This window comes from Microtus oregoni, unplaced genomic scaffold (assembly GCF_018167655.1).
Source record: "Microtus oregoni isolate MIOR12 unplaced genomic scaffold, Mior012 000004F_ref0000308, whole genome shotgun sequence".
NCBI classification, from domain to species: Eukaryota; Metazoa; Chordata; class Mammalia; order Rodentia; family Cricetidae; genus Microtus; species Microtus oregoni.
The window spans coordinates 14852684-14922311 of record NW_024543063.1 but is presented as its reverse complement, the minus strand read 5'-3'; the positions used below and the strand labels follow the sequence as shown (position 1 = coordinate 14922311).

Below are 69628 nucleotides of genomic sequence, written 5' to 3'. Positions count from 1 at the left end.
TACTAGAGAAAATATCTTTATGATTTTGGTTAAACAAGATACAACACTAAGCACAGAAGACAATATTGGCAAATCTGATCCTATTAAAATTAAGGCACAGGGCCAGGTAGTGGTGGCACATGCCTTTAATCCCAGCACTCGGAAGGCAAAGGCAGGTGAATCTCTGTGATTCGAGGCCAGCCTGGTCTACAAGAGCTAGTTCCAGAATAGCTAGGACTGTTACACAGAGAAACCCTGTCTTGCAAAAAAAAAAAAAAAAAATTAAGGCACAGGGTCTGGGACTGTAGTTCGGGGGGTGCTAGCATGTGTAAGGCCTGAGTCCAACCCCCAATACTGAGGACAAGAAGATGTAATTAAGACAATTAAGGATGGGCATGGTAACCTGCAAATCTCAGTACTCTAGAGGTGGAGTCAGGAAGCTGTGAAGTCTAAGGCCAGCTTGGCCTATATGGAACCTATGGAACCTTGTCTCAAAAACACACACACACATAAGTGAAAATATGCTTGTTAGTCATCAAAGAAATACTAGATCAACCGTGAAGCTGACTGACCTTAAAATGCCAAGTTTATATAATTTTATGCAAAATCAAATATAGATACATGCTAATAGAAATAAAATACAAATTAAACAATGAAAAAGAGCCGGACAGTGGTGGCGCACGCCTTTAATACCAGCACTTGGGACGTAGAGGCAGGCAGATCTCCGAGAGTTCGAGGCCAGCCTGGTATACATAGAGAGTTCCAGGAAGTCAGGGTGGTTACACAGAGAAACCCTGTCTCTATAAAGCAAAAAAAGAAAAAAGAAATACTCAAAAAGTGAAAAAAAAAATCACAAAAAGAAGCCAGTGTACATCCACCATAATAGCTATGGTGTCAGTCTTGACCAGCACTTGATTGAATCACTAAGCAGACAGATATCTGGGGATGTCCATGAGGAATCATCTAGAGCAATGGCTTTCAACCTTTCTAAAGCTGCGACCCTTTAATACAGTTCCTCCTGTTATGGTGACCCCCAGCCATAAAATTATTTCATTACTTCTTCAAGACTGTAATTTTGCTACTCTTTTTTTTTTTTTTTTTTTTTGGTTTTTCGAGACAGGGTTTCTCTGTGGCTTTGGAGCCTGTCCTGGAACTAGCTCTGTAGACCAGGCTGGTCTCGAACTCACAGAGATCCGCCTGCCTCTGCCTCCCGAGTGCTGGGATTAAAGGCGTGCGCCACCATCGCCCGGCTTTGCTACTCTTTTGAATCTGACATGCAAGATATCTGATATGCACCCCCAAAGGGTTCGTGACCCACAGGTTGAGAACTGCTCCTCTAGACTAAGTTAACTGAGGTGGAAAGACCCACCCCTAAATGTAGTTGGTACTTTTCTATGAGCTACTGGGCCTGGACCGAATACAAGGACAAAGCAAGCTGAGCACAGCCATCCATTGCAATGTCTTTCTCATTGTGGGTGCAATGTCAGCAGCTATGCTCTGCGTCTACCCCTGGACCTCCCCTGTCAAGGTGAACTCTATCCCCTGGAGCTGGGAGCCAAAATAAACCCTTCCTTGAGAGGCTTTTGTCAGATACTTTCACACAGCAATGAAACAAGTAACAAATATAATAACCAAAACAAATTAAACTGCCCATACTGAGTATTGGTAAAGTGTCATTAGTGGAAATGTAGCTGGCGTCACCCTGGCGTTGTAACACTGTAACCTAGGTGTGCACCCTCAGCGAGTGTGTCTCTGTGTACATCAAGAGACGAGTATAAATGTGTATCACGCTGCTTATGAGTCTTAAACTGGAAACAACCCAAGAGTCCAGAACAGTGCAACTGACATTGCTAGAGACAGCGGCTTTGTGGTGTTGGAAACACACAATTTTGGAGGCTCTGTGTGGTGATTATGTTCAAAATTACAAATACAAAATTTAGTATTATAGCAAAGTCTTCTTTAGAAGAATATGCTTAAGGAAGACCAGGTATAGTGGTTTGAATGATAAATGTCCCCCATAATCTGTGTTATCTGAATGCTTGGTCCTCAGTTAGCGACCCATTTGGGGAGGCTTAGGATGTATGGCCTTACTAGAGGTCATATGTTCCTGGAGGCAGGTGTAGGATGCATGACCTTGCTAGAGGTTGTTTGTTCCTGGAGGCAGGTATTGGGAGCTTAAAGACTTTCACTGTCTCTGCTTCCTGTTTGTGGTTTGAGATGTGAGCTCTCAGCTCATATCTGGTCAGGAAGCCTGCTCGCTGCCACTCTTCACTACCGTCATGGTGATGGACTCTTATCCCTCTGGAACCATAAGCCCAAATAAACTCTTTTCTATACGTAGCCTTGGTCATACTGTTGTAACTCAGCAACAGAAAACTAGCTAATACACCAGGCCTCTGCCCTTCTGGGTTGTAAGAACAGACTTCAACCTGCTCGTGGGGTGTGAACTGTGACTCCCAGTGAGGCTGAAAATGAAACGAAGCAGAATTTGACCATGATTCATCTCTTGGCATCTGCTTTCCCAGCAGTCGCTTCACTCCATAAACGCAGGCACCCTCAGAAGGTGCTTGTTTATGAGAGCACAAGGCAGAATGATTTCATATGCTGAAGTCCATTGTGTTATTCAACACATTTACTTCTTTTTTTTTTTTTTTTTTGGTTTTTCGAGACAGGGTTTCTCTGTGGCTTTGGAGCCTGTCCTGGAACTCGCTCTGTAGACCAGGCTGGCCTTGAACTCACAGAGATCCGCCTGCCTCTGCCTCCCGAGTGCTGGGATTAAAGGCGTGCGCCACCATCGCCCGGCTAACACATTTACTTCTTGACTGAGATGAGCTCAGTCTCCGAAGCCAGATACTGAGGGTGGAGCAATAAACATTCGTGTCCCCTGCTCTCTTGGAATTTAGACTCCAGCCAGGAGACACACATAAATCAGCAAGGGCATAAGTCAGTGCAAGTAGTGATAGCACGAATTATGGTGTGATAGTGACTGGTAAGAGTGGAGCTGGCGGTGACACAGAGATAGTACTGGAATGGAAAGCAAGATGACTCCAGGTTGGGCCTTTCATGCCAAGGCCAAGTTGTGTCTTAGTCTCTGTTTTATTGCCGCAGAGAGACACCACAGCCAAGGTAACTTATAGAGGAAAGTATTCAATTGGAGGCTTGCTGACAGGTTCAGAAGGCAGTTTATAGTCACCATGACAGGGAGTGTGGTGGCGTGCAGGCAGCGATGGAGCTGGAGAAAGAGCTGAGAGCTTTACATCCTGATCCACAGGCAGGCAGAGAGAGAAACACTGGCCCTGGTTAGTCAATCTTCCCACCAACTGGGGAGCAAGCCTTCAAACACATGAGCCTGTGGGGCCCATTCTCATTCAGACCACCACAGGGGGTTAACAGTTATTCGAGTGTTAAAGAAATTCTTGAAGAGTGTTAAGCAAGGAAGTGACATGCTTAAATTGGTAGTTTAGAAAGAGTCCCCCTGCTGCTTGTGAACAACAAACACTCAACAAATATCAATTCCCTCTGCAGATAGATTTTTTTTTTTTAGTTAATCTATTGATTCTTTTTTCCTCTCTCATATATTACATCCCAACCCAAGTTTCCCCTCCATCCTCCTCCCAGTTCCTCGCCACCACCTCTCCTCTCCCCGAGGTCCACTTCTCCTCCATGTCCCTTCAGAAAAGAGCAGGCCTCCTAGGGATAGCAACCAAACATGACGTAAGTTTCAATAAGACTGGGTACATACCTCGTGGCTAGGCTGCATGAGGCAAACCTAGTAAGAGGAAAAGGGTTCCAAAAGCAGGCAAAAGTGTCAGAAATAGCTCCCACTCCCACTGTTTGGAGTCCCGCAAGAACACCAAGCTACACAACCATAACATATATAAAGAGGAGCTAGGTCAGACCCACATAGGCTTCCTGACTGTCACTTCAGTCTATGAGCCCTGGTTAGTTGATTTTGTGGGCTGTGTTCTCATGTAGTCCTTGACAGCCTACTCTTAAGGCTGAATTCACACACACACACACACACACACACACACACACACACACACACACAGAGCAAGCTGGGTTCACGCCTGGAGAGATGGCTGAGTGGCTAAAAGCACTGGCTGCTCCTCCATAGGATCCATGTTCAATCCCCAGCACCCACAGCACCAGGTGACTATTGACAACCATCTGTGACTCCAGTTCCATGGCATCCGACACTCTTTCTCTGCAGGGCACCAAGCATACACATGACTCACAGACATCCGTTCAGGGATAGGCTGATCCAAGGCTTTCCCTGAGGCTCTGCTATATGGTGAAGGGACATAGCTCCTTCTCTAAAACCAGAGAGCCAGTAATGACCTGGGGCCAGGGCCTTGGGGCAGGACGTCAGATCCTGCCAACTGTATATTCCCACCTATAGGGCTGTGGGTGTCAGTCCAAAAGCCTCTGTGAAGCTCTTGAGATGCCCTACAGTCCCTTTGTGCAGCATTGCTTCTTAGCTTCCTGCCAACTTCACCCATAGTATAGAAGCTTCCACTGACTCTATCCCATTACTCCCCTCCATGTGAGGAAGATGCTGTATTTCGTTCCTTCTTTTATTTATATCATTATATGACTATTTGACTTTTTTCAAGAGAGGGCCTCACTATATAGTCTGGTGGTTCTGGAACTCACTATGTAGGGACCAGGCCGGCCTCCAACTCAGAGATCCACCTGCCTCTGTATCCCCAGTGCTAGGAATAAAGGCATGTGTCACTACACCCAACAATGCTGTATTTCTTTTTCTTTTTTTTTAAATGTTTATTTTATTTATTATGTATACAATATTCTGTCTGTGTGTATGCCTGCAGGCCAGAAGAGGGCACCAGACCTCTTTACAGATGGTTGTGAGCCACCATGTGGTTGCTGGGAATTGAACTCAGGACCTTTGGAAGAGCAGGCAATGCTCTTAACCACTGAGCCATCTCTCCAGCCCTCTTTTTTTTTTTTTTTTAAAAAAAGACTTATTTCTTTTTATATGCATTCATGTTTTGCCTGCATGTATACGTCTGTGTGAGGGTGCCAGATCCCCTGGAAATGAAGTCACAGGCAGTTGTGAGCTGCCATATGAGGTGCTGGGAATTGAACCTGGATCCTCTGGAAGAGCAGCCAGTGCTCTTAACTGCTGAGCCATCTTTCCAGCCCCAGTGTTCTATTTTTTAATAAACTTGATCACATGAGTCATCAGCTTGTGCAAGACCTCCAGGCCCCAACTTCCCTATCTTCTAATCTTCTCATCCTCTGGCCATCATCCCCTTAGGATCCTGTCACAGAAGAAGAAGGACCTGCTGGTCCAGGTCAGACGTCCATGCAGGCAAAACATCCACACACATAAAGAGTTCCGGCTGAATATGGTAGCACATGCTGTTAATCCCAGCACTTGGGAGATAGAGGCAGGCGGATCTCTGTGAGTTTGAGGCTGGTCTGGCCTACATAGAGAAACAGTCTAAACAACAGGAACAACAAAAGAAACAAACAACAACAAAGATCTGTGCTCTGGCAGGTAGGCAGAAGAGCAGGACTTTCCAGCCTGGTTACTACTGCCATGGATGGGCCCGCCGTGGGGTGGGGAAGGAGGCACTGGCTTCCATTCTTCCTTAGGAGGTTCAGGCCCTAGAAGTGGGGGCTCTCAGGAAGACTGGGGTGCTGCATCTCATTCTGTTTCCTGCTGCCAAACTCCTGGAGACGTGCAGAAGGCATCTGGGATTTTACCAGCTCCCACATGAGAAAGAAACCGAGTGCGGGACGCGGGGCTGTCTCCAGAGATGGTTTGCAGGATGGTGGGTGTCCCTGACTCTGAAGCTCTGGGAAAGGAAAACTGGTGGGTGTCGTGTAGGCCGAGGTTTAAAATAGGATGATGTGTGTGGGAACTACAAGAAGTGAGTTCAGGTGATGACGAGGGCTTCGTCAGAAAGGAGAGAGGAGGAGTCAAGGGACTTGGAACAGACCCCAAGGCCTCTGGAGAAGAAGGAACAGTCACTGAGGCCCCGGCAAAGGTAGGAGCAGGAAGCCCTGCATCCAGTCTGTTTCAGGAAGGGACCAGGTTTCAAAGGCCTTGAAGGGATGGGCTGTTTGTGAGGGCACATCATGGGTGAGACAGGAGTAATAACCATCTTCACACCCTACCCCATCCATCCTGGTACTAAAATTTGGTCATTAACACAGGACTTCCTGGGGGAGAGTGGACTGGGGGGATGTAGATAGGCTTATGGAGTGTAGATACGGAAGAAAGTCCTTTGGTCTTCTACCGAGCCACTTCCAACTAGCCCCCATCCCTCTGGAGTTTCCCTGCTGGTGAGGAAGGGGTGGTGCCTAGGATCAGCAGGTTCATTTGCTTCCTGGGACCATTGTCTTGGGAACTCAGCTTCCTCCCAAAGCCCTGTCCCTTACTGTAGGACACTGGGGATACATTGTCTTTTATGATGCTTATTTTCAGCTTTCATTCATGTTAAGAGACATTGCTTTTTTTCTCTTTACACTGGCAAAACCGCCTTTAAAACCATTTCACTAGGCCAAGCTGTCTGAGGCTCTGTGCACCCATCTCTCCCCCGGATGCCTCTGCCCGGTGGCTGTTCTTACCTACCAATCTAGACCCCAGCAGTGTGAGGACCGCGGGATGAAGACACAAAGAAAGATGGAAGAGCTCCTAGATGGGAAGTGAGAGGGGGCTGGGGGTGGTGGGAGAGTCGAGGCTTGCTGACTGGGGACCCATAATAGACAGGACGCGGCTCCTCACTACTCGGGACTTTTACAAGGCTCTTGGCCCGTCCCTGCTAGGACAATTCTTGTACTTTTGGAGGACAGACCCAGTCCTGGGACCTGAGCACAGCGGGCCCCTCCCAGAGGTCATGAACTCCACATTTCACACGCGTAGAGAGGTGTGTGCCTACACTTGTGCCTCAGGGCAAGTGATGCATGGGTGACCTGGAGGAAAGGGGAGACCAGCCCGACCTCTCTGCCCGGTCACCCCCACAGCTGGAGCCTCACCTGCCAGGGCCAGCCAGAGCAGGGCAAGACCGGGGCCACTGTACCACCTCAGTGGAAGGCAATTCTCACAGGAGTCTGCCAGAGGGAAGAGCTCGGTTGTATAAACAGGATTCCTATGGGATTACAGCTGACCTTGCTCAACCGTTATTAGTCAGCCTCAAGGAAGAGTGTCTGCAGGGACAACCTGGATCTTAGGTAGTCTGTCTCCACTGAGCAAACAGTCTCAGGAAGGAGTGAGCACAGGCCCACACACAGCTGCCTCTATCAAAGGTCCCAGCTGGTTTTCCCATTTTGCAGGATCTCCAACCTGTGGGAGAGTGCCATCCATCGCTGTTTGAAAGGAGCATTCTCATCTGTTGAGCTCTCTCTCTCTCTCTCTCTCTCTCCCCCCCCCCCCCCCCCCCTCTCTTGTAGTTGAAACAAGGTCTCTCTGCATAGCTCTGGCTGTCCTGGAACTCCCTATGGAGACCAGGCTGGCATGGACATCCTCCTTGTCTTTGCCTCCCAAGTGCTGGGATCAAAGATGTGTGCTGCCATGCCTATAAAGGGAGGAGAAATTATAGTCACATCTTAGCTTCTGGCATGAGCCCAGCAGATTTCCCCAGTGTCAGTTTTTCCCACCCTTTCACCCTGCAGGGACCCTTCTGGAAAGACATCATTCAAACAAAAGTGGAAACCCATATAAGGACATGCCCCGGTTTCAGTTCCAGAGGGCTGGGATCCAGGGATCTACAGGTCTCTTCCCCCACAGAACCACCTGGGTGAGTTCTAAGGCTTATGGTTGGTCCGTGCTGCACATGCCCAGTAGACACAGAATGGAAAGGAAATGAGTAAAGGGATTGCTGTTCGGCACTTCGGCAGATAGACCGATAGAGTTCAGACTAGACCCATGATCTCTCATGACAGCCAGCAGCCCCTGGTCCACTGGTGATATGTCCCAAAGAAGGGGGCTGGGACCACCTCTGTCTCCTAGGGATAGTCACAAAAAGAAACTTGGGCTCTCGTGTCCTAAGGCGAGATTACATATCAAGTTCGAGAGCCTTCGTTTGGGCCCAGCCCTTTCTCTTTGGACTTGTTCACTATTTTCTTCTCATCTCTGACTTCTGGCATCCTTATCTCCAAGTCCGGTGACTGAAGTGGCAGGGAGCACTGTTTTACTTTGAGGGTTTCAGGGACCCTGAATCTCGATAGGCGCCCCAAGACAAAGCCCTCTCAAAGCCCTGTCGGTGGGTGACAGCTGGGCCTCGTCTGTTAAAAATGGGCACAGAGTGAGGGAAGAGATTGGTATTGGCTCAGGGAGGTGTGGTAGGGCCCAGCACTACCATTAAAGTCGCAGCATAGTGGAGAACCTTCTGGAAGGGGTGGGGAGTGCCTTGTGGGTAGGCTCTAGATTTCCAACCAGAGCGAGGCCATTTCTGACTCTGCTGAGACCGTGGACATGTGACTTCAGCTCTTCAAGCCCTCCGCCACTCAGTAAAGTGGATACTATTGCCTTCCCTGGCAGGCTTAAAGACTATATGGGGGGGAAGGGGAGATGGACAGGACGCACCCGCCTGTCTCTTGCTGACTGCTTCTGGGTGGAAGGAAAATTCCTCATTTGCCCACTAGAGGGCGCCCCACTTCCTCTGCCTCTCAGTCGCTTGCAATGAATGGTCCCTTATGCAAAGACAAGCACAGGCAGCACAGGTGCTGACTTTGGAGGGACCACGGAAATCCGGAAATCAGCCCCCGAGGTGAAGATTGAAAATGTAGTTAAATTTACCATGGTTATGTCTAGGCTGAAGGCACACACAGCGACTTTTCTTGTCATTGTCCCCTAAACAGCACAGTTTAAAAACTCATCCATTATGAGCACCCAGAGACGATTTACATAAAAACGGAGAATGTGCAGAACTTATATACAAATGTTGTCATTTCATATAAAGCATTTGAATATTCTTGGACTTTGAGCTCTATGGGAAGTCCTGGTGTGTGTGTGTGTGTGTGTGTGTGTGTGTGTATTTTCCTCATGCCCAGTCTTTGCCTGTTTCTGAATAATTTGAGTCTTTTGAAGACCCGATAAAATGCTATCAGTTTGGTGCCTTCTACCATCTTTATGAAGGGAAACTGATGTCAGGCTGGGCGAGGGTGGAGCTGGACAACGTTTCTTGTCTTCTGATGCTTCTCTGCTTCTCTGCTTCTCCACACCGTCACACCCTCCTCAAGGGGCCCCAGTGAGAGCAGGCGGTTTACACAGTGGTTCTTCCACACTTACTGAAGCTTCAGACATGACATTTGAATGTAGACAGCCCAGGGGAAGATCCGGAGCAGAACCCCCACGAGAGACGTTTTCAACACAGTTGCTTAGGTGAAATTCTAGGCCATGTTCAGAGGACTGACAGAGCAGCCAGTGTGGGAAACTGGCTTCCAGAGACCTGGCAGATCTGTGTAGGCCCAGTCTCTGGGGGATCTTTTAGGGTGTGTGATTTTTAATTTGTTGCTGCTGTTGTTTTCAGGGGACTGATTTTTTTTTTTAATTCCAAGAACACTGGCCAATTCTTGGTAGGTATTTAAGGGACGATATAAAATGTTATAGGAAGATACATTGAGGCAGCCAGATCATGGACCATGAAGCATAAACAGTGTAAATGGGTAGACATATAAGGGGCTCTGGAGTTATTCAGAAGTAACCTGCTGGATCCTGCTCTACAATTGAACAACACAGCTGGAGAATCAGCTGGACTCCACCCAGGTCAGCCTGCTCCCCAGAGACACCCACCCCCCCACTTTCCTTTCTGAGAACCGGTCCCCAGCCTTGTCACCATGGCAGCTGGGCTCTTCCGCCTGGTCTGATTGGTTGCTGGATCACATCATCAGTCCTGTGACTGACCCTGTGATGGGACACGGTTGCCATGGTTTCGTCAAGTATGCAAACAAGCAGCTGCGGTTCTCCGGGCTCAAGGGACGGGACTGGAGTCCAGCCTAGCTAATGGAAAATCCTTGGAAGAGCTGGAAAGCCTAAGTTATTTGTCTCTGGGCTCAGCTGACTGCGACTGCACCTTGTTCTATCGCTGATGGAAGAGGAGGGGGGTGGCAGTCCTGCCTCTCCGTGCATTACCTGAAAATGCCTTGTTTCTTGTTTTGTTCAGAGCTGGAGACATGGCTCAGTGGTTTAAGAGCACTTGCTGTTCTTCCAAAGGACCCAGGTTCTGCACTCAGAACCCACATAGCAGCTACAAACCATCTGTAACTCAAGTTCCAGAAGATCTAACACCCTCTTCTGGCCTCTGAGGGCCAGAAGACATACATATGCCTGCATAGACTTCCGAGTAGACAAAACACTGATACACATAAAATAAAAATAAATCTTAAAAGAAAAACCTTCCTTGCTTCTTCCCATTTTAGGACTTCTCTGCTATGGCTGCTCTGAGTAACAACCTCAGCAGAGGAAGGCTGCAGTGGAAGCCTCCTCCTCCCCCTCCAGCTTCCTGATATGCGAGTGCTGGTGTTGATTGTGTGTCCTCTCTGTTTCTGCCTCTGTGTCTGTCTTTCTGTTTCTTTCTGTTTGTTTTTGAGATGGGAAGTGATGTAGCCAAGGCTAGCCTTGAACTCTATTCCTCCTGCTTCAACCTCCCAAATGCTAGGGTTACAGGCATGGGTCGCCATGGCCAGCTAAGGTTAGTTTTCAAGCTAACTCTTTTCACAGATGTCTCTGGAGGCAGCATGGGTAAGCTCTGGGCTGGCCAGAGTTTCGGAGACGAGAAGCAGGAGCAAAACACAAGGAAGACCGGGCAGGGGTCCTCAGAGCACAGTCATGGCAGCCTAAAGGTCTCGTTTCGTATGCTTTTTTCCTCCAGTGTCTTTTCTAAAATGGTGAATAGCAAGCTAGACTCACAGCTGGTCTGGAAGGCAACCTGCTGCACCTTGCTCTTCTCTTTGTAGAAGGCAGCCCTTCCTTCCTTTCAGACCCTAGGTCACCTTTGTTCTGCTTTCTGAGATTCGCAGCCCCCTCATCACTGATGCTCTCCGCAGGACAATCGTACTGGTCCCCACCTAAGCAGCTACCAAGAAAATTATTTACCAATACTATGGAAACGTTTATATTTGGTAACTACGAACAGCTGTCCCTGGAAAAGAAGTTCAGCCACCAATGCTCAACCCAACCAAGTTCCAGCATGTTCCAGGCTTCCAATTTCATGTTGCACAAAGTACCTCCACACTCAGCTCATCGTGTCCTCACTAACTGGAGCACACGAACATGTACTCAGCCCACCTACTCAGGAAATATTTAAAAAGTGAAGCTAAGATCCTTTCATAGGCAGATATGGTTAATACACATCCTCTCCCTTGGTTCTTGCTTGTAAGGATACAGAGAAGGTTACCTTCAGCAAGTCACATTTATTTACATATGGGTCTTAGCAGCTCCGTTGACCGCTAACTTCCACTTCCTCCTCCTCCTCGTCCTCCTCGTCCTCCTCCTCCTTCTCCTCCTCCTCTTCCTCCTCCTCCTCCTCTTCTTCTTCCTCTTTTTCCTCCTCTTCTTTTTTCTTCTCTTCTTCTTCTTCTTCTTCTTCTTCTTCTTCTTCTTCTTCTTCTCTCTTCTTCCTCTTCTTCCTCCTCCTCCTCTTCCTCTTCCTCACACATTCTTCTCCCTGTTATTTGGCTTGCTTTGTAGAGATCTATACTTCACTCCTTCTGGCCACTGCAATACATGGTCCCTGCCTCAAGGCAACTAGAAGTTCATCAAGAAAGTTCAAAACACACATGTGAACATAAAACACTTTAACTCAACAGGCATTAGGAACCTCTGCAATAGACTCCATAGGTGCCTGCCCAATATATCTTGGTCTGACTCTCAAGTCACCTGCAGTAACAAATGGACTCTCTCAGTACAGAACACGAGCTTCAAATATTAGGAACACTCCACTGTCATTTTGACGATTGTTTGGAATGCCTGACTTGAACATCTGTGCATCAGACAGTCCTGCGGTATCTGGGATTTAACATCCCCTGGCTGCTGGGGGGGGGGTGTCCAATCCTTTGCTGATTAAAGTCTAGAGGAGCCATGAATATTCACTTTTCCTCCCTTGGTGGGCAGGATTTTGTTTGTTTGTTTCTGAGACAGGGTTTCCCTATGTAGCCCTAGCTGTCCTGGAACTTGTATCAAACTCACGGAGATCCACCCACCTCTGCCTGCTGAGCGAACTATCACATCCAGCCATCAGCAGGATTGATTGCTACATACACACAACAGTGGTCCTCATCAACATGCCCCGCCCCTTTCCTCACTCCATCCTTACTTCAGGATTCCTTTTGGAAGCTGGGGAGGTGGCTCAGTGGATAAAACTCTTATCGTACAAGCATGCCAATGGGAGCGAGTTCAGGTCCCCAGCACAAGGTAAAGCCTGGGTGGGGACGGTTGTCCCCTGTCTTAGTGATCAGTGGATCCCCAGGGAAAGCTAGCTAGACTAGCCTAAACCACAAAACTCCAGTTTTACCAAGAGACCCTGCCTCGGCCAATAAAGTGGAGGGTGACTTAGTAAGACACATTTAAGGGGTTGCATGTTGCATACCTGGCAGTGGAAAGGCACCTGGCGGTAGGCGATGGAACTGCTGCCGCTGCCTCGACTTCAGCAGGAACTAATACTTCCTGTTAGGTATATTTTTTTAAGACAAGCCTCTCCGCCAACACAAATAATTCCAATTATACCAAATTAGATCAAATCAATGCCCATGTTTAGTGCAGTGCTCCTGGATGGCCTGGAAAAGCCTGACAGGGGGAAAAGAGAGGGGAGACCATGCAAAACCCGGAGACCATTTGTTCTTTCTCTGGGGAGCAGACTAAATAGCCTGTGGGAGTGGTCCTGACCCCTGGGTCAGGACTTGGCAGCCTTTTTTGACTCTCCCTGGGGAGGGGTCAGGACTTGGGCTTTTTTGACCCTTCCTGGGGAGGGGTCACTGCTTGGTGGGCTTTCCTGGAAGTGGAGTCTGGACCAAAACAACTCCCTGGCTCCCCTGGACTTGAAATGGATGCCAGGGGCTGGGGTGATGCTTCCAATCAATCATCCCAGACTCCTTGGATATAGGGGTGTCAGAAGGCTGGGATCTCACTTCTAACCAAACACTACCTATCTAGATTTTTGAGGCAGGATCTCATGAAGCCCAGATTGGACTTGAACTCACTAAGTGGCCAAGGATGGCCTTGAACTCTTGATCCTCCTGACTATACTTTATAACTGCTAGCATTCTAGGTAGATGCTGTAAGGACCTGAAGTTGGGCAGAACAAGAGAACAGGTGGAAAGGAGACACCTTGGAGAGAGGTGAAGTATGAACTGATAGACTTCAGCGACTGTCTGGGTTCCCATGGAGACAGAAGGGGGGAGAGCCAGACCTAAGCTTGGAGAACTATTGGCTGGGCAGATAACTGCTCCCGACAGAAACAGGAGTGACAGAAGGTACCACGTGGTAAAAGTTGTTTACTGCTAAGAATTAAGGGCACAAGCAAATCCAGGAGCTCAGCTCTAACAATTCTCTCCTCTCTACCATGCTTCCCTGAGTTGTTATCTTCCTATTGTCACTAGACAGCGCCCTGATGTGCAGACAGGTCAGAATAGTTCCCATATTAAAGGCAAAAGAACAGCAAAAGTCTTGACTTCGGCCCCTGGAAGTGGCAAGCTGATCATTTTATACCAACCCTCTTGCTGGAGACTTAGCTCCACCATGTTTACTCTCACTGCTCCCCTGAGGGTGCAGGTGGTTTGTGTGAGGCTACTATCCTAAAGCACAGGTGCAGAGGCTGGCGTGTGGGCTTCAAGAGCCCAAGTGACCACAGCTGTTCCCAGCGGTCGGCCATTAAGTCCACGCTCTAGGATTGCTTTCCTGTACATTTTCAGGTTCTGATGTTGTTTCTTCTGCTCCTCACATGCATTGTCTCCTGTGTTCCCCTGGGCCAACTTTACAAGTCACAAACAACTAACACACACCCATAACAAAAATAAACAACCTACCCACAACTATTAAAGACATGGAAGTCATTAAACTAGTCTCCAGTCCAGGATGGTTTCGCTGGCAGATCCTACCACATATTAAAAGAAGACATGAAACAGGAAGCTGGGAAGATGGCTCAGAGACTGCAAGCACAAAGACCTGAGTTTGAATTCCAGCACCCTTATAAAAATCCTGGCATGGCTAGATGTACCTGTAATGCCAGCATTGGAGGCAAAGACAGGCAGATCCCAAGAGCTCACTGGCCAGCCAAGCTAACCAGAGAGGCAAGCTTCCAGTTCAATGAGAGACATTATCTTTTTAAAAATTATTTACTTATTTATTATGTATACAGTGTTCTGCCTGTATTTACGCCTGTACGCCCGGAGAGAGCACCAGATCTCATTATAGATGGCTGTGAGCCACCATGTGGGTGCTGGGAATTGAACTCAGGTCTTCTGGAAGAGCAGCCAGTGCTCTTAACCTCTGAGCCATCTCTCCAGCCCGAGAGACATTATCTTAAGACAATAAAGTAGAGAAATAAAGCAGGACAATCTCTGGCCTCCTCATGTGAGCACAGGTGTATACACCTTTACATCATGTATCCCTCCTCTCTCTCTCTCTCTCTCTCTCTCTCTCTCTCTCTCTCACACACACACACACACACACACACACACACACAATCACAACAATAATACACAAACATTTTAAAAGAAGAAACGACACATCTATACAGTCTCCTCCAGCAGAAGAGGGGAGAATATTTTCCAGCTCATTAGATGAAGTCAGCAGGGTCTTGACACTAAGCCAGGAAAGGCCAGCACAGAAACATGAACTGCGAAGGGACATCTCCCATAACCATGGATGTGCCGTGAACACGGATGTGCGCTAAGACCTCTCAGGTAAGCAACTTTCTGTGTCATTGATTCTTCTCAATCTTTCCATTTCTGGTTTTATTAACTTATGCTTTTTATTACTAATTAAAATAGAGTATCTTTTATCTACTCATTGACCATTTCATATGCATGAACAATGTACTTGGATCACATATGCCCCAACTTTCTCATCTCCAGGATCCCCAGCTCTTCCTCCCGGTAAGTTTTTCTTGATTTGCTTCTTCTGATGACTTTCCCTATGCAATCACTGGATGCCAGCAGCTTCTCCCAGCACTCTGTTCCCTGATCCCACAGGTTCTATGTGCTTTCACCATCTTTCTGTTTAGAGGACTTTCAATTGTCTTTAAGAGTTCCTCTCTGAGCCAAGGATTATTTAGAAGTATTCTTTTATTTTTTTTAAGAGCTAAGTGTTTGGAGACTTCAATGCTATGGATTTTTTTTTGCAGTGTTATGGTTATAGAACATTTTGTATGGTTTGTCTATAATGCAGAATAAGGATAAAGTTTCATTGTGCGCTTGGAACAAGTTTGTACTCCCTGTGTTGGATGGAATGTTCTACAGATGCCAATCAGAAACCCTTATTCAATGGTGTGACTCAGATCCTCTACGCCTGCTGCTCCTGTGTCTGGTACTTTCTCTTGGTTTCTGAGAAGAAACCCACAGTCTCCTACAGACCATGATTTGTCTGCTTCTCTTCAGCACTGTTCATTTTGTACCATTGTTGTTTTAGGCCCTGGTAGGAACGTGCACAGTAAGAGAGGATGTCGTCTTGATGAGCTGACTTTTTAAATTTTATTTTATATGCATCAGTCTAAGTATGCATGCCTGCATGTATGTGTGAGGGTGTCAGATCTTGGAGTTGCAGACAGTGTGAGCTGCTGTGTGGATGCTGGGATTTGAGCTTGGAAGATCCTCTGGAAGCTTCTCTGGGAGAGCAATCAGTGCTCTTCACTGCTGAGCCATCTCTCCAGCTCCCTGATTTATTTTTAGATAAACTTTTATTATTTTCATTATTTTTATTTTTTATTATTAAGCAGTATTCTCCTTTATCCTCCTGATTGTCTCTGTGTTGAAGTCCATTCGTCTAAAATCAATATGAGTACCTCAGTCTTGGTTTGTTTTGTGTTACCACGATCTTTTCCTATTCATGTATGAGTTTTTGTTTATTTGTTTTGCTGGAATTACAGGCCTGCACCGCCACTCCCAGTTATGAGGTACTGGAAGTCAAACCCAGGGCTTTGCACATGCTAGGCAAGCTCTCTACCAGCTGAGCTACACCAGCAGCTCCTCGTTTGTGTATCAGTTGCTTCTCTCACTGTTATGACCAAGAAGCAACTTAAGGCAAGGGAGGATTTATTTGGCTTATGATTTGAGGGAACATCACCATGGCAGCAGCAGTCTGACTGCTTGCTCACATCTGGTGAGATCTGGAATCAGTGTCTGTCCCGAGTGAGCCACTTTCTACAGCGAGGCTCCTTTCCTAATCCGCCTAGAGCCTTTTCAGCAGCGGCACCAAACCAGGTGCTGTAGTGCATGTCTTTAATATCAGAACTTGGGAGGCAGGAGCAGGCAAGTATCTGTAAATTTGAAACCAGCCTAGTTTACATTGTGAGTTCTAGCCCAGCAAGGATGTCACAGTGAGACCCTCTCTCTAAAAAGTTAAAAAAAAAGAAAAATGTATGTCGAAACAGTACCAGCATCTGGCCACCTTTTATTCAAACACAGGAGCCTAGGAGTATACTTCATATTCCAACTACAGCAAGATATTTTCCCTTTGCTATATGTGTATGTGCATTTTATCTACATGTAAGTATGTACTCCATATGTGTGAAATGCCTGCAGAGACCAGAAAAGGGCATTGGGTCCCCTAGAACTGGAGTTGCAGGTGATTCTGAGCCACCATGTTGGAGTTAGGAGTCAAACCCTTGTCCTCTGCAAGAGCAGCAAGGCTTTTAACCACTGAGCCATCTCTTAAGTCCCTATTTTTCAGTTCTTAAATGGCCCCTGAGAGGAACAAACAGAACAGCTAGGGGGGGGGGGGCGGCAGAGTTTGGGAAATAAACCCAAAATGATTACAGAGGTCCTTGCAGAGAATTGCAAAGGACCTAGCTCTTCTGCAAAGTGCACAAGAAAGACACTGGGGACTTTAGCGGGGAAGAATCGTGTAGAATAGATAAACAGTTTCGGGACTATCTTAGCATTGCTGGAGACTGCACCAGCAAAGGCAAGAGCAGCGTGGGTAGATCTGTCAGGAGGCTTTGTCCTGGCTTGAGGATGACTGCGGCGGCCCGGAGTAGCGCTGTGGTGCAGCTGGGCGCTGTGGTGCAGCTGGGCGCTGTGGTGCAGCTGGGCGCTGTGGTGCAGCTGGGCGCTGTGGTGCAGCTGGGCGCTGTGGTGCAGCTGGGCGCTGTGCACTTCACTCCAGGGGAGGGGATCCAAGGAAATGACTTCTGACTTCTGTCGCCATGGCAGATCCGCTGCTCCTGCCTGGATTGGTTGCTGGGGGGATATTAACAGCACTGAGTAACTGATTCCAGCACTGATAACTGGTTGTCATGGCGCTATGAAGTATGCTAATAAGAGCCTGCCAGGTTCAAGTGTCTCATCGAGCTCTGCACAGAAAATCAGGAAAGATGAGAGGATCAGGGCGTGAGAATCAAGGGAGGCATGCTGAGTCACTGGGCCTCCAGACGGCCTGAATCAATACTATTACAGTCCTCTGCGAAGTGGGGTGGGAGAAGGGAGGCCCAGCACGAATGCACAGGAACTTCAAACCCCATTTTCCTTCCATTGTAAATCTTCTTAGGGCTGTTTCCTTCTCTGAGCAAAACCCTATAGTGGGCTAAGTCTTCTCTACCCTTATTACCCTCTACAAACCAGTCATACGGTAACCTGCTGTTAGATTTGTTTAAATAAAATTGAGTTTTCTTGAAAGCACAAAAGAGGCCTAAGAGGCAGAAGGGCAGGCCCTAGCCAGAACCTCTGAAGTGAGATTCATAGGGTCAGTGAAGGAGGAGGGGGGGAGGGGCATCCTGACGACAAGTGAGGACAAGTGAGCAGGTGGCTTCTTGACACAGATGGAGACCAGGGGTCTGAGTGCTCCCTCCTTCTGGACATCATTCCTGACAAGGAAGGATCAACAAACCATAGCCTCTCACCTGCTGCCCGCAGGCAGGTGTTAAATACTTTTTCTTTTCCCCTTGAAGAAGAAAGTTCACCCCTGTGAGCTCCAGGTTCAGTAGGCTTGAGATCCTACCCCGTTTTAGGGGTGCTGTTCTCAGCAGTTACATTCAGAAACAAACAGCAAAAAGGAGTATTTGTTTTTCCCCACATCTCTGTTTATTTAGATAGAGAGTGTCACAGTGTTGCCCTGGCCAGCCCAGAGATCGCCTACCTCTGCCTCGCACGTTCTGTGATTTAAGGCATGTCATTGTTATAGCGAGTCCCAGGAGACTGGAACCTTAAGAGGGAGAAGAGCATGCACTACTGCTCAGACTGACAGGCCCCCTTTCTCTGTGTACAATACCTCTCAAAACAGACTCTCACTCATGTGATCCTATGCCTAAAGTTGTTTCATTTTTAATTACATTTATTTGGTACGTGTGGACACATGTGTGTGTTGTAGATAAGAGAACAATTTGCCAGAGGCAATTTTCTTCTTCTACTATATGGGTATGAGCATCTCCTCAGTTGTTCCTATTGCTTATTTATCGGCAGAGAAGGAGGGCCTTATGCATTTGGCCATCCTCAGGGACTTCCTGGAGTTTTTAGGTTGTTTATTCTCTGAGTCTTAAGAACTCTCTGAGTCTTGTGAACATGGTGGCACACGCCTTTAATCTTAGCACTCAGGAGGCAGAGGCAGGCAAATCTCTGAGTTCAACGCCAGCCCAGTTTACATAATGAGTTTCAGGACAGCCAAGTGCTGTCTTACAAAACTCTGTCTCAAAAAGTTAAACAAACAAACAAACAAACAAACAAAAAACCAACAATCAAACTCTCTGAGTCTTCACAAGCTCCCCTTTACTATTTCTTGAGTCTCATAAGGTTCCCTCAAGGGGGGAATATGCCAATTTATGTTCCATAACACCCCTCAAATTGTTCCTATAAATCATTTAAAATAAAATGTTCAGCACACAATCACTGATAATAAGATAAACGTTCAGGTACTGGTATGGTAAGACAGCTTGGGCTAGACCATCCTGTAAACTAACACTGACTATATCCATTCCAGACAAAACACAAAGAAAGCTGTATAAAGGCATAGAGTCAGCAAAAGGAAGAAAAGGGGTGGGATCATAATCCCTAAAGAATAGAAGCCCCACTAGGTGAGTTCCACATTCAGCGGGCCTTTTCTATCAAGACACTTCACCATTCACGGCAGCACAGGGGGAAAGTAGGCTTGGGCTGAAAATAATGACGTCACTGGTGGACATTGTGGATACTGGAATCCCAAAGAGGCCGGAAATTGAAGGAGAAGTCTGGGGAATGGGTGATCTACAGAGAGAGAATCTAAAATCTGAATATAAATCCCCTCAAATTCTTAGCTGCCTCCCAGACAGCACATGCACAGGGTGAGGTTTCAAAGCGCCTAAAGGGAAAGCCAAATATCTGAACAAAGCTTCCAGCAGCTGCCACAGTTCTAGAGGGGCAAAGCCTGGAGCGCAGAACCCACAAAATTAGAGGGCATGCTTCTCACTGAAATCCCCAAAGAGCCTCAGCAGTAACTCCTAAAGAAACATAATGTAATCCAGAGAGTCCGCCATGCACCAATCCAAAACATTCAGTTTTCAACAAAACTCCTACTGCAGTTTAGAAACGACGCACACTGTCCCATAGGAAGCAGAGGGTCAGGTGGTTAAGTTATTGAAATAGATTCCTTCTAAAGAGTACCGTGGTTTGAATTAGGGCAACCGCAGTGGCTGTGGGAAATTGAGGATGAACGTTCGATGTTTTGCGGGTTGAATCCACATGGCTGCTAAAATATTTTAAATGGATGAAAATAAAACGAGTGTCAAAGGCAATAGATATCACACTGCGTGCTCACTCTTCCCTCGCAGTTCAGATTTAAATATCACAACCAAACCATGAAGATGGTTTGTTCCCACCCCCATTGTAAAAGCAATCAATTTCTCCCTCCCTGGGGACTGAGAATGAAGGTTTATCTCGAAAAGCGTGTAGAGGGTAAGGGCAGAAATTCCAGAAGGTCGAATGGACAGAGGCCAGAAGGAGATGGCGGACTTGGGAAGGCGTCCGCAGGGGCAGAGCCCGCTTGCGATTGGCCGAGCTGCAGAGGAGGGCTCTGCAGATCCTGGCCCAGCCCCCTGGCTGTTGTTGCCACCGCCACTGCGACTTAGCCCGGGGAAGGAAGCGAGCGCTCGGATCCAGGGAAGATGCAGAGCTCCTTGAGGCCCGAGGGCTCCGGGGGGCTTCAGCTCCTGGTCTGCTTCCTTCTGCTTTACAGTCGCCCAGGCACCTGCAGCGACATAAATACCCACGGTCAGGAGGAAACCCGGGGGGTGCGGGCAGGGCCAGAGAGCAATTCTGAGAGCAGAGGAACTGATCTTCGAGGCTGAAACTCAGGACAAAAACCGTTTGGGATGACGGAGGAGAGGAATGCAGAGAGAGAGAGAGAGAGAGAGAGAGAGAGAGAGAGAGAAGTCTTGCGGCTTGTGTACGGGTCTAACCATAGGAGGTTCGGAAAGAGTGGGGAAGACAGAGATGAACGGGTTTAGTATAGGAACAAGAGCGGTTTGTTTGGGTACTTGGTCCGGGATCAAGGGAGTAGGCGAGTGGGGCTGAGAGACAGAGCAAGGCTCAGCCACTGTCCCGCAGAGCCCAGGGGCTGGGATCCGGTTTCTGGATGGGGTGGGGAGTGCTAGGTTGGGGTGAAACAGTTTAGAGGGGAAAGAAGACCGTTCTCCTTCCTCTGACTGTTCTGCGCCATCCTGGATGGACCTGGTGCGCACTCCGCAACAGACAGTCGGGGATAGACTGCGCAGTCTCAGAATACCTGCGCAGACACTGCATACTAGTCTGACGTCCAATCTCCCGGCGGGATTCTTGTGTTTGGAAGCCAATGCAGGGCATTCGCAAGGCACTGTGGGATGAGGTCTGGTGTCAGACGAAGGGAGGGCTGAGGGGGGTGGGGTTGGCGTGGCATGGGGGTGGGGTGTGAATCGCAGATACCGAGGTGTCTCTCCTTACCGCCCACGGTGACCACTCCTGGCCCTCAGCACCACGGAGAGCTCCAGTCATTCTGTGGTCCTGGTGTAGCTCCAAGTCCCCTCAACTCCATTACCGCTCTGGGGACGCTGTCTCAGACAACGCCTCTCCTCCGGAAGTTCTCTTTTTCACCAGGGCACTAAGAAGGTCCATTTCTTCCTGGGATCGGGATTGTTCCCGATTGTATTGAGCATCCATCTGAATGGAGCGAGGGGGAGCATTGCACCTTCTCGGAAGACCTATGATTCTAGTACTAAAGAGGTTGAATCAGAATTGAGAATTTGAGGCCAGCCTTCTCCCTTTCTTTTTTTTTAATTAGCTGAAGTTGGGTAAGGAGATTTATTCTTTAGCCATAATCACTTGTCTGGAACAAGAACCAGGAGTTTCTTCATCCCTGCCCTTCTCTTACACACAGTTGGGCAAACTGGGGTTTAGGGAATAGATCCCAACCTTCAGACCCTACACACAAGAATACAGTCAGCCCTCCCTGCCCACACATTCTCTATCATGGAATTCTGCATCCTCAATTGCACCAACGTGGATTGAATGCAGACGCCCCCCCCCCGTCATTATTCTCTAAACAAGGCATAAAGTAACTATTTTCATTATATATTAGCTATTGTAAATAATTGGGAGATTGTTTAAAATACTCAAGAAGGGGCTGGCAGGAGGACTCAGCAGATACAGACATTTGCCACCAAGCCTGACAACCTGAGTTGGATCTTTCAGGCCCACAAAGTAGAAGGAGAGAACTGACTTTGGAAGTTGCCCTCTGATCTCCAAACTCCTGTGCTGTGGCACATGCTTTTATCTACGCATGTGTATGTGTGTGAGTGTGTGTGTGCACACACACAAAGTGCAATCAAAAATAAAGTAAATAAAGTGTACAGGAGGATACTTGCAAATATACATATAATAAAGCATTTTGTATTAGGGTCTTGAAGATCTACAGATTTTGGAGGGTAGTCTGAGACCCATCCCCCTGAAGATACTGGGAGAGATGGTATTTTCTCTTTCTGAGGATTCCAGTTCTTTTCCCCAGTCCCTTCTGTCTTCAGAGTTTTCCTTAAGATGCGGCTTGTCTGCCTCCCAGATTCCACCTGTCTATCCGACTGCCCACCGTATGTGTAGCCAGACTCTGTTTGTCTATTTGACTGCCCACCATGAGTGGGTAGCTCTCCAAGAGTCCTTTTGCACCTGAACCTTCACAGAATTTTCTTCTTTTTTGGCCTGTGCACTTGGTTCTTTCCTGGATATTGATACCAAGACTGAATGGAAGCCAGGTGAGGCAGTGCAGACCTTTAATTCCAGAGGCAGAAGCAGGTAGATGGAGCTATTTAATAAAGCCCTATTTCAAACAATGACAAAACACAAGGTGCCTAGAGTCCAGGGGCTGGTGGTGATGAAGGAAAGAATGGCAGCTCTGACATGGGGAAGGACCTGGCTTTGTGCTAACAATGAGGAAAAGGTAGTGGCTTCCCATCAGCTGGTATTTGGAGTGATTCAGCCCAAAGTCTTTGCTGACAGCGCTATTCTGCCCTTAGATGGTCAGGGCCAAGTAGCAACGGAGCAGTTCTGGTCGTTCCAAGAATTTGCTGCTTCAGTCTCCTGGTACTTACAACTTATCCTCCAGCATCTCATCCCAGAAGGTAAGCAAAGCCGGAAAACAGAGATGGGGGCCCAGTCAGATCTGGGGGAGAGTAGCAAGGGACTTTTGGCCAGAGGGTAAGATTTCTCTTGCTTGCATACCTTTACTTTCTTATCACTTTGGTGGAAAAGGGAACAAGAAAAAAGTGAGGTACAATCTAGATAAAGAGATTGTTATCACTTGAACACCCTGAAAAGGACAGCATACAAGTCCTTGGGACCAGTCCCTACCTACCTCTGGAACCATCTGAATTTTTCTAGAGTCAGGATTCCTTAATCACTCAGCCAAGAGTACATCTCAGCCTCTGAGTGGAAAACAGGAAAACTATGTAATAAAGTAGAGAGATAGGTGGTCCATTAAAGAAGGACGGCTGATCCTTCTGTCGAGTTTCACATGTGCGTAGATAGGATAGAAAATCTGCCTTGAGTCAACATTACCATACCCAATTCTTTAAAAAGTTCCTAGATCAGCAACACATGGATCATCATCAGGAAATCAGTTAGAAATATCCAGTCCTAGGTCTGGGGAGGTGGCTCAGTTGGGAAATGTCTGCCATCCAGTTAGGAGGACCAGAGTTTGTATCCCATCACCCAGACAGGAGCAGTCTGTAAAACCTGTGCTGGGGGTGGGGACACAGAGACAGGGAGATCCCCGGAGCTCACTGAGCAGTCAGTCTCGCCTAACAAACCCACCGAAAGACCCTACCTCAGAAATATGGTAGAGAGCCAATGGGATGCCACCAAGCTGGATGAACTGAGTTCAAATCTCACAACCCATGGAAAGGTGAAAGGAGAGAACCAACTCCATAAAATTTACCCTGACCTCCACAGCCATGTGCACACATGCACACACACGTGTGAACACACATTCACAATGGTGGTGGTGGTGGTAATAAACAGAATGAAATGAAAAGTCAAGGGAAAAAAATCTCAGACTCAAAAAAAATAATGTGGGAAGTGATTAAAGAAGACACTCTGGTCTGCACATGCCTGTACACATGCACGCATGCACACACACACACAAAGTAAAATGTAATTATTTAATTTCACCCAACCTACTAAATCTGAATGTGAAAAACAGCAACCTTGTACTAATGAGCCTTACAAGATACTTTAACATGCACCACCGTTTGCATAGCTGCATTGGAGGGGTTCTGGTGTTGTTTGGCTTGGTTTAGGTTTTTTTTTTTTGTTTCCATCTTTGACTTCACTTAATCCTACTGTGTCAACAAGAGAGTCAGTAGGGGGCTGGAGAGATGGCTCAGTGGTTAAGAGCATTGCCTGCTCTTCCAAAGGTCCTGAGTTCAATTCCCAGCAACCATATGGTGGCTCACAACCATCTGTAAAGAGGTCTGGCGCCCTCTTCTGGCCTGCAGGCATACATACAGAATATTGTATACATAACAAATAAATAAATATAAAAAAAAAGAGTCAATAGATGTATTAGCTAGGATGGGCCCATACTGTGCTCAGCAACCTTTCCATACCACAACACATAACTTTCTCCATTAAATGTGGTTTTATATAAACTGGAGGGAAAGGTCTCTCTGCCCCTGGTACCGCTTTCACTCCACCCTTTCACCCTGCAGACCTGTTCTGGGTGGATGAAATAGCTGAAGAAGTACTGACCAAGAAGGTGGAGCACCTCAACAGACTCCACCTCCAACATCGGATATGCCGGAAGGATGCGAAGGCAGTTTCCCCCACTGCAGCCTCTGCGGTGAGGTATGGAAACCTTTGCTCGGCCCCTGCTATTTAGGGCACTAGAACTGTGTGAAGACGCTACCAGAAGTATTGTGCTCCATCTCTGGGATCAGTGGGGAATAATTCAATGAGGATAATACTTGTACTTCATAAAGGGAGGGCATGGGTATTGGCAAGCTGAGGTTCCACCTGTCATCCCTGTCTCTTCTAGGTGTAAACAAGAAGAGAAACTTGGACTCTTATACCCCAAGGTGAGACCATTTGTCCTCCCCCAAACTGTGAACCGTGGCTTTGGATTCCTTTGACTTTCCTGCTCAGATCATCTCCTCCTTCCTGCCTCTTTCCTGACTCCTACCTTCTCTCCCCGGTTAGAGTCCAACAGTCAAGGCGAGCAAGGACCGATGCTTTGTCCCAAAAGTAGTTCCAAAGGCTCCAAAGCAAGAAGCAACTCACCCCACCAAGGTGAGGGTTCAATTCTCCTAGGACACTAGAGTCATCAAAGACATGTTTAAATGGGGGGAGGGCAGGTATAAAAGAGGGATGAAGCAAACTTTTGTACCCAAAGGATAGTCCTGCTTGTTTATAGACTACTATCTAGGTATCCCGATGAGAAGGTGGTGGGTCATGACACAGCTTCAGGGAGCCCCTAAGGAGAACAAAAGCTGAAAGATCATACATCGGGTTTGAGTTTAAAATGGGAATTGAAAACCGAAGGACTGCCATCTTAGCTAAAAGGAGCTCTGTATAGCGTGGAAGCAGAGACCAGAGGCTGCAACAGCATCTTCTGCCTTGCTCTGGGATGGCCCAGGCAGACTAGAAGTCACCCATCTAATATCTTTACAGATGGAATTTGGGGCACAGGCTGCTAATAAAGCTTCCTTAGCCTGTCATGCTGTGTCCATGCGACTAGACCCAGGCCTCCCAATTTCCAGCTTCCCCTGTATGATTCTTACCCTCTCACTCGAGGCCTTGGGGTGGGGGTGTTCCAAACATCAGATTCCCCCATATTGAAAAGTCTTGTTTAGGGCTAAGACACAAATGATAAGAGAGTAACCGTCAGAAGACACAAAGGAGGGGGCACTGCAACCACAAATGTCTGGAGGCAAGAATGTCATGGCCAGGCAGAGGAGCAGAGCCTCCAGTGACAGAGCAAAAGATGGAGAAGGAAGGCAGCATCCAGTGATAGAGCTAAGGATGGGGAAGGAAGGCAGCATCCAGTGATAGAGCTAAGGATGGGGAAGGAAGGCAGCATCCAGTGATAGAGCTAAGGATGGAGAAGGAAGGCAGCATCCAGTGACAGCTAAGGATGGGGAAGGAAGGCAGCATCCAGTGATAGAGCTAAAGATGGGGAAGGAAGGCAGCAGCCAGTGACAGCTAAAGATGGAGAAGGAAGGCAGCATCCAGTGATAGAGCTAAGGATGGGGAAGGAAGGCAGCATCCAGTGATAGAGCCAAGGATGGGGAAGGAAGGCAGCATCCAGTGATAGAGCTAAGGATGGGGAAGGAAGGCAGCATCCAGTGATAGAGCTAAGGATGGAGAAGGAAGGCAGCATCCAGTGACAGCTAAGGATGGGGAAGGAAGGCAGCATCCAGTGATAGAGCTAAAGATGGGGAAGGAAGGCAGCAGCCAGTGACAGCTAAAGATGGAGAAGGAAGGCAGCATCCAGTGATAGAGCTAAGGATGGGGAAGGAAGGCAGCATCCAGTGATAGAGCCAAGGATGGGGAAGGAAGGCAGCATCCAGTGATAGAGCTAAGGATGGAGAAGGAAGGCAGCATCCAGTGACAGCTAAGGATGGAGAAGGAAGGCAGCATCCAGTGATAGAGCTAAGGATGGGGAAGGAAGGCAGCATCCAGTGATAGAGCCAAGGATGGAGAAGGAAGGCAGCATCCAGTGACAGCTAAAGATGGAGAAGGAAGGCAGCATCCAGTGATAGAGCTAAGGATGGAGAAGGAAGGCAGCATCCAGTGACAGCTAAAGATGGAGAAGGAAGGCAGCATCCAGTGACAGCTAAAGATGGAGAAGGAAGGCAGCATCCAGTGACAGCTAAAGATGGAGAAGGAAGGCAGCATCCAGTGATAGAGCCAAGGATGGAGAAGGAAGGCAGCATCCAGTGATAGAGCTAAAGATGGGGAAGGAAGGCAGCAGCCAGTGACAGCCAAGGATGGAAAAGGAAGGCAGCATCCAGTGATAGAGCTAAGGATGGGGAAGGAAGGCAGCATCCAGTGATAGAGCTAAGGATGGAGAAGGAAGGCAGCATCCAGTGACAGCTAAAGATGGAGAAGGAAGGCAGCATCCAGTGATAGAGCCAAGGATGGGGAAGGAAGGCAGCATCCAGTGATAGAGCCAAGGATGGGGAAGGAAGGCAGCATCCAGTGATAGAGCTAAGGATGGGGAAGGAAGGCAGCATCCAGTGACAGCTAAGGATGGAGAAGGAAGGCAGCATCCAGTGATAGAGCTAAGGATGGGGAAGGAAGGCAGCATCCAGTGATAGAGCCAAGGATGGAGAAGGAAGGCAGCATCCAGTGACAGCTAAAGATGGAGAAGGAAGGCAGCATCCAGTGATAGAGCTAAGGATGGAGAAGGAAGGCAGCATCCAGTGACAGCTAAAGATGGAGAAGGAAGGCAGCATCCAGTGACAGCTAAAGATGGAGAAGGAAGGCAGCATCCAGTGACAGCTAAAGATGGAGAAGGAAGGCAGCATCCAGTGATAGAGCCAAGGATGGAGAAGGAAGGCAGCATCCAGTGATAGAGCTAAAGATGGGGAAGGAAGGCAGCAGCCAGTGACAGCCAAGGATGGAAAAGGAAGGCAGCATCCAGTGATAGAGCTAAGGATGGGGAAGGAAGGCAGCATCCAGTGATAGAGCTAAGGATGGAGAAGGAAGGCAGCATCCAGTGACAGCTAAAGATGGAGAAGGAAGGCAGCATCCAGTGATAGAGCCAAGGATGGGGAAGGAAGGCAGCATCCAGTGATAGAGCCAAGGATGGGGAAGGAAGGCAGCATCCAGTGATAGAGCTAAGGATGGGGAAGGAAGGCAGCATCCAGTGACAGCTAAGGATGGAGAAGGAAGCCCATGTAGGGGCTCACAGAGCACACTTTACATCAGGAACAGTGGGGAGTTACTGGAATATTTTGAGGAAGGGAATGTCTTCATGAGACATTTAGTTTTTAAAAGGCCACCCTAGTTGTGAGGCATGGTGGTGCATACTGAATCCTAGTATTCAGGAGACTGAGGTGGCAAGATTGTAAATTCAAGGCTACAGAACAAAACTCTGCCCATCTTTTAGAAAAAATACCGGCCTGGAGAGATGGCTTGGATGTTGGGAGCGCGCCTGCTCTTCCAGAGGTCCTGAGTTCAGATCCCAGCAACCACATGGTGGCTCACAACCATCTATAATGAGATCTGGTGCCCTCTTCTGGTCTGGTGGCATACATGCAGACAGAACACTGTATACACAATGAATGGATAAATCTTTGGAAAAAAAAACATTTAAAAAAAAAAACCTACAGTGACGATGGGTAATGGGACAGTAAGAACAAGAGTAAACATGGAGATGTGAGAGGTGGGCCACTCTGGTCCAGGCAGGCAGAAAGGGCTTAGGTTTGGGTAGTAGCAATGGAGCTAACAATTGTCCCCTCCTGCTTTTCCCTATGCACACCCTCCATCTAGAGGCAGCCTGTGAGAAGTGGGTCCCAGCCCTTGATGCTTTCCAGGAAAACGGGCTCCCATTCCTGCAGCATGGTGGCTAGGAGTTCTAAACCTAGCTTAGTTGCTGGGGTAACATAATATGAGCTAAATGACAGAGACCCACCACCTGTGCTGAGCTGGTGGCTGTGGTGCTTCCAGGAAGACGAACAAAGTTTTACCATCAGCAGGAGGAGAAGCCTTATGTGGGAGCCAGGAGCTTAGGCTATCAACCCATGGGCTGAATCACCATGGGGAAGGCTTACTCAAACCAAATAGTTATTATGTATTTGAGGGAAAAGGGCAGATAGGGAGGCACAATGTCTCTCCAGCCTGATTTCAATTTCCTTGTTTCTTCTCTTTTAGGGCTTCTTTGGGCCATACCCCACTGTGGGTCTCAACCTTGTTGCTGACTGAGATCTCGTTGTATAAAGTCTCTTTCCCCAAGACCCTCCTCATTGCCCTCAAAGGGGCAATTCTTGGATGACCCAAATAAGGATAATTAAAGTTGACTTTTATGCAAACGCTTTCTGTGAGCCTGTCTCGAGGCCGGGCACATGGGACAGGAATTGAACCGAAGTTCCCATGGGGGAGAGGTAGGGGTAAAGGAGACATAGTTGTGAATGCTTGGCCCAAGGCTGGCTTCTGAAGTAGAGAGTGTGAGGGGTGACCACCATTGTCACGGTAGCCTTTTCCATTGGCACCCTAGTCATGTTGTATGATCTGGTTGCCCAGCCTTCCATGTTATGTGGAAATAGAATCCACATTTCTTCCCTGTCACTTCTTTCCATTCATTTGTTCCTTGCATCCATCAAATCAATTAACCATTGCTAGTCTCCCAAACCTGCTCCTATGGCCTTTATTCTTTGTTTAACCCTGAGAACCATTGTGCCAAGCTCCTGTGGCCGTCTGCTTTTGGTACCTCTATGAATATACCTTATAATTTCGGAGACCTTGAAGAGTAGTCAGAGATAGTATAGATTCATTCAAGCATCTGAAGGAAGCAAACACGGTGGGCATCCCATCCCTTAGCTCCTGACCACTCGTCACAGCAAGTAAATAGTTTCTGTCTCTGCTAACATCTTCCCATCCCAAACTCTGAGTTCTCTGCATCTCATTTGGGAATTCATAGAATGTACCTTTCTGTGCTTCAGATTGTCCCGAAGGTTCTGGGATTTAATGTTCCCGAGAAGGACTTTCCTCATGGACAGTTCTGAAGAATATTGGATATTCTTTAGAGGATGCCCAGTGGCTGCCAACCCAGTGGCTACCAGCCCCCAGTGGTAACCTATTCAACACCATGTTTCATACCATAGACCACCTTTTCTTCTTTCTTTCTTTCTTTCTTTCTTTCTTTCTTTCTTTCTTCTGAGACAGGGTTTCTCTGTGTAGCCCCGACTGTCCTAGAATTCGTTCTGTAGACTAGACTAGACTGACCTTGAACTCAGAGATCTGTTTGTCTCTGCCTCCAGAGTGCTGGGATTAAAGGTGTGTGTCGCCACAACCCAGCTTGGACTTTTCTTCTTTAATAGGATTGAGTTTTCCAGTCCTAATGTGTAGTTTCCAGGACTACCTCACACATAAAATGCAGCTCCCAATTTCTTGTCTCTTTTGAGTTGGCTCCTACTAAGTCTACTGTGTGTTACGCACCCCTCTAGGCATGGGCACACACCCTGCTAGGCATGGGTACACACCCTCTAGGCATGGGTACACACACCCCTCTAGGCATGAGTACACACCCCTCTAGAAATGGGTACGCACCCCTCTTGAAATGGGTACACACCCTCTAGGCATGAGTACACACCCTCTAGACATGGGTACACACCCTCTAGGCATGGGTTCACACCCTCTAGACATGGGTACACACCCTCTAGGCATGAGTACACACCCTCTAGACATGGGTACACACCCTCTAGACATGGGTACACACCCTCTAGACATGGGTACACACCCTCTAGGCATGAGTACACACCCTCTAGACATGGGTACACACCCTCTAGGCATGAGTACACACCCTCTAGACATGGATACACACCCTCTAGGCATGGGTACACACCCTCTAGGCATGAGTACACACCCTCTAGACATGGGTACACACCCTCTAGGCATGGGTACACACCTTTTAGACATGGGTACACACCTTTTAGACATGGGTACACACCCTCTAGGCATGAGTACACACCCTCTAGACATGGGTACACACCCTCTAGGCATGGGTGCACACCTTTTAGACATGGGTACACACCCTCTAGGCATGAGTACACACCCTCTAGACATGGGTACACACCCTCTAGGCATGAGTACACACCCCTCTAGAATGGGTACACACCCTCTAGACATGGGTTCACACCCTCTAGGCATGGGTACACACCCCTCTAGGTATTGGTACACACCCTCTAGGCATGGGTACACACCCCTCTAGAAATGGGTACACACCCTCTAGGCATGGGTACACACCTTCTAGGCATTGCTACACACCTTCTAGGCATTGCTACACACCCTCTAGGCATTGGTACATACCCTCTGGGCATGGGTTCACACCCTCTAGGCATGAGTTTACACCCTTCTAGACATTGGTACACACCCTCTAGGCACTGGTACACACCCCTCTAGGCATGGGTTCACACCCTCTAGGCACTGATACACACCCTCTAGACATGGGTTCACACCCTCTAGGCATGGATACACACCCTCTAGGCATGGATACACACCCTCTAGGTATGGGTACACACCTTCTAGGCATGGGTTCACACCCTCTAGGCATGGGTACACACCCTCTAGGCATGGATACACACCCTCTAGGTATGGGTACACACCCTCTAGGCATGGGTACACACCCTCTAGGCATGGGTACACACCCTCTTGGCATGGGTTCACACCCTCTAGGCATTGGTGAGCTAGTCGTGAATAAAACAACGTATTCACTGTTGGAGAGTTTGGTTACAAATAATTTTCAAGGGAGAAGTCCAAGTAATATATCTGGCTCATGGAGTAGTTAGATTCTTGCTGACCCTTCAGTCAACTCTGCTTTCCCTTGTACCACACTGTGTGCTCTAGCAGCTCAGCCCCAACTGTGCAGGGCACATGTGCCAGGGCCTATACTTTCACACTCTTGCATGCACTGTTATTTTTACACATAGGAGCCTCATCCTTAGCACACCTTCTCAATTATGTCCTAAAAATCAAAGTGGCCCTCTGTGGTCCATTCCCTGTCCCTTCTAATATTTCCACCCCCAGGAAAAAGTGGCAGAGGTTAGGGGAAAACAGTAGTGGGAGTTAATGTCTGCTAACATGAAGCAGAGCGAATGGGTGGGAAAGATGGGAACTTCTCGAGATTTATGTATTTTTATTTTATGTGTGTGAGTGTTTAATGTACGTGTATGTACCACGTGTGTGCCTGGTGCCTTTGGAAACCAGAAAAGGGTGGTTGGATCTCCTGGAACTGAAGTTACAGACAGTTGTAAGGCACTGTGGGAGCCGAGAGCCAAACCCCAGTCCTTGGCCCTCTCTTCAGCCCCACATAGAAACTTTCTTTTCTTTTCTCTTTTTGTTTGTTTTTGTTTTGTTTTGCTTTTTGAGAAAGGGTTTTTCTGTGTAACAGTCCTGGTGTCCTGGAACTCACTCTGTAGATCAGGTTGTCCTCTCACTCACAGAGATCCACCTGCCTCTGCCTCCCGAGTGTGTGTGCCACCTGACTCAGATAAGAGCTTTCCGAAGAACGTAGGCCTGATTTTTGTTACAAAGGATAAGGTGACACAGCTTGAATCACACCTGACAGACATAAATGTCTCTGAAAGAGGGAGCAGCAGTGAAAGTTGTAGGAAAGGGAGGTCTTGGGCATCTGCACAGTGGTGGGTTAGGGCGCAGAAACAGCAGGGGCCGCTTCTGGCTGAACCAAAAGGGAGAGGCCCTAAAGATGTGTTTATGACCTGACAGCTGCTGTGGTTTGAATTTTTTTTAAATATTTATTTATTTATTTATTATGTATACAATATTCTGTCTGTATGCCTGAAGGCCAGAAGAGGGTGCCAGACCTCTTTACAGATGGTTGTGAGCCACCATGTGGTTGCTGGGAATTGAACTCAGGACCTTTGGAAGAGCAGGCAATGCTCTTAACCACTGAGCCATCTCTCCAGCCCCTGTGGTTTGAATTTTGTCTCCTCCAAACTCACCTTCAAGTCTCCAATCTTCAGAACCTCCAGACACAAGCTTATTTGTAAATAAAGCTGTAGAGTTAAAATGAAGTCATCAAAATGAACTTTAGTCCAAAGTAGCTGCTGCCCTTATAAAAAGGGAAATTGGAGGGCTGGAGAGATGACTCAGTGGTTAAGAGCATTGCCTGCTCTTCCAAAGGTCCTAGTTCAATTCCCAGCAACCACATGGTGGCTCACAACCATCTGTAATGAGGTCTGGTGTCTTCTTCTGGCCTGCAGGCATACACACAGGCAGAACACTGTATACATAACAAATAAATAAATAATAAATGGGAAATTGGAGAAAGACAGACACACAGAAAAGATATTAAGAGTTACTAACTTCTGAAAAGTAAAACACAATGATGATGATGATGATGAGGAGGAGGAGGAGGAGGAGGAGGAGGAGGAGGAAGAGGAGGAGAAAATAAACAACTGACCAATAATTTCCACACAAAAAAACAGAGGAGGAAATAAGCAAAATCAAATAATGGCTAAATAAATGGGCACCTTACATTTTCTGCAGCTACAATTTTCCCTTCATTAATCTTCACTTCCTTTTCTGTCCCAGGGGAGCGTTGTGAACGAATATCTCTTCCTCTGGATCTTCATTAGGTTAGCAGGATGAGAATACCTAAAAGGAGTTAGAGCGGAGTGTTGAGGAGAGGCCAGGGTGTTCAATTCCCCAGTCCCCCACCTCCCTGTGAAGTTGCTTCAGGGCACGTATCCCCTCCAACACAGGTGCAGCAGCAAACACACACAAGGCAAACACAGTTCTCAGTTCATGATAACCCATGATGACCCCCACTCGACCGACAGTTTGTGGTGCCATGTTCAGCTCTAAGCCATAAGGGAAAGCAAAGGGACATGGTCACTAAGAGAGTGATTCTAGTTAGCATTGGAAAGGGTAATGTCTGATGCTCAGGGAGCCTCCTGGGGTGCTGGAAATGCTTCCCTTCTGCAACTGGGGGCCTGGGTGGCCAAGAAAACAAGATACTTCCTTTTGTTTTGTATATTTAATCTGTGATAGTTAACAATTTATAAACTCTAAAAGGGGAAACAAATGGGATAAAATGGAAGGTGGCAGGGGTGTTGTAGAAGTCACTAGAAGAGTTCTGCAAGCATATCTTATTACATTCCATAGCTTCGCAAAGGGCTCAAAATAAAATTATATAAAGAATATAAAGCATCATCCTATAGCTAAAAATAAACTGAAACAAAAAATCCTAATTATATATCAAATTGCCAACCATAATTACACAAACAGAAGAGGTGTTTGAAATAATCCTAGAACACAGTATTCTGATTATGCATCCTTAGATGTTATATTTAAAGGCAAAATTTAGGCCAGGTATATATGATGGTGCGTGCTTTTAATCCAGCACTTGGGAGACAGAGGCAAGCATATCTCTATGAGTTCAAGGCCAGCCTTGTCTGCAATGGGGAGCTCTATGCCAGCCAAGGCAGATCCTATCTCAAAAACACGTATCCATTGCTTTATTATTTTAGTGTATGAGTGTTTTGTCAGCATGCACCACATGCAAGCCTGGCCAGTGGACCCTCCTGAACGGGAGGTACTGTACAGATGGTTGTGAGTCTCCTTAGGAATGCTGGGAACTGAATTCGAGCCCTCTGCAAGAGGCTACTAGGTACGCTTATGTAACACGCAGGGCCTGCTGCTTGTTGGGGTTTCTATTTTCCTCCCAGTCCCCCAGCTATTTAGTCCCAGAGAAAATCACACAGAGTTCTCCATAAGTTATAAAACTGATTGGCCCGTTAGCTCAGGCTTCATATTAGCTCTTATAACGTATATTAACCCATTATCCTTATCTATGTTAGCCACACGGCTCAGTACCTTTTTCCAGAGGGCAGGTCACATCCTGCTTCTTTGGTGGTCTGGACAGGAGTGGGGAGGAATGGGCTTCCTCCTTCCCAGAATTTTCCTGTTCTCATTGCTCTGCCTCTACTTTCTATCTGGTTGACCCGCCTATACTTCCTGCCTGGCCAATCAGGGTTTATTTAAAACATGATTGACAGAATACAGACAATTCTCCCGCACCACTCTTAACCCCTGAGCCATCTCTCCAGCCTTCACTGTCTTATTAGTAGGGCAATATTTGTCTTATTCTATGTGCATCGTTGGTTGTGTATTAGATTAATCATACATGTGGTTATTATATGAATGTCACCAGGAACCTCAGTTTCCAGCATGAGAAAAAAGAACTACAAGTGTAGAAAGCTCAGTAAAAATCGTCATTAAATGCTAGTTGGAAGACTAGTTGAGATGGCTCAGTGGTTAAGAGCCCTGACTGTTCTTCCAGAGATCCTGAGTTCAATTTCCAGTAACCACGCGGTTGCTCACAACCATCTCCAGTGGAATCTGATGTCCTCCTCTGTCATGCAGGCGTTCATGAAAATAGAGCACTCATATACAAAAAAAAATGCATGAATAAATAAATCTGTAAATACAAATTGGAGTGTGCATGTGTATGTGTGTGTTGTATCTTAATACCCTGGCTCAGCTCATAGAAAAGGTCTAGAGTCAGTGCTCCCCTTAGCAGTCATTTCACTCCTAACATCCAGATTCTACCCTCTAAAATCAGCCCTTACTAAAAGCTACCTTATCTCTTTAGATGAATGGCTGCTTCCATATCAATAGACAGAAAAAGAAAAACCCAGTGCATCTTGGAGTGACAAAAGAGAGAGAAAGAAAGAGAGAGAGACTTAGTGATTGAGAGAGACAGAGACACAGAGACACACACAGAGAGAGACAGTCATTTATGGAATATTTCAAAAGGACATTGAAATCTAATTCAAGAACCTGTCGCTGGCTTGTTTGGGGATAATTTGAATTTCAAAAAGTAATTATTGTGACTGATCAATACAATGAGCATTGACTATATAAGTAGTAATATTTAAAAAAGAAAAATCACAAAAGTACTCTAATAAAACTCAAATACCATTATTGAGGCAATAATTACAACTACTTCTTAGTCTGAATGTAAGATCAAAGGTTAAAAATATATTCTAAGATGGGCGGTGGTGGCTCACACCTTTATCCCTAACACTAAGGAGGCAGAAGCAGGCGGATATCTGTGAACTTGACGCCAGCCTGGTCTACAAAGTGAGCTCTAGGACAGCCAGGGCTACAAAGAGAAGCCCTATCTCAAAAAACAAAAACAGAAAGAGAGAGAGAGACAGAGACAGAGAGACAGACAAACAGACACACAGAGAGAGACAGACAGACACACACACACACAGAGAACACATTCTACTTCATTTGTCATTGTATTTCAGGGTAATGACTGAAAGCTGATGAATGTCAAAGGAATGAGAAAATAAAAAATTACATTTTGCAAACAGGAATGAAATATTTTAGTCAGAAATCACCACTGCGGACCAGGAACGTAGCTCAAGGGTACAGAACTTGCCTAGCATGTCAGAGGCTCTGAGTTTCATTCCAAGCAGATACTAAAAGGAGGAGCAGGAAGAAACTAGATGAAAAAGTGGATGGTTGGGGAGCTGAATGTTCTCATGGTGCCAGCATATCCCATGGATTTCGTGTTCATGCTCATCAAGTTAGGAAACATGTGGCTGGCTCTACTTTAGACTGGTTATCGGTTTTAACATCCCCCTGTAGTAGCATACCCAGACTTTATGCATCTCCCGGAATGAAGCAATTGAAGGTATTCTGCTTACACTTAAAAAAATGCAATCCAACTAACACTTTAGGGATAATTTCTACTGTACAGAAGGAAATACAGAGGATGTATGTGATACATACATCAACGCAGGGAAACCCACACTGAGGCAAATCTAGAAGATAAGGAATTCGGAGGAGAAAAATGACACCCTTTCTATCCTACTTGACAATGTGAAAAATGGAGGAAGGGCGATGATTAGTCATCTGTGCTAAGTTTAAAAGAATTAAGAATACAATTATATTTGGCCAGGCAGTGGTCAGTGGTGGAGCAAGCCTTTAATCCCAGCACTCAAGAGGCAGAGGTAGGTTGATCTTTGAGTTTGAGGACAGCCTGGTGGTCTGTAGAATGAGTTCCAGAATGGCCAAGACAAAGATAAATCCTGTCTTGAAAAAAAAATAAATAAAGAAAGAAAGAATATAATTAAATGCAATAGTGACCCTCAATTGACTCCTTTTTGAACAAAAAAGCTGAAAAGACAAGTTGCAAACAATTTGAGATATTTGAATATGAATTGAGCTCTAAGCGACGTTATTGTAGGAAAGTGTCCTTATTTCCTAGAGATGTATGTTGAAATATTTATAAGCGAAATTTCTAATGTCTATCATTTCTATTTAAATATTAAAAGGGAGAAAACATCTCCCAAATATCAATAACGATGAAGTCTAGATAAGTGTTTTTTCACCAAACCTCTGTGTGTGTGTGTGTGTGTGTGTGTGTGCATGCATGCGCATGCATGTGTGTGTTGAGGGAAGCACACTCAGGTAGAGGTCAGAAGGCAATGTCTTAGAGACAGTCCCCTCCTTCTATCTTTACATGGATTCAGAGGGTCATCAGGTTTGGATAGTGAATGTTTTTGCTGACTGAGTCATCTCACCAGACCCATATTGTCTTAAAAACAAAACAAATAAATAAACAAGGCAGCTAGAAGGCAAGAGTAACGTAATCAAATTGGAACGTTAGAAAACTCCATGGGAAAAAAAGAAAACTCCATGACCCACTGGATAAATAAAAGTGGCATCAAAAAGCCATGGAGGAAACTACTGGGCTCGGCTTGAGGAAATGGTCTAACTGAAGCGGTTAGGGTGGAGAGAGTGGTCTGATGTGTAGCTGATGGGAGAAACCACGAGGTCGTTGATAAGCTGGAGACAGGGGAGGCCAATAACAAATGTCAGTGCTTTCAGGGGTGCAGCTGGGGGAAGCAAGGCAACTTCTGACATTCTGAAACACAGTAGGGTAACTATCGGTGGCAACAATGCATTGGCTATTTCAAATTAGCTGATAGGAAAGATTCTGGGCATTCCTAACACAAAGAAGTTATGAATGTCTGGGGGTAATAGTTAAGCCAGATATATGAGTCTGTTCATTGCACACTGCATACATGTATGTGCAGGTACTGAAATGTCACACTGTGATATGTGTATGTTGCTATATATTAACTAAAAGAAAACAAATACCAAAGAAAAAATTTGAAGACAGAATGTAAACGGAAAAGAAGTCAATGCATAGGAGCGTTTGTGATTACACAACAGGTCTTGGCCCAGAGATGAGTTAACGCATAAATTCTCACCACCACCGCTGGGGCAGGTGCTTTTGCCCCTCCGCTTTACCAAACAAGGTAAGCAACTAGCTCAAGGCTATTCCCGCACACACGCCCAACCATCCCTGATCTTCGGGATGACGCCAGTAGCTGTGATGGAGATGCGTTAAAAGTTCCTATTCTGGTTTCCTACGCTTATTGTCTCAGGGTGTGTACTCGCTGGCCCACGTATCTTTCCTGTTCACCATAGACTTGAGTCCTTTTCAACAACCCTGAGCAAAGGAGACAGAGGCGGTGGACCTGAAAAATACAGGTCAGGAGTGGGTGGACCCAGTGGGAATTCTAGAAAGGAAGCTACTATGTGGTGGAGGAGACATAGGTTGAGTAGGTCCCGAGCTAAGAGGGGGCTCTTACGCCAGTGTGACGCAAATAGGCATAAGAGCCGGGGGTGGAGATGTCGTCACCGCACGCCTGCAGTTGGCTAAGTCGCCTCAAGAGGGGCCTGTAGACCCCGCCTTGGAGGTGGGTGGGGAGCGGTAAGCTCCGCCTAGGCTCCTCGGCTGACTCCCGCCAGCGTCCCTGAGACTCTGGCTGGAGAGCGAGCTCACGCAGCCGGGAAGGATGCGGCGTCCGCGGCGGCCTGGGGGTCCCGGGGGCTCCGGGGGCCTCCGGCTGTTGGTCTGCCTGCTGCTGCTGAGCGGCCGCCCCGGGGGCTGCAGCGCCATCAGTGCCCACGGTCAGGAGAAAACTTGAAGGGGGGGAGAGCAGGGGCCGGGAGCAGAACTCGGTAGTGGTGGAGGGGGGCAAGGGAAGCGTCGCAAAGACAAGAAACCCAGGTAGACTAAATGTAGCAGGGCAGGGGGGGGGGGGCGTGAGGGCTACGGGATGAGGAAGATGAGAGGCGAGGCAGGGATCCGAAGGAAGATGAAGATGAGGGCGGTTGCAAGGAAAGGGGCGTAGGCCGGGAGGTGGAGCTGGGATACGCAGGCGGGACCTGGGAGAAGTGGGCTCCAGGGAAAACAAGGTTCGGGAGGAGGAATGGGGGTGTACGCGAGTCGACGGATTTAGAGGGACTACAGGACCGTGGAGAGGCCAGAGACGTCGAGGTGGAGACTCGAACTGAAGAATCGGAAGCCGGGAAGGAGGAAGGAAGGTGGAAGAGGCGACCACCCGGCGGCAGGAGCCTGGCCTCTGTCACCCGGCTCCAGCTTCCCTGGAGGATTGGCTAGAGAGCAGGGCTCATTTGCTGCAAGTTGGCCACCTATAAGAAGGGGACACGTGGGGGAGGGAGCAGAAGAGGACGAAAAGGGGAAGGTCCTCTCCTTGTCCCCCTACCCACAACCAGGTCTGATGCTGACTCACATCTAAGCGGACGGAGTCAGCGCTGACTCACGGGCCCGGGATGGGGGTGGGAAGGTGGCGAGTGGGGGAAGGGGTGCAGCCTCTCCATCTGGCGCCCTCTTTCCCCACCCTGGCTTGGAGGCCAGTGTACGGTACTTCCTGTGAGGGCGAGAGTTAACAAGATACAGCCGAGGGATGAGATCCTGTGGCGACTCCTGGTCTCGTCACCCCTTCCTTGGTAGCCGGCTCCCCTCCCTACGTACTCTTGGCTCCCAGATTCAGAACCACGGACAGCACCAGCGCCGCAAGCCTGGGATAGGCTGCCACAGAATCAGGCACCTGCACCCCTTCCATACCACGTTGGAGTTGCCGCCTCTTCCGAGTTCCAGGCCACGAGAGTTAGGATGTTTTTGCGATATTTGGGAAACTACGGTTTCCTTTTGAATTTAGTCTCAAATTCTCCCACAATAATACATGCTCTCCGCCCCCTTCCTCGCATTGCTCCAACTCCCAGTTAAGCAAATTGAGCCTTTTAAAGACTCAAACTAAGATCTTTAAAATTCAAAGCTAGACCCCACACTTCCTCAAGAGTTTTAGGTCATGGGGCTGGAGAGATGGCTCTGTCAGTAGTGCTGCTTGTCATACAAGTATGAAGACCTGAGCTCAGATCTTAAGTACCCATATAAAAAGCCATGCAATGTGATTTATGTCCAACCCCAGGGCTGAAAAAGTAGAGACAGATAAATTTCTGGGATGTGCATGGCAAACTCCAGACTCAGTGAGAGACCCAGTTTTGAAAATATGAAGTGGGCAACAAGTGTGGAAGATACCCAATATTGACCTCTGGCCTCCATACACATGAACACATGCATGAACATACATAAATTTGTATGCATACATGAGAGAAAGAGAGAGAGAGAATTCTAGTCCTCTTCCTTGCTGTCCTCCCAACCTAAAGCCTTCCTTAGAATGAAATAATGGGCCACATCTGCTTCCCAGGTTTCCCAGGCATCTAGCCCTTCTCTGTGTTCTGAGCATCTATCTGCTTTTCCACAGGCTGTCTGTTTGACCGCAGGCTCTGCTCACACCTGGAAGTCTGTATCCAGGGTGAGTAGGGCCCTGGCATAGGATTCAAAGGACAAAGATGGGGAGGGAGAGCCCAGATGTCAGGAGGGCAGAAGAGCAGCACCCTAAAGCCAGAGAAGGTGGAAAGAGCATTGTCCATCTGCAGCCTGGACTTTGGAAGGCCTTCTACAAACCCCATGACAACAGCACCTTTGTGCTTCTAGATGGCTTGTTTGGACAGTGCCAGGCAGGAGTCGGGCAGGCACGGCCACTTTTACAAGTCACTTCCCCAGTTCTCCAGCGCTTACAAGGTGTGCTCCGGCAACTCATGTCCCAAGGTGAGGTCTGATTGCTCTAGGACACAGAGATTGGGACTTGGTTGGTAGGGAAGTAAGGGTGCACCTCATCCAAAAATCTCTTCATACATCTTAATAATTATATTCATTTATGAGACCCCACCCTCTTAGATCTTGCTGGTTAAGGGTACAGAACAAGGGTAACAATAGGACCCTAGAGGTGAGCTGTTCACATATGAATTATCTAAAGTTACACACAGGAGATCTTCAGCTAAACTTGCTGGAAATTATTTTTTAGGTTTGTTAGGATTTTGTTTGTTTGTTTGTTCTGAGACAAGCTCTCTCTGTGTAGCCCAAAGTTATTGTGTAGCCTAGGCTGTCCTGGAACTCATGGTGATCCTTCTGCCTTAGCCTTACAAGTACAGGACTGTAGGCATGCACCATTACATCCATATTAAGACATGTCTTAAGAAGCTTTATGCAACAAGGGCAGTGGTGGTGCACATCTTTAGCTCCAGCACTTGGGAGGCAGAGGCAGGTGGATCTCTGAGTTTGAGGCCAGCCTGGTCTACAAAGTGAGTTCCAGGACAGCCAGGACAGTTACACAGAGAAACCCTGTCTTGGAGGAAATAAAAGAAGTATGCTGCAATATATTGGCGTGACAGATGCAAGAGGACACAGGTGAAACATTATTGCTGTAAGTGGAAGAAATGACATCATATTTCCGTGCTAAGAGGAATAACTCAGTGGAGAGGAGAAGGATGGAGATAGGAGAGAAATTCAGGGAGACTGAAATCTAGGGGTCCTTTGGAGGGAGCACAGGGAGTTCTGATGCATGCATGGAACAGCTGCTAGCAGGTCCCAGGATATGAGTCATGAGTAATCCAGATTATAAATCCAGAGCAGGACCTGGGATCCCAGCACTTGGGAGGCTGAGACAGAAGGATCGCCATGAGTTCCAGGCCAGCCTGTGCTACACAGTGAGACCCTGACTCTAAATAAATAAACCCATAGAAGGAAGAATGGAGGAGAGTGGGATGCTGTGCCTCTAGATTGAGTGAGAGGTCTTTTCTGAGAGCAGAGCTTCATGGGTAGAGTCAGTCAGAACCCATGCCCCAGGATAAGGGGATGCTGGCAGGAGAACATGGTGGGGATCATGGTGGAGATGGTCCAAGGTTTCGGAGCCCACAAAATGTGTGTTATCCCCACTATACAAAAGACTCAGGCTTAGAATGGAGAAATGCAGAGATGGCAGCAGTGACAGCATTGCTAAGAGCTCTTCGTGTGACAGGACTATCACCCATGATATGTTATTTTAATTATCACAGCAGTCTTAGGAGATCCAAAGCCCCAGGCGAGAGAGTTGAGGTCCAAAGAGTATTGAGATGGGACACTGGAAGCTTAACAACACCCAAGGCCCCCAGCTCTTCAGCAAACAAAGCTGGGTTTCAGCCCAGGCAGTTTGACTCCAAAAGTTGTACCTGGGGGTAGAGATGGGGAGGCAGCTCAGCTCATCCACTGCAAGCCTCCACTCTGGTACTAGGCCCCCAGTCTCAAGCCCTGTCCTTTCTCCTAACAGGATTGTCATGGCGTGATGACCTCACCCAGCATGTGATCTCCCAGGAGATGGAACGCATCCCCAGGCTTCATCCCTCAGAACTCCATCCAAGGGACAGGTAGGTAGTCTTTCTCAACAGCTGTAGGCTGTTGGGGCCGGTGATCTGTACCTCTCCTTATAGGCAAGGGGGTGGAGGGGCCGAGGTCAGCAGACTGGGGCACAGGTAAAAGAGCATTGAGAATGGTCCCTCTAACGTGTTGACATGGCTCAGAAGGGGCTGAGTTTATCCTAGAGATCCAGCAAAACAGGACAATAAATAAATACTTTAAAAAGAAATGCTGATATTTGATATTTAAAGTCGTTGTTAAAGACAAACTAGAGGGGCTGGAGAGGTGGATTAGAGGCTGAGAGGCTGCTCTTCCAGGGGACCTGAGTTTAGTTCCCAGCAACCGCATGGGGCCCCACAACCATCTATAGTGAGATCTGGTACCCTCTTCTGGCTTGCAGTTGTATATGCAAGCAGAACACTATATACATAATAAATAAATCTAAAAAAGACAAACTAGAATTTTCTTGGATTTAGTTGTTCCATTGCTGTGTGGAATTGTGTAAGGCAGAAAGTGGCATTGTCTCTCCATGGTTAGAGCCTCTAAAGCAGGGGTTCTCAACCTTCCTGACACCATGACTCTATAATACAATTCCTCATGTTGCAGTGAGCCCCCAACCATAAAATTATCTTCATTGCTACTTCATAACTGCAATTTTGCTACTCTTATGAATCATAATATAAATACCTGTGTCTTCCAATGGTCTTAGGCAACCCCCAACGGGTAACCCAGGGGTTGAGAACATCTGCTCTAAAGGCAATTCTCAGACAAAGAAGAACCTGTGGAGGTCAGGTGATAATACCTGGACCAATAAGGCAATAGCAGTTGGGCCAGGGCAGTCTCAGTTGTTTGAATATGTACTTAGAGAGCTGGGGTGGGGTGCGGTGCACAGGGACAGTAATGCAGGGGCCTCCTAAAGTCACAGTCAATCTTGTATGTGTGTATGCATGTATGTATGTGTGTATGTATGCATGCATGTGTGTATGTATGCATGCATGTATGTGTGCATGCATGTATGTATGCATGTGTGTATGCATGCATGTATGTGTGTATGTATGCATGCATGTATGCATGCATGCATGTGTGCATGTATGTATGTGTGTATGCATGTATGTATGCATGTGTGTATGCATGCATGTATGTGTGTCTGCATGCATGTATTGTGCATGCATGTATGTATGTGTGTATGCATGTGTGTATTGTGTATGCATGTATGTATGTGTGTATGCATGCACGTATGTGTGTATGTATGTATTCTGTATGTATGTATGTATGTGTGTATGCATGTATGTATTGTATATGCATGTATGTGTGTATGTATGCATGTATGTGTGTGTGAATGCATGTATGTTTTGTGTATGCATGTATGTATGCATGCATGTATGTATGTGTGTATGCATGTATGTTTGTGTGTATGCATGTATGCATGTGTGTATACATGTACGTATGTGTGTGCATGTATGTATGTGTGTATGCATGTTTGTATGTGTGTATGCATGTATGTATATGTGTATGCATGTATGCCCCAGATGCCTTCCCCAGCACCCAATCTCCCTTTCATCATCCCCTTGAGCTTCATTAGACTGTGCAAGTGTGTTTTGAGTACGTGGTTGGGAATGTAGCTCAGTGGTAGAGTGTCTTGCATACACAAGGCCCTGGGTTTGACCCTAGCTAAACACACACACACACGCACATGCACACACACACACACACACACACACACACACACACGTAAACCCCTGTTCTTTTTTTTTTTTTACCCAAAGTACCATAGTCACCAAGCCAGAGGGCCTACTCTCACCTCCGTGCCCTCTAGCCCATCTCTCCTCTTCATTTAAGAGGATAAAGCTGTTCTAAATGGTAGAATCTGTCCAACCTCAGCCTTGAAAACTCTCCACACCTTTGTCTTATACAAACATATAAATATGTTTCCCTCTTTCCCTCTCCCTCCACCTCCCTCCCTTTATCCCACTCCTTATCTCCCTCTTTTCCTCCCCAGGTCTGGTTTGATGCCCAGGAGACCAGGCCCTGCTGGGGAGCTGCTTTCTCAGGGCAATCCCACTGGCTCCTCTCCTTCTGCCCAGGGGCTCCCTCGGCCTCCAGGGGGTGGGAATGGAGCTGGGGTGGGCTCCCCACTGTCCTCTCTGCAGGCTGAGCTGCTGCCCCCTCTCTTGGAACACCTGCTAATGCCCCCACAGCCTCCCCACCCTGCTCTGACTTACGAATCCACATTGCTGCAGCCTTACCTGTTCCACCAGGTGAGCTCTTGACTCTGGCCATGACTCAACCACAGTACCCACTCCTGACTTCGATTCTTACCCACATCTCTGGTTTCTTACAGTTTGGCCCCCGAGATGGCTCCCGGAGCTCAGAGAGCTCCCCAGGGGTGGTTGGTGTTGGCCACCTGCCCAAGGCTGAAGCTCCTGCCCTCTTCAGCAGAAGTGCTTCCAAGGCCATTCTGGGGGCTCACTCTGGCCACTCCTTCGGAGACCTTCCGGGTCCCTCACCCGCTCAGCTTTTCCAGGACTCAGGGCTGCTCTACATGGCCCAAGAGTTGCCAGTGCCTGGTAGGGCCAGGGTACCAAGGCTGCCAGAGCAAGGGGGCAGCAGCCGGACAGAGGACTCTTCAGAGGGCTATGAGGAGGAAGTAGTAGGGGATCATGGGGAGAAGCCCCCTTCCCAAGCAGTACAAGCAGGTAAGTGGACCCCCGGCACCCACCTCTGTCTATGGCGGCTCCTTCCTGCCAGTCCTGGAAGATGTCATTTATTCATTTGTTTTTTAAATATATTTTTTATAAAGATTTATTTATTATGTACTCAGTGTTCTGCCTGCATGTATCACTGCCGGCCAGAAGAGGGCACCAAATCTCATTAAAAATGGTTGTGAGCCCATGTGGTTGCTGGGAAATGAACTCAGGACCTTTGGAAGAGCAGGCAAAGTTCTTGACCACTGAGCCATCTCTCCAGCACCTCTTTTGTTTACTTAATTGTACTTTTATTTTGTTTTTCTGTTTTGAGACAAGGTTTCTCTGTGTTATGGTCCTAACTGTCCTGGAACTAGCTCTTATAGATCAAGCTAGCCTCAAACTCACAGAGATCTGCCTGCCTTTGCCTTCCAAGGGCTGGGAAGCATGTACCACCATTGCCAGGTTTTTGATTTATTTTAAGAGATCTTGCTATTATTCCAGACTATTCCTTTTTTTTTTTTTTTTTTTTTTTTGGTTTTTCGAGACAGGGTTTCTCTGTGGTTTTGGAGCCTCTCCTGGAACTAGCTCTTGTAGACCAGGCTGGTCTCGAACTCACAGAGATCCGCCTGCCTCTGCCTCCCGAGTGCTGGGATTAAAGGCGTGCGCCACCACCGCCCGGCTCAGACTATTCTTGAACTCATTTTTAGCACAGGCTGGACTCAAACTTGCTTCATTCCTCTTGCCTCAGACTACTGAGTACTGAGACTACAGGCATGAATCACCACACTTGGCGTTCTGCCTTTGGTTCACACATTCAAAGTGTCTAGCGACAAGCTGATGTCCACAGGCACTAACTCCAGTGAAGGGACAGTGGGGTTTGCACCTGGTATACCTCAAGTTGTTCAAAGTCTGAGAATGGGAGGGCATCAGTGTACAGAATTCTCAAATGTGCTTGTCCCCTTTCCCACCCATCTATTTGCATCCCGTCAAGGTATCCTACCATCTGCCCTAAGCTCTTTGTCTGGCTCCCAGCAGATATAACTATGCAGAGATTGGCTGCTGTCCTGGCAGGCTATGGGGTAGAGCTGCGTCAGCTGACCCCGGAGCAGCTCTCCACCCTCCTGACCCTGCTGCAGTTACTGCCCAAGGGCACAGGAAGAAATCTTGGTGAGTGTCCAGGCAGGGAGGGAAGAAACTCCCTGCTCCATGAAAGCTTACTGTCCCACTACTCAAGACTGCAGGGAGTACAGTTTGTGACCTGGAGGGTCACAAGGGGAGAGTTTTTGGTCTTGCTTTTTCTTGAGATGGAGTCTTGCTGTAGGATAGGCTAACCTAATAACTCATGATCCTAGCTGGGCCAGGTGATGCACGCCTTTGATCTCGGCACTCAGGAAGCAGAGGCAGGCAGATCTCTAAGTCTGAGACCAGCCTGGTCTACAGAGAAAGTTCTAGGACAGCCAGGGCTACACAAAAAAACTCTGTCTGGAAAAACAAACAACAAAAAAGGACTCATGACCCTTCTGCCTCTGCTTCTAGTGTGTAGAGACTGCAGGCATGGTCTAGCATGCCTGGCTGAAAAGAGAGTTCTTTTACCAACACATCCCAGGAAGCAAGGGGGTAAGACGGGAAGCTGTAGCATTAGACCAGGAAAAGACCAGAGGGTGGGAAGCTCAAGGTGAGGGGGAGACGAAGAGTGGGAGCAGGGGAAGGTATCTGTGTTACAGGGGCTCACAGACAGATCATGTCCCAGAGCTCTGGTCCTTTCTCTAGACTCTCGCTTTTTCTGTCTTCCCAGGAGGGGCTGTAAATGTCGGAGCTGATGTCAAGAAAGTGAGTTCCCAGCACCTTCCTGCCTCACAAACCCTTCTTGGCTGAAATCTGAATGCCAGGGGTCATGGCTCAGAATCTATCCTCTGCTCCCTCATTCTGAGGCCCAGGGACTTCAAATCCTCACCCGTGGCCTCACTTCAAGTTGATACAACCAAAAGCCAGAATCTTAACCCACTCCTCTTTTTACCACAATCCTTTCAGATTCTGATGATCCCTACAGCAGGGACTCTGGTGGGGGCTCCCCCCTGTTGTAGCTGCATGGTTTTTCCTTCTGTTTTAGACGTTGGCATCTAACATGTCACTGAACAAAATCCTCAAAACCATTGCCTTTCTGTTCATCTTTCCAGATAATCAGGCTCTCCTTGTGAATTTACCACATTTCCCTCATTCGATCCTTTAACCATTCATTCATCCATTTGATTCCCACTCTTTGGATGTGTTCTCCGTGCCCATTGTATGGGATTGGGGGGGCAGGCAGAAAGCTAAACAGTTTCTAAATTCCTCTGTCAAAGAGTTTAGAGCCCCCAAAGTGTGGCCCTCCCATCCCCAGCCCCGAGCCCTTCCACTCCAGGGGTTACACTTGCATCCTGCCTTGTAACAGACAACAGAAGAACAAATGCAGAAAGGGGACACAGAAGAACCTCGGCCCCCCACACCCTTGCTTCCTGGATACCCCACTGCCAGCCCCACCTTCAATGAAGTTCAGCAGGTACTGAGCCCTGGCATCCCCGAGCCTCCCCAAACAGCTGGTCCTCCTGGAGTCTCATCTGTCCTGCTGGAGAAGAAAAGTCCCTTGAGCCAGAGCCAGAGCACAGCAGTGGAGCAGCCTTCAGCTCGACCATCAGCGGAGGAATACGGCTATATAGTAACTGACCAGAAGTAAGCACTGCTGGGGGGAGGGGGGGAAGCCTTCCTGTCCCCGAGGGGTTGGGCTGGCCTATTTGCAGGAAGCAGAGAGAAAGAATGCAGCTTTCATTAAAAAAAAAAAAAAAAAAAAAAAAAAACCGGTTCTGTGCCTCTGGAGGTGGCCTATTTCACTAAAGCCTCTGAGCATCCCCTTCCTCCCTCTGCCTGCCCCTCTCCTGCAGACCCTTGAGTTTGGTGGCTGGAGTCAAACTGCTGGAGATTCTGGCTGAGCATGTGCACATGTCCTCAGGCAGCTTCATCAACATCAGGTGGGACCGCCATCCCCGTGGGGCAGCACAGGGGTCTAGAAAGTAGCCTGAGTGAGTTGGCACTGAAGGGGTCAGGGAGACGCTGCCAACTTGTGGAAGTGCGACGGCCCCATGTGGCTCTACTGCCAGCCCGATCCTAAATCTGCTTGTGGGAAGAGGTGCTGGCCTCTTTATTTTATTTTATTTTAGAGGCCGGAATCTCAGGTGGGTCAGGTAGTAACAGACCTCCTGTTTGGCAGTGTGGTGGGACCAGCCGTCACCTTCCGAATCCGGCACAATGAGCAGAACCTGTCTTTGGCAGATGTGACTCAGCAAGCTGGTAAATACCATTCTATCCTTGGGCCCAGGCTAAGCCTGACCCCCAACTGCGATTCCCAGGCCTGTGATAATGCTTCCTTAAAATATTTCCAGCCTGTATGGGGCTGGAAAGAGCCTGATGTGAATCCTTCCTGCAGGGCTGGTGAAGTCTGAACTGGAAGCGAAGACAGGGCTCCAGATTCTGCAGACAGGGGTGGGACAGGTAAGCACTAACTGTAGGCGCTGACTCTTGTGTTCAACACAAGAGAGGGGGCGAAGGACTGGAGAACTCAAAGAGTTGAAAGTTCTTTTGGCTCTCCAACCTCCTTTCCCTGGCAGCTCCTCTGTGCAGTTCTCATTTTGACCAGCAGATGGCGAAGTGGCTCTTTCCTGGAAGACCATCTTTTTTTCTTTTTTTCTTTTGTATGTGGGTGGCGGTTTCAAGACAATGTTTCTCTGTGTAGCTTTGGAGCCTGTCCTGGCACTCGCTCTGTAGACCAGGCTGTCCTCAAACTCACAAAGATCTGCCTGCCTCTGCCTCTTGAGTGTTGGGATTAAAGGCCTGTGCCACCCTTCTGACCATTTTTGATGGCTAGACCATCATTTTCATACCGACATCTCCTTTTCTCTTTTTATACGGAAATCCTTCTGGTGGGATCGCCCAAAGCTTCTGGCACTTGCGTTGGTCCGATGGGGATTGGGAAGGAGGCTGTATGCCCTTCTGCATGCCCTGCATGCCCCTACCGTCACAGCTTTGTCCCTAGGGGTGGCCTAAGGAGTCAGGGCTCAGTCCCCCCTGCCACCATGCCACTGAATCTGGTTTTGTTCCCACAGAGGGAGGAGGCAGCTGCAGTTCTTCCCCGACAAGCCCATGGCATATCTCCCATGCGCTCAGTGCTGCTTACTCTGGTGGCCCTGGCAGGTGTCGCTGGGCTGCTAGTGGCTTTGGCAGTGGCCCTGTGTATGCGCCATCATTCAAGACAGCGGGATAAGGAGCGCCTGGCAGCACTGGGGCCAGAGGGGGCCCATGGTGACACTACTTTTGAGTACCAGGTGTGCAGGTTCATGGAGGGAAGGAAGTACAGTGACTTGAGAGACTTGCTCTTGTATGGGGGGAAGGGGGTACAGAATTGGAAGGGAGTGCTGCTATGTACTTTTTAAGTGAATAAGGGGTGGGGATAGCCAGTGCCTGAGATTCCTTTCAAGGCTACGATTCTGGGGTTTTACTTTGTGATATCTGAGGTTGTCATAAGCACCAACCGAGCACCAAAGAAGGGGCAAAGACAGACTTTGCTTACCCCATCGATCAGAGACAAGCCTAAGGCTCCAGACTTGACTCCAAGGCCTTGTCTGTCTGTCTGTCTGCCTGCCTGCCTGCCTGCCTGCCTGGAGCACTGGGAACTGAGCTCTGGGCCTCATTCAAGCTGTGCAAGCATTTCTACCCACCCTACCACTGAGCTGCAGCCCCACGGCCCTGTTGAAGGATTTCTAGGGAATCCCAGCCTCACCCAATGCTCCTTCTGCAGGACCTGTGTCGCCAGCACATGGCCACAAAGTCCCTGTTCAACCGGGCAGAGGGTCAGCCAGAGCCTTCTAGGGTGAGCAGTGTGTCCTCCCAGTTCAGTGATGCAGCCCAAGCCAGCCCCAGTTCCCACAGCAGCACCCCATCTTGGTGTGAGGAGCCTGCACAGGCCAACATGGACATCTCTACGGGACACATGATTCTGGTCAGGAATGGAGCCAGGCCCAAAGTGGGGAGGGGACAGGCTGGCAGGAGAGGCAGGATGAGCAGTGTGGGCCAGAGCCAGGTGGTGGTACCCCCTACAGGCATACATGGAGGATCATCTTCGGAACCGCGACCGGTTGGCCAAGGAGTGGCAGGCCCTGTGTGCCTACCAGGCAGAGCCAAACACCTGCGCCACCGCCCAGGGAGAGAGCAACATCAAGAAGAACCGCCATCCTGACTTCCTGCCTTGTAAGTGAGCAGCGGGCTAGCCTGGCCCCGCCCTGGGCTAGGAGCAATTCGGGGCTATGGGGAAGTGTTGGGGCTCCTGGTCCAGGCTGAGTGGCAGACGCCTGGTGCCAGAAGGCCGTTTGGGGGTTCTGCACAGATGACCACGCCCGCATCAAACTGAAAGTGGAGAGCAGTCCTTCTCGGAGTGATTACATCAACGCCAGCCCCATCGTAAGTGGCTCTGACTTCCACCCTCACCTTGTTCCGTCTGCGGTGTCCCTCTTTACTGGAGCCCTGTAAATTGTAGAGCCTGGGTCTTCGCATTAAAATAGAGACTTCTCAGCCTTCCCCAGACTCTGGGCCACTCCTGACCCACCTTCCCTCCAAGCTGGCCCTTCCTATTCTGGCTCTTGACATATCCTCCATATCCTCAGATCGAGCATGACCCTCGGATGCCAGCCTACATAGCCACACAGGGACCGCTGTCCCATACCATCGCGGACTTCTGGCAGGTGCATCCTTGGAGGGGGATTTCCTAGGAACCAGAAGCCCTCGGAGCAACCAGGGCCAGGGAGGCTAGAGGGCCGCTTACCCGGGTCTCTGTCCTTAGATGGTGTGGGAGAGTGGCTGCACGGTCATTGTCATGCTGACCCCATTAGTGGAGGACGGTGTCAAACAGTGCGACCGATACTGGCCAGACGAAGGATCCTCCCTCTACCACGTCTATGAGGTCAGCAGGACCCCCACAGTTAGGGGACCGTGAGAGTGGGGAAGATGGATGGCGCTCTAGTGTTTTATATACAAATGTGTGTATAGATGCATACATACATACATACACACATATCATACATGCATGAATATTTGTGTGTTCTGTCTAGCATCAAAAGGCATTTGTAGGGACTTTGATACAGCTCAGAGCCATGAGTATATAAGAGAGGGAAAATTAATATCCAAAGACTGAAATTAAGACCGCCTTTAACATCCTGAAGGATTTAGCATTTGGACCGCTTGAGAGGCAGAAGGGTGGGGCCGGGAGAGGAGCGCGTACTGCGCGCTCAGACCGGTGGGGTACATGGCAGGTGAACCTGGTGTCAGAGCACATCTGGTGCGAGGACTTCCTGGTGCGGAGCTTCTACCTTAAGAACGTGCAGACCCAGGAGACGCGCACGCTCACTCAGTTCCACTTCCTCAGCTGGCCGGCAGAGGGCACTCCGGCCTCCACCCGGCCGCTGCTGGATTTCCGCAGGTGAGCAGGCTGCCAGCGCCACCCGGATCTTCCTGGGGTCCCTGGTCTGACCTGCAGCCTCGCCCTAACCTCTGTACCTTTCACCAGCCTTTCATCCCCAAACCAGTTCTGGCCATGCCGCCCCAGCCTGGTGCGCTTCTCACACCCACTTTCTCCCAGAGCCTCTCCACTAGCCGACTTCTTTGCGGGCTTCCCTGGAGACTGGGTCCTCATTTCTAGTTCCCTTCTCCCGCCGGCCTAGTTCCCTTCTCCCGCCGGCCTCCCGCCGGCTCCTACTTTGATTCCTCCCTCCTGTCTCTTGCCTTGTCCTTCTGGCCCTCAGCTCTGTGCTCACTTGCCCTTTCTCTCTCATCCAGCTTTCATCCTCATCTTTCTTCCTGTCTTTTTGCCTGGTTTTTATTTCTCTCTTCCTTTCTTTCTTTTCCATCACTGTCCCCTCCTTCCTTCCTCCCCCCCTCCCTCCCTCCCTCCCTCTCTCTCTCTCTCTCTCTCTCTCTCTCTCTCTCTCTCTCCCCTCTGTGTGTGTGTGTGTGTGTGTGAGAGAGAGAGAGAGAGAGAGAGAGAGAGAGAGAGATCTGCTGATATCCTTCAGTTGAACAGCCACAAAGCTGGTCATTAGCAGGTGTGGCAACCGCCTAGACAGAAGAAACAGGCAGACAGGCCTGAGAAGGGACTATATACCAAAGGCTGCTTGGAGAACTGGGGCAGGAATTTAGAAAAAGACCCCAGCTGTGCAGGGGGTCAGGTGAGATGGCACACACCTGTAACTCCAGCTGTGCAGGAGGTCAGGTGAGATGGCACCACCTGTAACCCCAGATGTGCACAAGGTCAGGTGAGATGGCACCACCTGTAACCCCAGATGTGTACAAGGTCAGGTGAGATGATGCACACCTGTAACCCCAGATGTGCAGGAGGTCAAGTGAGATGGCACACACCTGTAATCCCAGCTGTGCAGGGGGCTGAGGCAGGAGGTCTTCAAGTTCAAGGCCAGTCCCAGCATCTTAGGGAGACCTTGTCTCATAAATAAAAGAAAGAAAAGGGGTTAGGGATGTAACTCAATGGTTGAGAACTTTCTGAGCACACAAAAAAATCCTTATCACTGAATAATTTTATTATTATTATTTATTATTAATAATAGTACAAGTTTTGTTTGGGTTCAGGGATAGAGTATGAGTGAGGCCTTGGTTTGACCCCCATATCTACAAAAAAATAAACTAGCGAAGTCCCCAACAGAGTCACTGTAGGTCACTGCATAGATTTTTTTTTTAAGGCCATACAGGTAAGCTAAAGAGTCCCTGAGGTTTACACCAGAACTATATAAATTCAGCTGGCATGTGACAGCTAGAACAAAGTAATTGTGAACGAATGCATTTTGATGACCTGACCTCAGGGCTAGTGTGGATTACAAACCTTTCGTGACTGTGGAGCGAGCAGAGCTGACCTGAAAGTTCCCAGAACCACTGTTGACATTCCTCCACCTCACTAACTACCACTCGTGGAGCGAGGCTTGGTACGCGAGTTCTTTATGTAGGTTATCTATCCCATAGCATTTTGTAAGAATCCTAAAAAAGCCAGGCAGTGGTGGCTCACGTCACTAATCCCAGCACTTGGGAGGCAGAAGTAGGTGGATCTCTGAGTTTGAAGCCAGCCTGGTCTATAAAGTGAGTTCCAGGACAGCCAGGGCTACACAGGGAAACCCTGTTATTCCAGGTTCGCAGTTTGAGCACATGGCTTCTGAGTGACAAGCAAGCCCAGTGCCATCCACTGCAGCTCTCACCCTCTCACAAGGCCGCAGAGGGAGAAAGGCAGCCTGTGAGCGCACGCTGGTGTGCGATTAGCGCATCCTCCTCCTGGCTGGCTTTTCTGATCTTCACTTCTCATTGCAGGAAAGTGAACAAGTGCTACAGAGGGCGGTCCTGCCCCATCATCGTGCACTGCAGGTGGGTAGGCCCTGCCGGGCACGCACAAGCAAGCAAGCAAGCACGCACGCACGCACGCGCGCACGCATGTGCGCGCGCACACACACACACACACACACACACACACACACACACACACACGAATGTCAGCCCACAGCACTGCAAATGTTTTCTCTTTGGCCCTTTCTGTGGAAAGCTGGCTGAACAAAAGCCTAACCCACCAGACTGGAAAGGGCCATTCCCATCCTACCCTGCTGCCTCCACTAAAAACTGAGCCATGGTTGTACTTTCTAGTTGTCCACATATCTGCCACTCACTATAGCTTACTAATGCTCTTCCGGGGCCAACTCTAATAATCAACCGATGTCCTCACTGCAACCCCCATGTCTGCTCCCTTCCTGCCCTGTCGGAGCTAAGCCTGTCTGTCACCAACTCCTATTTCAGTGACGGTGCGGGGAGGACAGGCACCTACATCCTTATTGACATGGTACTGAATCGCATGGCCAAAGGTAAGGTCTGTTCCCACAGCACCCGCAGCCCCTGGTCCCTCATGGCTCCCCAGTACCCCGTGGGTCCGAGACCCCACTAGGGAGCATGTGAACACATCTCTCAGATTTGCCAAAGATGCCCGGCTCTATGGGACTTATTCTCCCCTGGACACACCTTTAAGCCCCGCCTACTCCACCCTGTTCCCAGGAGTGAAGGAGATCGACATTGCCGCCACCCTGGAGCATGTCCGTGACCAGCGGCCTGGCCTTGTCCGCTCTAAGGTGACAGTACCTCCCTGTCTTTCCCTAGTCACTTCCCTTCCCAAGCACTCTCTTCATGGCCACCATGAAGAAACCAGCAACAGCCTGCCCCTCCTGCATCCCCCAAGAAGCCTCCTCCCTTCCAAATTCCCAGCACCCTCCACCCCTGCCATGTCCCCTTGGGTAGACTCAGAGGCTAGGTTTCTCCTGACCCTTCTGCCACTGGTCTTGCACAGGACCAGTTTGAGTTTGCGCTGACAGCCGTGGCAGAGGAGGTGAATGCCATCCTCAAGGCCCTGCCCCAGTGAGCCCCCTGGGCACCTCAGTGAGCATCCTGGCCTCTGCTCCTCCTGCCTGTGTGAGCATTCGTGCACCTGCTCTTCAGTCTACCCACCTGCCATCTTGGCCCATCTTGGGCACGGTAGCCCTTCCCAGCCCAGCGTGGAAGGAAGTGGGGTGTGGAGGGGCGGATCCACCCAGATTCTTTCATGCTAGAACCAAGGCAGTCCATGGGAGACAGACAGCAAGCAGGGGAGGAGTGGACACCAGCAAGGGTGCCCGAGCCCCATCCTACCTGAGTCTCTGTCTCCCCCTCCCCATGTCTGGATGTCCCCCACTCCCACCAGCCTGCAGTGTATAGACAGAGCAGGATGAGAAGGCCCCAGCTCCCCCAGCCCTGCTACCACTGGCTTGCCACCTTGACCCTGCTCAGCCTTCTCCCTCTAGCACAAGAGAACATTTCTAGAAAAATCTACTTTTGTATCAACGTGAATAAAGTTAGTGTGTTGTCTGTGCGGCTGCAACGTGGACCCCTTTGCCATTCTGTCTGCTGAGCTTCCAGGCTCCAGCTGTAGCGTCGGCCTGAGCTGTCTCCCTGGAGACACTGAAAGCGGAGACCTACAGGTGACACCGGCTGCAGAGGTGCCATAACTGTCCTTGGTTTGAGAAGTGCCTGATAGCACGGCTTCTAGGTGTCTAGCGGGTTCCAAGGTACCATGTATTAGTTTTATCTTCACAAAACCATGACCAATGACACCTCCTATACAAAGAATACAGTGTGGTCCTAGCCCAAGCCATGAAACTTGACATGGTGGAGTCCCGATTCAAACCTTGGTTAGCTGGGCCTTCACATAGCCTTTCCTCCCTGTTCTTAGAATGCTGCCTCGTGTCCTTCAGTCTCAGGAATGACATTTTTGTCACACAGGGCTGTGGGGACCATCTACCTGCCACATCTCAGATGATAGCTACCACAGCCAACTCTGCCAGTGGGGTGGTGGGGCAAGTCCCCCTGGGCGGGGACGGACACTTTTTCTCTCTCACCTCATCCTCCTCTTAGCCCATCACCTTTAGGGGTGGACCTTGTGCCCTCTCCTCCTCTCCAGGAGCCCTCACTTGAATGTCATAAGAAACCCCAGACAGTGATTCCAGACACAAAGAAGAGCTGAGCTGGGCCTGGGGTCTGGGGCCACTCGCTCATGCTGGAGTTCACATAAAAACAGGGTGAATTCTGAATGCTGGAGCTAAGAAACAACCTCACCCCAGTGTCTGTGATCTGCTGGGGCTCAGCTCCAGTGTCCTTCATGGCAAAGGCTCCAAGTGGGCAAAGCATCATTCTGCATGTCCCGGCAGAGGCTCAGGATGGGGGCTTGGGAGGGGAGGCTGCTGCTTTAGCTTCGAGAAGTCGGTGAGGCCCTTTGACCCCCGAAGATGGAGTTGCCGGTAATTTGCAGGGCCATATCCTCTTGCAGAAAAGCACAGAGGTGCTGGTTCTGTGACTGGTTCCTTCATCCCTGGGCCTGGGCATTGAGTAGAATGGCATTCCACATGCCCCTGGTTCACACCCCTGGAGGGGCTGACTCTAGAGCCCTCGGGTGCTGTTTAAAATCATCAGGGGTTGTCAATGGTGGTCACACCTTTAACCCCAGCACTCGGGAAGCAAAGACGGGTGGATCCCCATGATTTTGAGCTACATGGAGAAAATGTCTTGAAAACACACATACCAATCAGGTATCACCATCTGTTCTTTGTGAGTCCCCATGCTTTCAATCAAGTCTTAACTCAGCCTGGGTCTTGCTGTACTGCAGAGAACTGGGAACTAGGTCCCCTTACCAGAGGGAACTTCAGGGTCAAGCTAGTTGTGGGGCCCTGGAAGTGATGACACACACCACACTCGGGGAGGACCACCCGATCAAGGCTTGTCCCTCCAGCTGTTTGGCATAGGGAAGGCATGAGGTCTGAAATGTCACCTCATTGTCCCAGAGGGGCCCTCTTAGGCAGTCTTGGGAAGGAGACACACAGGGCACTAAACTCTCAAAATTCAGCTTTATTAGCTTCCTTTTCCCCTGAGTCTGAGCTCAGTTCATCTGGCTTTGACAGGCCTGAGAGGCTCAGCGTTACAGGAGCTGGCCACAGCCTGTCCCACCAATCCCCTCACTGGCCGTGGACTCCCCAGGCAGGAGGACAGGTGGCTCGTGGGGGGAATGAATGATGGTAAAAAAGAATGGGCAGCAAGGTCAGAGGCCAAAGAAAGCCATTCAAGCAGTATGCCCAACACTTCCTCTGCATGCCAGTCTCCGCCATACACACTCCAGCCAAGACAGCCTCCTCTCCCACGCTCTGCCGGCCACAGCCATCAGCCTTCCAGGACCAAGCCACACCTACTCAGGCCACTGTCCCACTAGCTTAGTCCTGGAACCCCAGGTTGCCCAAGGGAAACAACCTTCTAGAGGCTACAGGACTCGAACGTGCTCATTCTAACCTGGGTCTAGCAAGAAGTATCAGAACTATGGTTCTGGTCTTTTCTCCTTCATCCACAATTCTCACCACCCCCTTCTAGGGACAAGATGAAAGAGGAGATCTCCCCATTCAGATTGGCAGGCTGGCCAGGGTTGGAACTACAATATCCCAAGAAGCACCATTTCCCCTGGGATAAGAGCTATCAGAAACGAGGCCAGAGTGCTCTGGGACTTGTAATCCACAAGAGACAGCACTAAGCACCCACGGGAGAGAGTTCAGAGGCTAAGAAGACTATGAGTGCCTCCCACTCAGTCCCCACCCACCCCCCAGGTCCCAGCCCTACACTCAGCATAAGTGGGGGAGAGGGATGTAGTGTTCCCTCCTAGCACACTGGGGAGGGCGCTGTCCTGGTGGAACGGCAGCAGCTCTGTATCCAGGGTATCCAGCTCAGAACACATCTGGGGAGAGAGCAGGGGTGGGTGACAGGAGAGAGGGGTCAGCTGCAAGCAGATGGGGGGGTGGAGCCGAGCATGCACACCTAGGCCAAGCCCTGTGTTCTAATGCGTGATGGACAGGTAGTAGGGATGTAGTCCCCCACCTAGGCCTCCCACTGGGTCACCCTGGCCCTATCCCACCTCTCCAGGGACAGCCAGCCTCACCTCTGCCTAGTCCTGTGGCCAGGGCAGGCTGAGGCAGCAAGGAGAAGGGAAGAGGAGTTGACTCTGGTTGAGACTCTGGAGGGCTGAGAGGCTTCCACCCCACCTAGCTAGCCTCCCCAGAAGATCTCACGGCCCCACTGGCCCCAGCATCTTCCTTGGGCACACTGAGGCTTCAGAGAGGAGGAGGAGGAGGAGGAGGAGGAGGGAGTCCTAGCCAAGCAGCAGTGAAAGCAAGCGATGCAGCCACAGGGAGTTGCGGAGTGCAGAGCAGGAGGAGAGCAGCACCAGAGGGGAAACAGAGACGATGACAGGTGAGAACTCAGTTCTGCGCAGACAGGAGGCCTGCAGCTGGGGATGAACAGCAGAGGCTCCGCTTGCTCGGCCTGCGCTGCTCCCCAGGGGAGCTGCCAACCTGAGCTTAGGGCATGCCAGGCCAAGGCCTCCTTCCTTGATAGCATCAGCAATACAGATGGCAGCAGAAGACTTGGGCACAAAATACCCAACCCCAAACCACTAATGCCCCTCAGCAGTGCCGGATCCAGCCAGTGCCTCTGGGCTCCACAGGCCCTTTCATGGCCCTGGTACCCCCAATCCTGGGCTTTACCCAGGGATTTATCAGCCCCAAACAGAGCATAACAAATCCCTGGTTCACACTGTAGGATGATGGGCCTGGGAAGGAAACTTGTGGAGGGACAGAGTTTGGGATCCTGTAGCTCAGGCCACACTCAATTTTGGACTCCCTACAGTGAGCTGGACTCTGGGTCAGACCCTGAATCAGGTCAGGCTCAGCCTGGTCTTCAGAGAATGAGGCATCGAGAGGCCTTCTCCTCTGAAGGGCTGGGTTTGGTTGCCTCGCCCCTCGCCCCCTTATGTGTGCCTCCTATATCAGGGTCTTGGTGCTGGGCCCTGGACTGGCCCTGCCATCCTGGCTGTGCCCCCCGCCCACCTGCTGGCTTCTGCCCAGCTGCTTCCATCTCTGATAGGCTGTAGGCCATGGCAAGCTGCAGGTCCTCATCCTCAGAAAGGTCGCTGTCAGTGGGACGGGACACAGCAGTCGGCCGGACCTGTGTGCCCCCCAGCCTGGAGGTGCCTGAAGGTTGCTGCTCACGGCGGCTCAGCTCCAAGCCTAGTGCCAGGTCATCTGGGACACCTGCGAGAGTCACAGCCACCATCAGGTCCCAAACCCAAGCTGTTGGTCATGCTGGACCCCCTCACAGAGCCTCTCTCTGGAACTAACACACATACGTTAGGTTACAAGGTTATTTAGCATCTTGGGTTGTGGCTCTGTCACCTCAGGCAGAGTATGCAGCCTCCCTGTGCCTCCCTCATCTATGCCATGGGGATGAGGAGATTGTCTACACATGCAAACTGTCCCAGGGACTAACCCATGTCAATTGTTTGTCACCGTGCTTAGTGCTAGCAGGGAAGTAGCTAGCCACAGCGACAGTCTTTGGGGAAAGAGCTCCACTTTAGGAATCCCGAGTTTGATCCTGGGCTGGTGCTGTAACCCAGCACGTACAAGGCTCTGCCTTCATACTCCAGTGCCTGTACACACACCACACACCTACATTCACCCCCCCCCACATACACCCTATGCCTTATCTTGATTCTTGGCTTAATTTATCCTTTCTGTATGGTAGGCAGTAGTCTTGAGCTAGAGGCTACTTACAAGTGAGGGTCATTTAAACAAACTTCAGCTCAGGCCCCTCAAATAAAAACCGGACAAATACGACCTATGCTACTTGACTTTTTCTGTTAAGAACACAGGACTGGGGAGATGGCTCAGCTGGGTCAGTGCTTGCTGTCTAGTGTGAGGACCTGAGTTCAAATCCCCAACATCCGAGGAAAAAGCTGGGTGTGACAGTGCACATGTGTAATTCCAGGGCAGGAAGAGCAGAGGCAGGAGGATTCCCTGGGGCTCACTGGCCAGCCAATCAAGCGGAATCAGTGAGCTCCAAGTTCAGGGAGAGACTCTGTCTCAAAAAATGAGGGAGGGGGGAAAAAGAGGACATGACATGGCGGGTGGGACCTGGAAGGGGTAGGATGATGAGGTGGGCATGAATATGATCAAAATACGTTGTGTGCTTGTATGTCGTTCTCAAAAATAAAAAATTGGGGCTGGAGAGAGAGGACCAAAGTTCAGTTCCCAGCACCCACATCAGGAGGGTCACAACTGCCTGTAACTCTATCTCCAAGAGGACCTGGAGATGCCTTGGACCTGTGAGCACCTGCACAGACACAAACACATATATACACACAACTACACCTAATTAGTATATATGTGTGTGTGTGGTGTGTATGTGTATAATATATATATACATATGTATATATATAAATTTTAAAAACAAAATAGAGGAAGATGGCAGACCTTGACCTTTGGCCTCCACAGATGCACTCATAGGTATATACAGAGTGTATCTCTCTCTCTCTCTCTCTCTCTCTCTCTCTCTCTCTCTCACACACACACACACACACACACACACAGAGAGAGAGAGAGAGAGAGATTAGAGGGAAAGAGATAGGAAGGCAGGAAGAAAAGAAAGGGAAAGAGAAGGAAACCCCCACAGTGGCACTCTATATGAGCAGAGCCTCTAACTCAGTGGCATAGAGTTTGCCCAGCATGCCTGGGTTCAAGGCCCACTGTCACTCACACAGAGTCAAGAGCCTTGCAAACAAAGGCATCCCTCTAATCACGATGGTAATTAACTAGCCATCTGAGACTCTTCTCCCCCTGGCCCCTCTCCAAGGGGGGTAGGAGCCACGTGGGTGGGTCTAAGGCTTCCTGCCAGAACCCCACTTACCATTGATTGAAACTGACTTCAGCTGTCCGTCCTCTTCCACCTCTACCCGTTCCTGCCCGTTCTCCATGATTCTGTGGAAGGCGGCACAGTCAGCGAGCAGACTGGTCCAGGCTCTGACCATTACAGCCATCAGGGCGGACTCCGTGTTCACACAGCACTTGCTTTTACCCCTCACCCCCAGAACCTCCACCTGTTCGGCCCCAGAAGGAGCGCTCACCTACGCGTGGTGATGCGGCGTCCTTGGACAAAGGTAGTGGATGTTGAAACAGAACGAAAAGCACCAGCCCCAGGGCTGAAGGAGAAAGTAGAGGAGGAGAAATCTGGCGTTGGGACAAAGGCAAAGGGGAGGCTATGAGAGGGAGGTTCCTGACTACTTATCGCCATCACCAAAAGCCAGGGGCCTTGGGGCTTCACTCAGACCTGCCCCCACTAGCAAAAGCCAGGGGCCTTGAGGCTTCACTCAGACCTGCCCCCACTAGCAAAAGCCAGGGGCCTTGGGGCTTCACTCAGACCTGCCCTGCTAGCAAAAGCAAAGCCAATTTTGGGGACTCCAGGACTCACGATTTGCAAAAACAGAAAGGGACAGTGCTTACCAGAGTGTCCAGGAGAGGAGGAAGAGAAGGCAAAGAAAGGACCAGTGGGTCGGGAACCTCGGTTCTGAAGCTCTGAGAAGGGGCCCAAGTCATCTGCAAGAGGGAGATTAGCCACTGGTGAGGAGATTCCCTCCAAAACCATGTGGCTGATGTTTTAAAACCTAGAAATCAAGATGATAAGCAACCGCGTGCACTTCTGATTTTTTTTTCTGGTTCTGGTGGTACAAATTTACAAATTTTTAAAACTGTTTTGGAAGGGGGTCTCAGTAGCTCAGGCTAGCCTCAAACTTAATAGATAGATAAGGATGGCCTTGACGGCCTCACCCCGGGCCTCCACCTCCCAAGTTGGGGGATTAGATGTGTGTTCCACCAAGTCTGGCTCTCAAGTGTAACCAGGCTTGTCGAAGGAGTCTCATAAATCACCAAATCTGGTGGTTAAGATTTGTGTGTGTGTTTCGTTTTGTGGTGTTGAACACTGAGATCAGCACCTTGCCCGTGCTAGACAGGCGTCTACCACTGAGCCCCTTCCAAGTCACCCAGGTCGGATTCTAAGCTGATGTGCATGTGTCTCGTGGGAATTAAAACCCCTCACCTCTCAGGATTTACGAGGCTTAGGGGACGCAGGCTCTTGAAATATATTAGTCATTAAGAACTGGTGTCTGTTGTTACGTGTAACGCTGCTACAGCTGTCACGTGACGCTTGGAATCTTGTTTCCCTGGTGGCTCCGGTGGAGGTTTAACAATGTGCTCTTGTGTCATTTAATAAGGCCAGTCTGCGAAGTGTCACTGGTGTGTCACGTGAGTCCTGGCATGTGTGAGGTTCTGTCCCAGCTTTCGCTGGACTCACGCCCACACAACCTCAAATCATCTGCTGTGAAATTCCAGTTCCACCCAAGCCTCTAGCCTGAGAGATCGCGAGAGGACGGACAGCAGGCCGGAGGAGGAGGAGTTGAACTATCCCGCCGACATACCAAAGAGCTCCGAGAAGGGGTCTCCACTCCCGAAGAACTCCCGGAAGACTTCCTCGGGGCTCCGGAAAGTGAATGTGAAGCCAGGCCCCGTCCCACCGGTTTCTGGTTGAGAGGGAACAGTTCCTGCAAGAGATGAGGAAGGAGCTTAGAGGGTACATTTGGCCCTGAGTCGGGGTCCCCCCCCCCCAAAGGCATGGCTGGGAACCTTAGAAAGAACATGCTCTGCAAGAATTTGCCTGCCCCTCCCTCCTTAGCCCACTTTCATCCTGGCACCCCACCACTTCACCTACCTGCCCCCGTCAGCCCTTCCCGGCCATAGCGGTCATAGATCTCCCGTTTGTGCTCTGGAAGAAGAGACCTGGTCATTCCTCCCATTAGGGTAGTTAGTTACCTCCCCTCCCGGGCTAGGATAAGCTGCAGAAAATGCAGCTTAGGAGATGGCAGGTGTCTGGGCGCACCATCATAGCAGCTTCCTGACTATACAACACACGCTAATAGCACCTACTTTTTTAAAAATTTCATTTTACATTCCATTCACAATTCTGTCCCCCCCACCCATCCTCCCATCCTCCACCTCCCCCCAGCCCACCCATCCATCCACTCCTCCCAACAGGTATGGACTCCCATGGAGAGTCAACAAAGTCTGGCACATTAAGTTGGGGCAGAACCAAGCCCCTCCCCCTCTGCACTAAGGCTGACCATGGCACCCCACCATAGGGAATGGGCTCCAATAAGCAAGCTCATGCACCAGGGAGAGACCCTGGTCCTACTGCCAGGAACAGTACCTCCTCTAGGCCAGCGAGAGAACTAAATGAGATAACTCACCAAAACTGCCTAGCATAGTGCCCAACACATAACTCAGTAAGTGTAAACCAGGGGCTGAGGTAGAGCTCAGTGGTGGAGACCCTGCCTAGCAGGAACAAGACCCTGGGTTTACCGAGGGGCTCCACACAAGTAAGTAAATGGATGTCCGCTAATTACTACCATATTGTACCAACAGGCTTAGCCTGATCCAGCCACTTCCACAGAGGGAACCTGGGCCGCCCTCCCCGGTACAGCTGCTCCCCCTTGGAAGGCTCTTTCCAGTGTATAACCTGTCTTTGCATTTACCTGGTTATCGCCAGTCTTCTTTGATCAGAATGTGATAGACCCACATGATGAGGTCAGGGCCTGCTTTCCCCCCACTGCCTCCCTAGTACCCCAAAATACCTGACACACTAAGTTTAGCGGATATTTTCTGGGATCCTTCGGAGATTTGGTTTTGTTGTTTAGAGACAGGTCTTACTCGGTATCCAGGCTGTCTTCAAACTTGTGCCTATCATCTTCCCTCTGCCTCCTAAGTGCTGAGATTACAGGCATGAGCCACCACCCACAGCTAAGAAATACAGCTTTTTAAAAAGACACCAGGCTGGTCTTGAATTTGAGAGATGGCCGAAGAACCTTGATCCTCCCATTGCTAGGATTACTGGCAGGGCACCACCATGCCTAGCTTAGGTGGGGCCAGGGATTGAATCCAGACCCTTGTTCATGTTACCAAAGCACTCTGCCAACAAAGTTACATCCTCTGCCAGCTGTTTGATGTTGTTTTGAGGTTTATCCACTTATTGAGACAGGATTTCTATATATTTAATCTATATATAATTAATTATTTATTAATAAATAAATATTATTTATTATAATTATATATATGCTGTTGAACTCAAGATCTGCCTAAGTACTGGAATTATAGCCATGTCTAGTCAGAATATTTTCTGAAAGAATGAATAACAGACCTAGGATTGTGTTTAAACAGTAGAACACTTGCCTAGCATGTACAATGTTCCAAGTACAACCTGCAGCACAGAAAAGAAAAAAATCCACCTTCAGACCTGGACTCATATTCTAGGTCAAGACATGAGCAAATTATTTTGCCTCTTTCGGCCTCAGTTTACCTGCCTATAAAATGGGGGAGATAAGCCTGCTTGGCAGGAAACCCTGTGCCCTTCCCTGGTCAAGACCCAGACTGTTCTCCAGCCCCTGGGAGACAGAAGGAACTTGCCATGTTGGAGGAGGCACATTTAAGCTATCTTAGAGAAAAGCAGGGAGGAGAGAGGTGATGGAAGCATGGCTTTAGGAAGGAGTGAGATGCGCATGATTAGAAATGGGGACATGCTGGTCCCTGCCGGACCCTAAGCCTTACTGTCAGACAGTACTTCATAGGCCTCTGCCACCTCCTTAAATTTTTTCTCAGCAAACTCCTTATTATCTGGGTTCTTGTCCGGGTGCCACTGCAGAGCCTTCTTCCGGTACCTGCAGGAGAAGTGAGAGGAGCTGGAGAGTCAGGGAACTGACGTGGGTTCTTCCCACTAGGCAACTGAACCACACTCTCTTAGTCCACCCACCCTTTCACTGCTCCGATCCAAGAACGCCCCGGGACTGCAGCCACGTTTACAGGGGGTTCTCTCCCAGCTCGGTGCCAGGGATATGAGCCGAGAGTAAGGGTGCCAGAAGAATGTCCCCACCCAAAGCCCTCCCTTGGAGCTCATTGGATAGAGCTATCTAGAGCCACAGAGTGTGGGGACACTGGCCTACCTCACAGAGCCCGGGCATTTTAGCACTGCAACCTGAGCATGCCCACATGGGAGGAGCTGGAGGAGAGGGGTATCTGGTGGGTGTGTACAGCGGGCTCTGAGACGGACAGCACTTCTTCCCTCCCTGGCCTTGGTCCTCGTAATTTCCCAAGGGTCCCCTCCCTCCCCCCAGGCAGCCCTTGAAAGGGCCCCTGGCGCTGGGGGTGGGGGGCGAGGGTAGTGGGGAAGAAGAGACAGAGGCTTTCTGCAGCACAGTAGAGGCACTTACGCCTTCTTGATGTCATCAGCAGACGCACTCGGCGGTACGTCTAGAATCTCGTAGTAGGATGCCATGGCAACTCAGCCGTCAGGCGGCCCTCCTCCGGGCTGCGGGAGAGAAGGGATCAGGCCGAGTGAAGCACGGCGGCTCCCTGTGCTTGCAGCCCCCGGTGCGGGGCGGGGAGATGCAGAAGGTGCTGCGAGGTGGATGCCGCGCCTGCAGCTGATGATTAGGCTCCTTCACAGCCTTATCGGGTCCCGCAGGCCCGTGCCCGGGGTTATTTCGCCGCAGGCCTAGAGAGCCCAACCCGAACCCCCTGACTCCAGCAGCCCGATCTGAGGTCCCCAACCTGACCCAGCTGGGGCCGCACCTCCTCTGCCGAGAGTCCCGCCCCTGCCCCCCGCGGGGAACCGCCTGGCACCCGCAGCCCCGCTCGCGGCTGCTGCGTGCGACGCGCCAGGCTGGGTTGTGTGCGCAAGCGTGCGTCAGCACCGCGGAAACTACTAGAGACCTAGAGAGGGCCGGCTGGGCCGGTCACACTGGAGGGGGAGGAAGAGGGGGCGCTGCAGAGACTTCTGGGAATGGGGGAGGAGCCGTCTATTTTAGTTTTGCACCCAGGCAACGGCATTCCCAGGTGGGACTTGGAAGGTTGAAGTTTACTACATCCTTCCAGCCATGTCGCACTCCCTCAAACACAGGCAGAGAGGCCGTCCGCAAACTAGGTGCGGGGCCCCTTGTCCCTCTGTCGCTGTCGTCGAAATATACTTCATTGATCCCTGCGTACTCCCCCAGGCCATCATCACCAGGACTCACCTTGTCTCCTCTGGGCCTGACTCCTCCCCTTCTTCATAGCCTAGCTCCAGCCCCAAGTCTTCAAAAGAGGCTGCCCTGGCTCTCCTGAGTAGGTCAGACCTGCTTTTTATAGCGTCTCGTGGCATTTCCTTCTCCACTCTTTTCAGAGCCACAAATTAACATTTATTTGATGATTATCCACCTCCTCCACTAGAATGTAAATTCCCAGGATGTAAGAATTGCATCCTCCTCCTCATTGCCCCCCCCCCCCCATTAATCTTCAGTTAGAGTTGAAAAATATCAGCTGGATGGCTAAATAATACTTGGAAGAATCTTGATAAACAGTTTGACACATAGGAAAGGTGAGGGCCTAATTAAAGGAAATTACTAAATTCAAAGTTCCTCTTCTACAGCTGGCCCTGAATAGATCTATTCCACCTGAAAATGATTCCTGGATTCAGACCTCATGAAAGAGGGAAACTTCCAGAACCAGCTCTTGCTTTATTCCGTCTGACCAATCCATGGGCATTAGTGGAGTATCTTCTATCTAGTGGATGCTACCAGAATGTACTAAGAATGGGGACGGGGTGGGTATGGGTAGAGTACTCGCCTAGCAAACATCAGGCCTTCCTTAGCCTCAGTTCCCAGCATTGGGAGAGAGGTAAGGGGAGGGGGCACAGAAAGTGACCTAGTGCCTGCTAAGACAGCAGCCTGTCAGCAGTGTCCCCTGGGAACCTCGAGACTCTAAGAGCTGGGAGACCTGGCCTGGCAATCAGATGCCGCTGTGTGGCTTGGGGCCAACCGAATACTGTTTTCCTCTTTAAATATAGGTAGCATCTAGAGCTGTTTGAAAGTCTTCATCTGAAGCATGCTTTATAGAAGGTGTTATTAGTTAGCACAGTGCTTTCTGGGGTCACACTTGACTCAAGCAGTAAGAGTTATATGTACCCGGTCAGGATGAGAGACCTGGGGACATCACATAAATCAAAACAAAACAAAACAACAACAACAACAACAACAACAAAAAACAGCTTGAGCAGGACACGAGAGAAGAAGGCATCAATCTCAATCGCTCGTCCGTTTTTCCTGCCTGCCCACCTTCTGAATTTCCTGCCTACATTTGGAAAATTCCCACCGACATCCAGGGAACTTTCATTGTTTCAGCCCTAATAAGAGATGCGGCATCTCCCAGGGAACCGTGAGGCTCTCACATGCTTCCCCGGTCTGAGGGTACGAGCACAAGTCACGAGCTCTGCCAATGAGGTGCCTCTGGTAAGTGGGACTTCAAATCTGGAGCAAGGCAGGGAGAAGGGAAGGTGGCTAAGAATTTCTCTCTGTGTGGCGCAGGTTGCCATGGGGCTTGCAGCGGCCTCTTGCGCCTGAAGGAGGAAGTGTCCCTCTCCATGTTGAGGGCAGAGGATCCCTGCAGCAAACAGAGGGGACCATCTTTGGTGCTGCTGCTTGCTGGGGTTTGACTGCCAGCCCTTGCACTGACTGAATCGATGTATAAACGCCATACGCTTCTAATTTGAGGGTGATTCGGGAGAGGGAAATGGTTTAGTATAGGAGTTGGGTTGTTTTTTGGTTTTTGGTTTTTTTAACTTGTTTGATTTTGTTGTTGGTTTAATTTACTTGAGTTAGCTTCTGCTGTTTGTGATAGGAGCCCCAACTGGCCCAGTGGTCAGGGGCTTATATTTGGTTTAAGCAAATCAAGTGTAAGTACATTACTCCAAAATCTTCCAAGTGTTTGCTATTTTCTTTTACTCTTCTCTCAACAGACAGTTGTCTGGCACCTACCTACCAGATATGTGAAATTAAGAAGAGAAAGGCCAGGGCCATTGAAGTGGCTCAGGGTAAAGGTGCCTGCTACTAAGCCTGATGACCTAAATTCCATGCCTGGGCCCCACAGGGGAGAAGAGAACCGGTTTCCACAAGTTGTCCTCTGATCTCCATTTGGCGTGCTAGGGCTCAGGTGTGCCCACACACAGAGACACACACACAGCACAGATGTGATTTTCAGCACTGAAGATGAGAAAACCTGGGTGTGGTGGGTTGCAGCTACAGCCTCTGGCCCTTGGGAGGCTGGGGACCTCAAATTCAAGGCCAGCCTAGGCTAAATCGGGAGTTGCAGGCCAGCCTGGACTGCAGAGTGAATCCCTGTCTAAAAAACAAACAAAAAAATCCTCCATCAACAAAAAGAATAAGAATGCAAGAAGAGTATGCAGAGGCCCAGAGTCTGTGACTGAAGGAGACCAGCCTGGGCTATGTAACAGATAGGAAGACAGCTACAACTGAAGGGGACCAGCCTGGGCTATGTAACAGACAGGAAGACAGCTACAACTGAAGGGGACTAGCCTGGGCTATGTAACAGACAGGAAGACAGAGCTGCAACTGAAGGAGACCAGCCTGGGCTATGTAACAAACAGGAAGACAGCTACAACTGAAGGGGACCAGCCTGGGCTATGTAACAAACAGGAAGATAGCTACAACTGAAGGGGACCAGCCTGGGCTATGTAACAGACAGGAAGACAGAGACGCTTATATTTAGAACTTGTGCTCAAGGAGATTATATTTTTTTTGACAAGATATAGATGAACAAAAACCAAATGAAAATTATGGAACCTACCTGGCAGAAGCAGATAAAGGCTTAACATTTCTTTGTTCACAAACAAAGCCAAAGAATTTGTAAGACAAGCTTCTTTTTTAAACATTTAATACTGGGGGCACTGGAGATGTTCCTCAGTGGTTAAGCGTGCTGGCTGATCTTCCAGAGAACCAAAGTTCAATTTCCAGCACCTCACACCGCCTGTAACTCCAGTTCCAGGGGATCTGACTCCCTCATACAGACATACAGGCAGGCAAACCACCAATGCACATAAAATACAAATAAATGAATTATTCTAAACAAACCTTAATCCCGGGGATTAAACCCTGGGCTAGCACACCTGCTAGGTGAGTGCACTTGCCCTTCTAGAACTCAGTGTGACTTGTAGAAATCTTTTCTCCAGTGGGGTGGGGAGTGTCAAAGCAGTGTCCAAGAATGGAGTCGTGTGAGGTTTCGAAGTCCCTGTGAGAAAACAAGACACCAAGTCAAGAGTCTCGTGACCTCATTTTCTTCAAACGACAGCATTTTTTCTTGGGTTATGCTTTTGAGCCCCTCCCAGGCGTAGTGCATAGGAGTGAGTTTGCTTCAGGTAATTCATTACGGCCGCCTGTGGTTATTTGTTCCTGTGCCTCTGAGGAAAGACACGTTTCTGCTGAGTTTGGCTTGTCAGCCACATGTGGTTTGCCCTCGTGACTGCACGCTTGACTCATGTGACTCCTCTTAACCCTCAGAGTAAAATTTGTCTGATGCTCAGAATAAAGAGTTGGCTATTGCACGAGACTTTAGTCCACCTCATTTATGGGCTTTGTTTTCCCAGGGATGGGAAATGTTGAGACCGGCTCTCTTGTAGCTGAGGCTGGCCTCAAACTTACTATGTATCTGAGGTGGACCTTGAACTCCAATCCTCCTGCCTCCATCTCCCAAGTCTTGGGTTAGTGAGGCACGATGCCTAGAATCCAATGTAATTTTTTAAATTGATAAAGGTCACAGACAGCTCCCAGAGGAGAACATTCTGCCTTATTCACGAAAAGAGCTTCAGTCCCATTATAATGAAAGAGGTAGAAACAAAATCTTCAAGAAAGCACTTTGCTCTTTAAATGATTGACAATGTTCAAAAAGCTTAACACACTGAAGGCAAGGCTGTGGGCACAGCTAGAGTCAGGCAGGCATTTATAGTGGGACAGCTGATAAGAGGGAGTCATCTAAAGACAATGATGTGGGACACAACAACACTGAAAGTGTAGCATTTGATAGACAAAGCCAATTCTACAAACTTGTGGCTATACATATAAGCAAATAAATATGTTCAAGGACTAATGCATTCTTCTTTTTCTTCTTCTTTGCTCTTTTCTTTCAAGACAAAGTTTCCCTGTGTATCCCTGGCTGTTCTGGAACTCACTCTGTAAACCAGGCTGGCCTTGAACGCAAGTACTGGAACTAAAGTTTGCCTTGGATGCGTGAGAAATTAGCAAAGGAAGCATGGAAATTAGTAAAGGAACCAAAGGAAGCTGGCAAAGCCTTCCATATATGAATCAAATTCAGGAATGTAAAACCCTCTACTGGTCCAAGTACAAGTTCCTATAAGTATTGATCAGTGTGTACAACAACTAGCAACTGCAGCTTCTTCTTCCTGCATGTGGATAGCTGAGACTGCTCCCCTACAGAGACCTCCTACAGAGACTCACCAACGCCTCAGCCTGCACTGCACCTAAGAGTCACACAGAGTTGTGGGTTCTGGGTTGTGATAGCAATCGGTGCTACTTCGAGTGTGCACAGCTCACCTGAGTCCAGCTTTTCTATGTCTCTCATTTCTTTAGTGTCCTTATCCCTTCCACCTCTAGTCAGGGTTCCAGGACCAAGTCTTGAGGGGTGAAAAAGAA

The 69628-nt window shown here is 49.1% G+C and overlaps 3 protein-coding genes across 7 annotated transcripts; 2 read left to right on the top strand and 1 right to left on the bottom strand.

The window, feature by feature from the left end:
• Positions 1-20166: 20166 nt before the first annotated feature.
• Positions 20167-28631, top strand: Resp18 (regulated endocrine specific protein 18). The gene is made up of 6 exons (XM_041649491.1): positions 20167-20343; positions 22614-22718; positions 24306-24441; positions 24632-24671; positions 24793-24882; positions 28471-28631. Exons 1-6 carry the CDS (start codon positions 20238-20240, stop codon positions 28519-28521), a joined length of 528 nt encoding a protein of 175 aa, XP_041505425.1. The 5' UTR covers positions 20167-20237; the 3' UTR covers positions 28522-28631.
• A 9430-nt stretch (positions 28632-38061) lies between these two features.
• On the top strand, positions 38062-54565 carry Ptprn (protein tyrosine phosphatase receptor type N). 3 transcript variants are annotated; one of them, XM_041650208.1, is made up of 23 exons: positions 38062-38274; positions 39936-39986; positions 40169-40282; positions 41820-41916; positions 43905-44163; positions 44247-44601; positions 45628-45759; positions 46388-46422; positions 47024-47301; positions 47511-47597; positions 47837-47916; positions 48053-48117; positions 48729-48947; positions 49421-49621; positions 49722-49869; positions 50006-50079; positions 50283-50360; positions 50459-50578; positions 50928-51094; positions 52981-53034; positions 53458-53522; positions 53710-53783; positions 53999-54565. In XM_041650208.1, exons 1-23 carry the CDS (start codon positions 38160-38162, stop codon positions 54068-54070), a joined length of 2940 nt encoding a protein of 979 aa, XP_041506142.1. In that variant the 5' UTR covers positions 38062-38159; the 3' UTR covers positions 54071-54565. The 3 variants fall into 3 exon arrangements, with proteins under 3 accessions (XP_041506142.1, XP_041506141.1, XP_041506143.1); XM_041650207.1 differs by having other exon boundaries at positions 45625-45759; XM_041650209.1 differs by lacking the exon at positions 40169-40282 and having other exon boundaries at positions 45625-45759.
• Positions 54566-56070: 1505 nt separating this feature from the next.
• Dnajb2 (DnaJ heat shock protein family (Hsp40) member B2) lies at positions 56071-64813 on the bottom strand. Of its 3 annotated transcripts, XM_041650621.1 has the most exons (10): positions 64361-64813; positions 63702-63811; positions 61813-61866; positions 61523-61645; positions 60552-60644; positions 60176-60278; positions 59959-60029; positions 58104-58307; positions 57158-57185; positions 56071-56956 (listed from the first exon to the last, which is right to left on the bottom strand). In XM_041650621.1, the coding sequence occupies exons 1-10, from the start codon at positions 64423-64425 to the stop codon at positions 56881-56883; spliced, it is 927 nt and encodes a 308-aa protein (XP_041506555.1). In that variant the 5' UTR covers positions 64426-64813; the 3' UTR covers positions 56071-56880. The 3 variants fall into 3 exon arrangements, with proteins under 3 accessions (XP_041506555.1, XP_041506556.1, XP_041506554.1); XM_041650622.1 differs by lacking the exon at positions 57158-57185 and having other exon boundaries at positions 64361-64809; XM_041650620.1 differs by having other exon boundaries at positions 56071-58307; positions 64361-64812.
• Between the last annotated feature and the right edge of the window lie 4815 nt (positions 64814-69628).

Excerpts from the sequence above, each read along its gene's own strand:
- Resp18 (XM_041649491.1), top strand. The coding sequence starts at position 20,238 with ATGCAGAGCTCCTTGAGGCCCGAGGGCTCCGGGGGGCTTCAGCTCCTG. Across the intron at positions 22,719-24,305 it reads CCAGCATCTCATCCCAGAAG|ACCTGTTCTGGGTGGATGAA; the intron begins GTAAGCAAAGCC and ends TTCACCCTGCAG. Across the intron at positions 24,672-24,792 it reads TTGGACTCTTATACCCCAAG|AGTCCAACAGTCAAGGCGAG; the intron begins GTGAGACCATTT and ends CTCCCCGGTTAG.
- Dnajb2 (XM_041650620.1), bottom strand. The coding sequence starts at position 64,425 with ATGGCATCCTACTACGAGATTCTAGACGTACCGCCGAGTGCGTCTGCT. Across the intron at positions 61,867-63,701 it reads CTATGAAGTACTGTCTGACA|AGCACAAACGGGAGATCTAT; the intron begins GTAAGGCTTAGG and ends CTCTTCTTCCAG. Across the intron at positions 60,030-60,175 it reads CGCCGCATCACCACGCGTAG|AATCATGGAGAACGGGCAGG; the intron begins GTGAGCGCTCCT and ends CGCCTTCCACAG.
- Ptprn (XM_041650207.1), top strand. The coding sequence starts at position 38,160 with ATGCGGCGTCCGCGGCGGCCTGGGGGTCCCGGGGGCTCCGGGGGCCTC. Across the intron at positions 45,760-46,387 it reads GGGCACAGGAAGAAATCTTG|GAGGGGCTGTAAATGTCGGA; the intron begins GTGAGTGTCCAG and ends CTGTCTTCCCAG. Across the intron at positions 50,579-50,927 it reads CCCTCTACCACGTCTATGAG|GTGAACCTGGTGTCAGAGCA; the intron begins GTCAGCAGGACC and ends GGTACATGGCAG.